General features: G+C 46.9%; 2 protein-coding genes and 1 pseudogene across 6 annotated transcripts in view; all 3 read right to left on the reverse strand.

Annotated features, from left to right (window-relative positions):
- Positions 1-3,922: 3,922 nt before the first annotated feature.
- On the reverse strand, positions 3,923-25,341 carry LOC149342046 (lewis-type alpha-(1,3)-fucosyltransferase-like; annotated as a pseudogene). Its single transcript, XR_016282998.1, has 2 exons — positions 25,276-25,341; positions 3,923-6,068 (listed from the first exon to the last, which is right to left on the reverse strand). The product of XR_016282998.1 is annotated as a lewis-type alpha-(1,3)-fucosyltransferase-like (transcript).
- On the reverse strand, positions 18,361-25,374 carry LOC149342047 (lewis-type alpha-(1,3)-fucosyltransferase-like). Its single transcript, XM_089544352.1, has 2 exons — positions 25,276-25,374; positions 18,361-22,592 (listed from the first exon to the last, which is right to left on the reverse strand). The coding sequence occupies exon 2, from the start codon at positions 22,566-22,568 to the stop codon at positions 21,477-21,479; it is 1,092 nt and encodes a 363-aa protein (XP_089400478.1). The 5' UTR covers positions 22,569-22,592; positions 25,276-25,374; the 3' UTR covers positions 18,361-21,476.
- A 25,078-nt stretch (positions 25,375-50,452) lies between these two features.
- The window catches only part of LOC149342048 (uncharacterized), a 57,359-nt gene continuing 35,722 nt past the window's right edge, over positions 50,453-72,089 (reverse strand). For 2 of the 4 annotated variants that reach the window (XM_089544354.1, XM_089544353.1), the window contains exons 2-5: positions 67,713-67,948; positions 61,034-61,177; positions 55,744-57,069; positions 50,453-50,620 (exon numbers count right to left, since the gene is read on the reverse strand). In XM_089544354.1, the coding sequence (XP_089400480.1) occupies positions 50,469-50,620; positions 55,744-57,069; positions 61,034-61,177; positions 67,713-67,896 (1,806 nt within the window). In that variant the 5' untranslated portion in view covers positions 67,897-67,948 and the 3' untranslated portion in view covers positions 50,453-50,468. Of the gene's footprint in view, positions 50,621-55,743; positions 57,070-58,942; positions 59,024-61,033; positions 61,178-67,712; positions 67,949-72,089 lie in introns of those variants that run through there. The other 2 variants (XM_089544355.1, XM_089544356.1) reach the window with 2 other exon arrangements.

Here is a 72,089-nt window from a genome sequence, read left to right on the forward strand (position 1 = left end):
TCCGTTTACTTATGGCAGCGCCTGTACGAGTAACTCCCAGAGTATGGCACAACACTCAAGCTATAAGATGGCAAACATAATATAGCTTTTATTGGCAATGAGATATTTGCACAGCGGCTCAAAGTCTGATTTCTTTTCAGCCGTTGTGATCGTAATTTTATTGTTAAGCTCGCCAGCGGTTTTGGATTCCTATCTACAGTCCAATCATATTATGCATGATAATCAGTCCGTGACAAGAAAGCAAAGCAGAACTTTGGGGTCGTTGGTTTGCTGTGCTGTTTTTACCCTCACAAGTCAGCCTGCGAGGAGAGCCAGCAGATCAACGGAAAAGAAAAAGTGAACTACAAAAGCAGAAAGAAAAAAATAAAGGGCTGCACAAAGATATCCTAAATTCAAAGTTCGTCTACAAAGGTACAACAGCCTGGAAGTTTATAACGTAACTGGAAACAAAGTGTTTCCAAACATACCAGAAAGAACGAAAGTTAAAGACTTCTAGGTTTGATTTCAGTCTGTAGTTCCATTAATGTATAAGTGTCTTGTGCGCGTCAGTCCAGGCGCCCCGTTTATGCACAGACCGCCACATGTTTGTGCGTCTGTGTCTTTTATATATTGTTTTTTCTTGGGCTGCGTGGCTGTACTGTCAAAACTGACAGCAGAACAAGTAGGCGGGTCGCAGCCACTACTGAGGACAGGGTTGGTCAGCGCGCTTGTAGGTGTATGGAGGCGCCTTTGAGGAGTGTAGTATTCCATGAAACCGGGAAAGGGCATCCTTTGTTATATCCCTACCGCAAGTTCCACCTGACGCGAGATGCAACGAGACCTCCGCGTTGCGCCTTTTCGTCACGGCTCGTCGGTACCGCCCCCGGTTGTGGATGTTGTGTTTTGCGGCATTCCGGGATGGCCTATCGTCAACAAGTCGGTTCTCGCGACAACTACGCAGGTGACAATTACCGCTCGTTAGCGCACCTCATTCCCGTTAGCGCAAATTTTTTTCCCGCCAAGTTCACGTTATCGAAACCGTACCGTTGGTTAGAACCGGTTCTGAAAAAGAAAAAAGTATACCAATAATCGATTACAGAATAATATAATTCAGCCATTCAGAGCGTTGTCATTTAAAAAAGTAATCAATAAAATGAAAAATTATAACTAATTATAATTTATTGACAATAATTAATTGCTTGCCACGCGTTACGTATCCTTCTAGTGTCCGCCGACCATTAAGACAACTGCTGCGCCCCATTAACTTTCGCTGAAATTGGTTAGTTATGATAAAGTGCTCGATATGTTAAATAGAGTGTGTCATACCATTAGCCTTACTCTCGAACATTTTGTGTAAATTACGCAGAAATGATTTCTTGGCACCCATCTCATGCTTTCCGAGTTTGTAAAATGAGTTCCGTTCTCAGAACGAGACGCCCGATGGTAAGACGCTGTCAAGCGCTTCGAAACGGCTCTCGAACGATCTGAGCGCGTATGGGTAAAGATTAAACTTCTTTCTGGGAGAGTTGGTGCGTAATGATTTACTAAAACGTTAAAGCGAAAACATAGACAACCACATGAAAACGGCGCACATACACAAGTGCTAACTGATAACTGATTTTATTGTGGGAAGGTGACACCTTATGTAAGGCGAAGACACGCGGGAAAAGGATGGGAAAGTTATATAACAAGGATTTATGACGCAGCCAACATAGTAAGAAGCATGCGCAGGCAAGCAGAAGTATAGCACTCTAAATCAAGTTAGTTTAGTTTTTTCTTTTCATTTCGTCAACACTTAGCAGCTTCTAGAAAGTCAAACTGAGCGGCAAAGGGAAATAAATAGCGGGTGCTCAATCACTCACTGTCAAGTTCCCCTATGTAATAGGCTTCGAAACTAATCCACGCCGTCCAGTCAGTACTTTTGCCAAGAATCCTTCTCCCTTCAAACTGTGCCCTATATCCTTCGCACTTACTTACGTGCGCAACCAAATGTGTGTATTTGTCATCTGAGTTCTTTAATTTTAGGGCGTGCTCTCCTAAACAGTCCCTGACGCAACGGTCAGTTTGGCCGATATGAAAATATCCACGTGACATGGCAATAAGGTACACAACTCTAGTGGAACACTTCGCAAATGACATTTCATGATTTTTGCTACATCCACGTTTTTTGGCATTGCAAATCTGTAGGCACATCTTTCTCAGTTTGTTGAGAGCCGAGACAAGAACCAGCACGTCGTGCCTGCCCGCCACCTTTTTGAGATTGTGCATGATTCGGTGGGTATAGGGCGCAACCTCAGGCCTAGGGGCCTTTTTGGAATCTTCGGTCGTTTTTCTTCGCGTTCCACAGGTGAATTTTTGAAGCAGGGTCTCAGAAACGGCAGTCAGGACCGAATACGAAAGCCCTGCATCCAGGAGCCTGCTCATCTGATTATTAAACCTGTGATGCATTTGATGTGGCCACGGTTTTTGGAGAGCAGATTATATGCACATCGACGCTGTTCCTATTTTGATTGTCTTGGAGTGCGCCGAATGGTAAGGCAAAAGCTCCTTTTTGGCATGTGGCCAATAGCCGCAGCAAAAGTGTCCTTCACAGAACGTGAGCTTAAGATCTAAAATCTGTAAAACAGAGACGTCTGGCAGACCATGGGTAAAACTCAACCGAAGGCACTGTTTGTTTAAAGTAGCTAAAACTTAACCCACTGTAGAGGAGTAGATGAAGGTGGTCTTGTTTCTTAAAAGTAGTAAAAAATCATCAACATACCTAAAATATTCTATATCCGATCTCCTTTAAAACCCAAATATAAAAGCTTGTCTATATCGGCTAAAAAAATGTCGCAAAGGATAGGAGCCCCACATGGCCCTATGCAGATATCCCTGCGCTGCAAAAAGGGCTGGTTGTCAAAAACAATAAAAACAGAACTTAAGTAAAACTGCAATAATGCTATAAAATTATCAACGGACAATCTATGTGCGTTTAGAAAAGTCACGCCCCCGTTTTCTTCTATGATTCCTTACCAGAAAACAAAAGTTGATCCTTAGATATGTAATAAAACTAGCCTTGCATGTAAAAAGAAAAAGAAAACCAAAGCCTATTTCTTTGTTGCACTTAAGAAACTGCAGCATCGATTAACGTTTTGAAAGAACCCCAGGTGGTCAAAATTTCCGGAGCCCTTCACTACGGCGTCCCTCATAGCCTCAGTCTCTTTGGGACGTTAAACCCCAAACCCCAATAAATCTAACTTTTTGATGAGGAAGTAGTCGTCGAAAACAAGGTTCTTAAGCTTCTTTAACAAGAAATGGCTGACATTCTTCTGCCACGAACCCTCTTCGCTAACAATAGTTTTGAACGAAATATCCGGTTTGTGGTTCTTGGCCGTAAAAAAAGTACTTAAGCTGCAACCTCGGCTGTTAGTTTTGACCCTGGCAAGAGTGCTCAGATCTAATCTCTTACAGGACGCAATGAACTTGGTCTTTACTCTTATTTCCCTTTTCTTCAAAGGAACGAAATACTCATTCACTGCTACTTTCGCTTTCTTGGTGTCAATTTCATTCGGTAAAACAACAGAACCACCCTCCTTATCGGTTTGAACAAGCATCAGGTTATTGCTCCCGGAAGAAAGAAACCACACCATTTAACACACTGTCTCTGCATAAGTCCAGTTGTTTCGGCTATATCACGATATCAGATCTTTGGAGCTTCATATCAGAAGATATTAATATCGGAATATCTTCAGATTAGGACGATATCAGATCTTCGCATCTTATATTGTTGGCATTTGTGCTAAAATTTATAGTCCCTATTTTTCGCCATTTGTTGACTAAATGCACTTAAAAAAGTGCATATTTTTGGTGCCTAAAATCAGGCCCTTACTTCTTACTTATTATTTAGACCGGAAAGTACTCTTGAATTATCCCTGTAGTGAACAAAAAAATGAATCTTTATTGTTTTCGCCCATTTCGCTGGCATTGCGTTTCCCATGCCTTTCCTTTGTAGACACCACGTGCTTTCAGTAGTGCCGGCATCACTATTAAAAACTAACTGCTGTCCTCCCAGGTACATTAGCGCGGCCATCATTCAGTTATGTTTCGGCGTTATTTTCCCGAGCTCTTGGCTGCTTGAGGCCTGCCTTCACTTTTGCGAAAACCATTGCGCATGCATTTAGAAGAGAGGAGGAGGAAGAACATTTATTTCCGCCGAATATGGCGTGGTAGCCACCTCCGGGTCCGCATGCAGGCGTTTGGGGAGGCAGTCTGTCGCACCGCGGCCGGAGGACATCCGATCCCGTCTAGGAGAAGAGGTCTTCAGCCTCGGTCGTCAGGCGAACGGCAAAGAGCTTAGTTTTTTAGTCGGAGCTTCTCAGCGTGGTCTCCCATTAACCGCTAGTTTTAATCGCGTTGCGCCCTGGGGCACGAACGCATCTCCAAATTATGTGATCTAATGTTGCCACGTGACCGCAAAATTTACAAATTTCGGTTTCAGCACCGTCCCTCTTCCGCCCTCTGGCACCCGTCCAACTCCTTCACAGGGAGGAGAAGAAATTTCGAGCTTGGAGACTTCTCCAGTCGTACGACTCCTTTTTACTTAATGATCTATCCGGTGGTTCTTCCTATTCTGAAAAACTGTGGTCGGTCACTAACATGAGCAGTCAGGCTACGAATTTTCCTGTAGTGAGTGTCGTACAGGCAGCAAGGTTACCTCCATCTGTATGAATGCATTCTATAGCGCCAAATAGTCTCGTCTTTTTTCACTGTGCAAATTCTGCGATGCCACCCTCCGCCACGGGTCTTTGAGGTAAAATTGTTAATATTAAGGCGTCTCTGTTGTGCCAAAACCCTAACAAATACTTCTTGTCTGTAATCACAGACTTCGATTATGCGGTCAAGTGCTAGCCGCCAGCGACGAATTGCTGTAGAGCCAATGCGAAAGTTAATTCCAGCTTAGGTATAAAGTTCAGTGTGTTGTTTCGGTCATCTCACGCGGTCACGTGACTGGCGTCCATGACGTGCAAAGAGAACCGCTGCCGTGCCACCAGCGGATGACGTCCTTGTATACTTTCACATCTTCTGGCCGCGCCTTATATAACGCTTCGCAAAGGGTGCAGTGGTCGGTGAAGTTGTTCCAAATGACTTCGTGGGTTGTCCTCCAAGCTAAGTATTCCTTGCACCGTGATTGGTCAGCCGCCACTGCCTTTAGATAAGTAGCGAGGTGCTTGGGTGAAGGAAACTCAAGCGCGTTGATATACGAGCCGGGAGGACCGATGTATGAGTAGTTTCCGAACACCACTGGAACCATTCCGTATAGAAAAGGATTGTAAAACTTCTCAGTGACGTATCCAGGACATATTGAATTCTCCAGGCCTAAGTAAAAGTAGTACGTATTTCCAAAATTCTCCAGACACTCTGGCCCTCGCGGGCATTTTAGGTCACCGCATATTCCATAAATGTCGACGGGGATGTGCTTTCGGAGTTCTCTCACAAAATCCTGTCGGCCGCTACTGGCTTCGCAGTTGCTGATCGCCCACACAACTAGCTTGGAGCGGTTCGTCGATGGGGCGAGAGGTGGTTGACTGCCGTTAATCTGCACGCGTGGCCGGACGTAGAAGTAAGGGTATGGAACATCCGAGTCAGGTCGGTACGTGTAGGTCCAGTTGAAGACGTCCTTAAGTTTCTTGATTTCCTTGAGTCTGCTATTAGCGGGTGATTCCATATTCCAGTAGACCCACCGTTGATGTGCGGCGCGATACTTTGGAAGGTCGTTGCCGTCAATGTCCCATTAATACGGCGTCCACCGTTCTTAATAGGGACCTCTTGTTGGTCACGAGGCACGGAACCTTGCAGTGGTTGTAAACTATTAGGCCCCTTCTGTTGGAGGGGAACTGCTGCTCCCAGGAGTTGAAGACTTTCGTCCATACTAATATCTTAACAGATTCTCGTGGGCTCTTCGCGGCAGTTTCTTTTGTGTAAACGCCTGACGCCCACTGAGGTGATTTGAAGTCAGTGTACATCACAACGAAAATGAGGATCGAGCCGACGATAAAACACGCGCCAGCAATGAGGCACCGCATGGCTCTTCGCTGTGTTACGCCGACCTGCAAAAAAATAAAGAGTGAACATTACACCGAATACCGAGAAGTGCCATTCGGCCTTGTAACTGTAACGCTGTATAATAAGCAGAAAAGGTGGTCAACGTCGATTTAAATATAGCTGCAACGTTTCTTGGATATGCAATGATTAGCCTTGATTGTAGAAAGGAATCAACCCATCAGAAAACAAAATGGTTAAAGAATTCCGCCAAAATGTTTGTTTGGAGAAGAAAATAGTGTCAAGAACTCAGCTCTCTTACGAGTCTCTCCTGTGTTTCTCCTCTAGAAAATACGTTGCGTTACCATGCATCCAAACTACCCAGTATACAGTGCAATGTGCAGGTGCAGTGCGTTCACCAAGAGGGCGTGGAAGTTCTTAATATACAGCGTTCGTCTCTAAAACTTTGCTCCGAAGCATAGCGAAAGCAAGCGGAGAGGTGGAACCATGACAAACCTCCCCTATTGTGGTGCCCACCTGCTTGTTGGCGAGTGCATGGACGCAGCAGGTGTACAACAGTGTGCGGGCTCTCCCGCGACTAGAGCATCTGTAATGCGCTCATTTAAGGACTAGCGTAGGGATACGTGAACATTTCTGTCATTGTGGAGAGTTCGTTGCAAACACTCTTCATTGTTCCAAATCAGGGCCGGATTTATGGGTTGCTCTTGGAGTGTGTGCTCGAGGGAAGGCGGTCTTATTTGACGTATGTTTTTTCTAGAGTTTTTTTTTATCTAAAAATGAGCTTGAGCATGGTTTTCCTGTGTAAAATATCTCGCATGGGTGGATGGGGGGGAGGGTGTTACTGCTCCCGCCACCCCACCTTAAAGGAGTATAGACTAGAGCACTGCACGAGCCTCAGCCTGAGGCCCAAACCCGGCCCGGGCCCCAGACCTGAATCCCGAGCCCGGCCCAGGCCCGCGGCTTCTAGCCCAACCTGGGCCCGGCCCGGCTCTTTTCACAGTAACGCTTGAGGTATACTGCTCACTCTGAGCAAGTAGACTACTACTAGAACGATAAGAAACTGGCCGACAAAGGTTCTGAAACCACAGTTTGGCTTACAGAAAGTTGGTTCTTTTTAACCCAGAAGGAAGTGATTAAAAGTAGTGCTCGCCAGACTCCTCTTTTGGACAGTGATCTCGTGTAGGTGCGCAAAGATACACTCGGAAGTTCCGAGACCCAAATAAAAAGGGCTGCATACGCGCGTAATAGACTACTTTGCATTCCCCCTGATTGTTATCAGTTATATTTTGCTGCCCGGAAGTATAAACATTAAAGCTGCCTGGCAAGCAGTGGGATGACAGTTTTTTAGTGAACACGATGTCACAGGATGAACTCATAGCCGAACTGGTCGCCTTTCAGCAGAAACGAAAAGCTAAAAGGCTTGAGTACTTCACGGTGTGTGTTTTGAAGACTATAAGCGTCCTAAAGTAATATGTTCTTCCCGAATGCATTTCTAATAGTGTATAGCTATGTTTTGGGATGACGAACGATCAATGACCAATTAAGACCGGTTGAATTTTACTCTTACTGGTGGAGCAGAAGAAAACGCGCGAACCACGTGATAACTTACAGGGCAAAACACTTGTCATGACAACCAGCCTGAAGAAGCGAGGAGGGATAGATGTGGTTATGAGATGAGATTTACAAACTCTCGGGAGCTTTTGTGGCTATTTCATTTACGAGACGTTCCGGTCCGCTGATCAAAAATAAAACCAAATGCGCTTTAGTTTGTGAATTTTCTCACATGAGAAAAATGTAGCTATAAAATAAAAGCGATGTTTTTCGGGCCAAGGGGAGTCAGGCTGTGCAAGACACCGAAGCAGAGGGCTCCGGTGGTGGTGGTGGTGAAAAACATTTATAATACAATAAATATTTACAGAGAGGTGATTGGGGTAGGCCCTATTGGCCCTTTCCCCTAACAATACTAGGTGGAGCCCCTATTCCGGGGCCCCATTGGCAAGCAACGCCGCCCGCGTCCGGTGAACCAAGGCCTTTTGGGTCTTTAGGTCCTGACAGCCGAGCAGGGCCGCCTCCCAGTCCTCTCTGGTGGGGTTGGGGTTGGGGGGGATAGATGGGTTTGACTGACACGCCCAAACCATGTGGAAGGTGTCAGCCACCTCCCCACAGAACTGGCACGCGCCATCAAAGGATGTATTGAAATGTTTAAGCACCGCCGGGCACAGTACAGTGTTAGTAAGAATTTTGATGAGGAGGCGCTCGTCAGCGCGATTCAGACCCTTACAAGGGGCCGGGTAGCGCCGGTGCTCCTCCTTGTAGTAATCGGTGATTTGTTTGAATGTAATGGTCAGATTGTCTGATTGGGAGTACCCTTCCAAGGACAGGGAGATAGCCCGGGGAGAGAGTGCGCGGGCGGCCTGATCGGCCTGTTCGTTTCCCTGGAGTCCCTGGTGACCGGGGGCCCAAATCAGGTTGCGTGGAGTTGGATCTTCAGATCGACAGCTATATTCCAGTATGCGCCAGGCAAGCGGGGGAGCCCAGCCCAACTCGTAGTTCCGACAGGCCCCTCGCGAGTCGGTGATGATGTGTTTCGACTTGGGAGTAGTGAGAGCAAGAGCAATGGCAATCTCCTCCGCGTGTGTTGCGCTGTAGGCTTTGAAAGTGAGCCCGTTGACTGTGTTTGTGTTGTGTACGACTGCGGCCGTGTACCACACCCCGTGGTGTGGGCCGGCAACGTCCACGTAATACACATGTTGTTGGTTACCATAGTATCGCGCCAACGCTTCCGCGCGCGCCTGGCGACGACCGCTATGGTCTTCTCTGGACATGTTGCGGGGAAGGGGTCGGACCCGGAGGGCGCGTCTCCAGGGTGCTGGCACTCTCTCCCTTTCCTCAATATGGTAGTCATGTTTGATGTGTAGCCGGTCCAAGAGGCGGCGACCGGACGTGGTCTGTGCAAGACGCGTGTATTGGTTGACTAAGTGGGCCTCTCGAAGCTCCCGAAATGTGTTCACCACGCGCAAGGCCAGAAGTCGCTGGTTGGACGTGGTGACCGGGAGGTCGAGAGCACGCTTGATGACTTTCCGGTGGATGACCTCCAGTTGGTCATCATCATGTTTGCGCAGGTGCAAGTAGGGGGTTGAGTAGAGGATTCTACTCGTTACGAAAGCATGGGCAAGCCGCAGTGCATCCTTGCTTCGTAATCCGCCCCGCTTGTTGGAGACCCGGCGGACCATGCGGCCCACCTGGTCTCCCACCGTGCGAAGTTTGGCTAGGGTGGTGTCGACTCTGCGTTGGTGGTGTATGAAGAGACCAAGGACGCGGATCTCCTTGGACTCCCGGATCGGTCCCGAGGGGAGACTGATGCAAAGCGGGGTTGTGTCCCGAGGGGAGGGACGTATGTGCACAAATTCTGATTTCGACGGGGCGCACTGGAGTCCGCAGTAGGCCGCGTAGTCGTCGACTAGGGTCGCCGCTGCTTGCAGGCAGGATTCCATGTGGCCCAGGTTACCTTGCGTGGCCCAGATTGTAATGTCATCCGCATAAAGAGCGTGATGTATCCCGGGCAAAGAGGACAATTTGGAGGGAAGATGAAGCATTGCCAAATTGAAGAGGAGGGGAGACAGGACCGCGCCTTGAGGTGTTCCCCTCGAGCCGATGGTGTATGGCCCGTTTTCCGCATCTTGTATGCGTATGTAGGCTTGACGGTCTGTAAGAAATTGTTTTATGTAGTTGAATGTTTTGTGGCCACAGTTGGTGTTACTGAGGTGGTCCAGGATTACTTCGTGTTTGACGTTGTCGAATGCGCCTTTAAGATCCAAGGCCAGGACCACCTTGTCGTTGTGGGGACATTCGACAGGATCTAAGATGTCGTGGTGAAGCTGCAGAAGTATATCCTGTGCAGACTTGTGAGGGCGAAAACCGAACATGGTGTCCGCGAAAGTGTGCTGTGTTTCTAGAAAATCGGAGAGTCTGTCGCGCACCATCGTCTCCATCAGCTTGCCGACACAAGACGTGAGGGAGATGGGGCGAAGGTTCTCCACATCAATAGGTTTGCCGGCTTTCGGAATAAAGGTCACGAGAGCCGATTTCCAATCGAGAGGGAGAGGAGTCTCTCCGTCCCAAATGCTATTGATGTATTTGAGGAGCGCGGCGTAGGCTGCGTCGGGAAGGTTGGCCAAGAGCTTGACCGTAACCTTGTCGCGCCCGGGTGCAGTGCCGCGCTTCATTTTGCTCAAGGCCGCCCGGAGGTCGTGGAGCTGGAACGGCTTGTCCAGCTCCGTGTTCTCTTCGCCTGCATACGAGTACGCCGCCTGCCGGGGGTCCTTAGTGGTGCACAGGTAGCGATCCCTGAGCGTGTGCGCTAGTTGTTTTGTTGTTCCTGTAAAGTTGTGCAAGGCCCTATGTAATTGGCGTTGGGTTTCCGTGCGTGTTTGTATTGGATCGATGAGAGCGCGGAACAGGCGCCACGTGTTGCGGCCAGACATCTGGCGAGCAGCCGCGTTGCACCGGTCCACCCAGTTAGTGTCGGCTAGCTGAGTAGCATATTCCGCTGCCTGTTGTGTGAGTTCCAGGATGCGGTTCTTTAGGCGTCTGTTATGTTTCTGTTTCTTCCATCGCTTCGTGAGGCTGCGACGGGCCTCCCAAAGGTGGAGAAGGTGGTTGTCCACGTCTGTTTGTGTTTCTGTAAGCTGTATCTGCTGTTCGTGTTGTGTAAGTGTAGAAGTGAGCGATCTGGACCAGGCGTCGTATCCCGACTGGAGGGGGTCTACAATAGGTAGAGAGGTGCGGAAAGTCGTCCAGTCAGGGATACGAGCTTGTTTTAGTGGGCGTTTCAGGGGACGCATGTAAATGGTTGTGTTGATTATACAGTGATCACTACCTAGAGTGTCCTCTGTATTCAGCCAGTCGGCATGTCGTATGTTGCGTGTAAATGTGAGGTCCGGGCAAGTATCTCGTTGAATGGAATTGCCGACACGTGTTGGGTTGGCGGGGTCAGTGTGCAGGGTGAGTCCAAGTGTGGAAAGAAGTTCCGCAAGCTTCCTCCCACGCCTGTCCTCCCGGGGGTATCCCCATAGCCTGCTCGGGGCGTTGAAATCGCCGACGATTCGGATCATTTTGACCACCTGGGTTCCTTCAGCGAGCAATGATACTACAAAGTACATGGCTGTCATGCTTGCAGCCGGAATAGAAATGCGGCCGCCGAGGCTAGGAGCAAACCCTGGTTCCCCGGCTCAGTAATCAAGCACCTTGACCACCAAAGCCACCGCGTCGTGGAAAAAAATTCAGGGGGCACTTTGTCTAAAGTGGGTAGAGGCGGAAGCGTTTTCCGCACCACCTTCGCTGTTTCTGTGGCACTGGTGGTGTCACATATAATTGAGTACTAATTACTAAGTGATGGCAAATCACTAACTAATTGTTAATTACTGATTAATCCCTGAATACTAATTAACTGCTAATTAATGACGCTTAAGCTCCGCCTTTATGAGCGGAACGCGAGAGCGCGTTGTAGCGCTGCCAGGGAGTCCACGGAACGCCACCACCCGTTCGGCGCGATGCCTTGCCCTTTGAACGCAACGCTTTTTGAGGAAAGGAAATGGCGCAGTAATTCTCTGTCATGTCGGTGGACACCTGAACCGCACCATATAGGAAGGGAGGAAGTGGGAGTGAAAGAGGATAAAGAGGAGCCGTAATGAAGAAAATGAAAATTGTATTTGAGGAAAGGAAATTACGCGGTAACTGTCTCACATATCTCGGTGGACACCCGTCAAAATTCAGGGGGGCACTTTTTTGACCGAAAGTGTGGTCACTGATGTGTGGTTAAGATGTTAAGCTTCGCCCCTAAGAGTGGAACGCGACAGCGTCTTGCAACGCTGCCAAGGAGTCCATAGAACGCCATCGCCCATTCGGTTCTACGCCTCGCTCGTCGGTAAATTGGTTTTTGAGGAAAGGAAATGTATCTGTCTCTCATTTGTCGGTGGACACCTAAACCTCGCCGGAAGGAAATGGAGGAAGATGAGAGTGAGTGAAGACACCGTATTCACTAGACGCGCCTTTGTTCATTCCAAACCATCGAGATTTCTTTTTACCGTGGGGATCGAACTGCTTAATTTGTAAACAGCCTGAAACAATAGACCATGTTTTTTTGCACTGCTGGGAAGGGGTTTATTTTTGGGACGTGTTACAAAGGACCATAAAGAAAGAGCTACCACTTGACGCGCACGGAATTCGCTATTTAAGCACTGATAATGAGGATGGGGTACCTTTTGATCTCATAATGCTCTTGGGCCTCCACTGTATATGGCGCTCCAGAATGGCAGGCTACCATTGTGACAAAGACGCACGACCGGCCCGAATTTATTTTCGGGAAAGCATGGACTGGTTTCTTGCAATCCAAAAAGCAGCTGCGGAGCCTCCCGAGTGGCTCTCAAGACTTGAGCCGTTGTGTATGTTGCGGGAATTTTAAGCTGACGAAGCCAGTCTCGTGCTGGCTGACCACGACAGTGTCGTATGTATATAGCGTTATGTGTATTTTTGTTGTGCAATGTCATGAGCCAAAGACAGGCAATAAAGAAAAAAAAAAGAGCTGGCATGGCCGAGTGGATAGCATGCTCGTCTCTCACGCCGAAGACCGGGGTTCGATTCCTGAGCTCGACCGATTTCTTAATCGGTTTTATTTATTTATGTGGCCTGACTAGTAAAGCTAATTAAGCTAATTCGGCAATTAAGCAATTAACTAAGCTCAGTCCCACTTACTTGGAGCATCACTATACGATCCCTTCAATTGGTTGCATGGTTACTAGCCAAAGTGCAATTGGCCCCGTTTGAAATTCGCGCACTGTGACGTCACGACCGTTTCCACCAATTGAAAAGCGTGACATTTTCTGTCGACAACTGCTGCTTACAACGATGAGACATTAAAGGCTTCCGCCTTAATAAAGGAAATAAATAACCCAATGAATAAAGCTTAGTTTTTTTTTCTCAGCGCGTACTATGACCCATAGCTCATCTGCGTCGCTGCTCCAATGCCGCAGTTTTGTACTTCACTCTGCAATAGAGAATGAATAGTCGTTCTGTACGGATCCTAGCCTGACTCGGGTCCGCAGCTTTAAGCCCGAGCCCGGCCCGGGCCCGCAACTTAGGCCCGGGCCCGGCCCAGGCACGGCAAAACAGATCATGTCCCCGCCCGGCCAGGCCCGCGGGCGCCGGGCCGGACCCGGGCTTTCGGGCTGGCCCGAACCCGTGCAGTGCACTAGTATAGACACAATTTTGCTGGCGTGTTTCCCTCTCTACAATGAACCTAAAACGCTACTAAGCACAAATCGTCACGTGCTATTCTCTTAAGTCCAATAAATAAATAATAAACGAATTTTGACATCTTGGTGTTTCAGCTTCAGTTTCAAGAGTAGAACGATGATCGTGACATCAAAGTGTGCTTTTAGGTCTCGCGAGGGATAAGAAAACAGCAATATAATTGCTGCTTCTACATTCGTTGTCATTCCGTCTCTTGAGGCAAGCTGGCTTTCGAACTGTTGGGATTGAAATGACGAAAAAGCGATTATAACGCAGTTTCCTGATGTCTTGCTTGACCTGTATACCATCCTTCCTCCATGCTTTGACGTCACAGTTATAGTTCGGCTACTGAACCCGAAACCGAAACAGCACGAGAAAGAAATTTGATTATAAATTATTCAGTGAGCGCAGGAGAATACCATATCATATGCATAATAATGCCTATGTATAATAATGCCTTAGGCATTATTACGGAGAGGAAAACACGCAGCCAAAAGTAGATGTATATTCCCCTTTAAATTTGAACTTGTTCTAATAGTAGTATTCGGAGACACTCAAATGCAACGCATTTTCTAGCTATAACAATCGCAGGACTGCTGTCAGGGATGTTTCATTGCTTCTGCCTATATGTTAAATAGGCTTCTTTTTTAGGAGTTATTAGTAAGCTTCATCTAGTCCATTATTTTAGAGCGCAGCTCTTTGGCGTCCGTTCCTGGGTTTCGCGTCGTCGTCGGCGTCGGCCTCGTAACCAGCTCCGCCCCCAATGTCACGCTTTTCAATTGGTCGAAATGCTCGTGACGTCACAGTGCGGGAATTTCAAATGGGGCCAATTGTACTTTGGCTAGTAACCATGCAACCAATCAAAGGGATCGTATAGTGATGCTGCAACTAAGTTGGACGGAGTTTAGTTAATTGCTGAATTAATCAATTAGCCTAATTAATATAGAGGAGAATGAAGAGGTCAGAAGAAAAGAAAAGAAAGGAAAGACGCGCGCCGCAGCGACAACAGCGTCCGCGGAAGTAGACGCTGCTGAAAAAAAAACACATAAGTACGAAGCCGCGTTCCAAAAAAAACACATAAGTACGAAGCCGCGTTCCCTCCACCACCACGCACTTCCCCACTCAGTAAGACGTTGCTCGTTTCATATACGTTGTGTCGAACATCCTAGACAGTTCCAACAATTGACAGGTTAATGACAGAACACGATGGATAGAAATACAATAATATAAATATGAAATAGCCTAATTAATCTTTCTAGTTAGACCGCATAAATCAATAAAACCGAGAACGAAATTGGTCGAGTTGGGGAATCGAACCAGGGTCTCCGGAGTGCGATACGAGCACGCTAGCCACTCCGTAATGCCAGCTGAATGGTTTGGAATGAACAAAGGCGCGTCTAGCTAATACGGCGTCTTCGTTCACTCCCATCTTCCCCCTTTCCCTTACGGCGAGGTGCAGGTGTCCACCCAGATATGCGAGAGAGATACATTTCCTTTCCTCAAAAAATAAATTTACCGTCCAGCAAGGCGTACAGCCGAATTGGCGATGGCGTTCTGTGGACTCCCTGGCAGCGTTGCAAGACGCTGTCGCGTTCCACTCTTACAGGCGAAGCTTAACATGTTAACCACACATCAGTAACACACGCAGACAGCCAATGGACGCGTCATTCGCTGGCAGCACTTGATTCATCATTCACAACCACATTCTTAACGTACGCTCCCTTGCCGCACATGCCAAGGACGTACACCACGATCACATTCTGCGCCATTCCTCTGTACTTTGCTTTGCTGAAACCTGGATGGATCCCGAAGAGACTCTCGAAATCATAGATTTCCTATACTGCTGTGGTGCTCGCAGAGACCACAACAGAGCGGCGGGAGTCGCTATCTACTTGCGCACAGGTCTCTCTGCAATACCAGTAGAAATGTTTGGCACGTCACATGTAGTTGGCGAACTGTGCGCCGCAAAGTTGCCCAACGGCTTGCTGGTAGTAGCTGCCTACTTCGCCCCTACCGCACTCACGAAAGACGTCGTGCACTTCCTGCAACTCGCATTAACCGTCCATCGATCCACACCGATGTTAGTAGTGGGGGACTTTAATGTTGACATAAAGACAAACAGCAATTCCTAACACTTATGCGGGAGAACATCCCGTTCCTCTCGCTCGTAACGCGTCCCACGGCTGTGACAACCTCGCGAGGCACTTGTATAGATCTCGTCTTTGAGAATCAAGCATTGGTGTACCAAGTCGAACATATATCAGTCTATTTCTCCGACCACAAAGCTTCCTTCATGACTGTCAAGAACTGTTAGTGGAGTCTTTGTTAAAGGAATACGTGTGAAAAATAAAAAAAAATTCTGTGATAGCGCATACATGTGTTGCTCGATTTCTTTGCCTCAATCTATCGAAAAGGTGAAACAGCTTATTTGCTGCGCTCAAATTTCGCATTAGGAAGTAACGTAATCGTCGGTAATTTTTTTTGTCAAGTCTACTAAAGTGCTCTTTGGTACCCTACATATAGCAGTGATATATTGTGAGGAACCCTACTCAGTAAATCGCCGCTGATTCGGATTTTGTGGGACGAGAGAAAATTTCCGCAATAACGGAATCTCCAATCATATAAGGTATTACCACCAATCAGATGCAGAACGCTCGGTGCCGATCCGTTTCCCAGAAAACGCTGCACAAGGTCAACGCGAGCCAGAATATTTGAAGCTAAATTACTAAGTTGAATGCATGGACCACTCCGGTGAGTGGAACGCGCCTACAAGCATTGAAAACTGGCGCTCAAGACCCCCGTGATGCCCGCTTTCTGGCCTTTTGCCTACCGCGAGCCGGCTAGCGACAGCAGCGCGACCTCATTTGTTTTGAAACAAATGGAGGTCTGTAGTTTGTTACCGCAGCAGTAATGCAGCCAAGGGAAACTTTTAACTCCTTTGGTAGCTTTCAGCGCATTTAGACGGAACGGAGGACTCTTTACAGTGAAAGCCTGTTATAGAAGCTCACTCTCGATGTCCTTGATTAAGCAGCCCTTAGCAGCGGCTAGTGCCTTTTACGCGAGTTAATGCAGAGGTCAGCATGACTTCATTGCACCTGAAGTCGCATACAGCGCACACTGCGATGACAGATGGCCCGAAGCACCAATAGCAGTAATCCGGTAATCCTCGCACTCAAAAGCGAGAGTTGCAGGCAGTACATGGCTATGTGCGCAGCCGAACATGCAGTTTTTCGTTGTTGGGGCCAGACCCAGCATCACCACCGAATGAAAGCCCCGTATGACCATTATCGTCGGAAGCGATAGCGGGAGGAGGATCTTGTGGTTCCTAGCTCATCAGCGGGCAGGGCTTTCTGTACTCCTTCTTTCGTTACGGCCGGGATTCCCAATTCTTGCGCACCCATGGCTTAATCGTTAAAATTCAGATTATTTGGGGCTACTGTGTAGACTTGTATAGATATTTTGTCCGCAGCCGGAGCACTAAGAAGGCACGGGCAGGCCGTGCGAAACAGTTTTCGTAGCATTCAAGTGACGCCGGCCGCACATTTCACCTAGTGCGGCAGGCGATACAGATCAACCAATTATTCCCATTTGCATTGAATTGAAGTTTTTAATGATACTAAATAGCTCAACTTTCTAGACTGCATAGTTTTTCGCTCCTGAAGGCAGCGACAAATGCAAGAAATCTGCACAAGCGTTCTAGTTTGCACGGCTGCCATCACTTGCCGCGTGGCGCTGAACGCTCCACAACTGCCGCGCTAATTTGGAATACTCGGAACATTGAATTCATATTTTATGGCCGTCGGAAACAGCTGCTGTGAGCATGGGAAGAATTTTATAGGCCAGATTTTGAAACGAGGAGGAAGAGTCGGCCCTTATTATCATCATGCACACGTAGACCATCTTGGGACTCTGTAGTTTTGCCAAAATTACAAAATTAAAGAAATATACCCATTCAGTGGCGGGGTGTTCTTTTGTTGTGGCCAATATATGGCGCTAGCTGCTTAAGTCTGAAAAACCACGGATGACATTTCCTGTTGCTGCTTGCAACACACAGGAACGGTAGAAGATATCTTTGTCTAGTGTTAGACCCTCTAGCCTTAAGAGCGCGAGGACGCCAAAGAAATTTGAGGTGAACTGGGTTTTAGGAACAGCCAGGGCATGTTCAACTTTCTTGAAGGTTGAAGCGAAAATCGAGCAGAGGATCGTTGCAGCAGGGCAGGAGAGTACAGTAGATAGGGGAAGGAGAAAATTTCCATTAGACCAGAAGTCTAGCATGCCAGCAGTTTTTCTCGTTAGTGCACGTCATTCTGTTAGCACTAAATATATTCCCGCCAAGTTCAGCTTATTGAAACTTTACCGTTGGTTACAAGCAGTTATGGAAAACAAATTAATTTCATCAATAATCGATAACAGAAGAAAATAATGCAGTCATTCAGAACGATACCATTGTAAAAAGTAATCAATAAAATTGAAAATTATAACTAAATGTAACTTATTTGCAATACTTAATTACTTGCAACGCGTTATGTATCCAAGCCGCCGCGGTGGCTCAGCGGTTATGGCACTCGGCTGCTGACTCGAAAGACGAGGGTTCGATCCCGGCCGCGGCGGTCGAATTTCGATGGAGGCGAAATTCTAGAGGTTCGTGTACTGTGCGATGCCAGTGCAGGTTAAAGAACCGCAGGTGATCTAAATTTCCAGAGCCCTTCACTATGGCGTCCCTCATAGCCTGAGTCGTTTTCGGACGTTAAACCCCCCTAAACGATACACCTAACGTATTCTTCTGGTGTCCACCGAGCTTTGAGACGAGTGCTGCGCCCCGTAAATTTTCGCTGAAATTGGTTAGTTCTGATAAAGTGCTCAATATGTTTCATAAAGTCTGTTAAACCATAATCCTTACTCTCGGAAATTTTGTGTAAATAAGGTAGAACTGATTTCTTGGCGCCCGTCTCATACCTTCCGAGTTTGCATAAAGTTTTCCGTTCTTGGAACGAGACACCGGATGGTAAGACGCTGTTAAGCGCTTCGAAGCGCCTCTCGAACGACCTGAGCGCGTATGTGTAGGGATTAAAACATCTTTTTGGGCGAGTTGGTGCGTAATGATTTAGTAAAAAGTTACAGCGAAAACATAAACAACCACAGGGAGGCGGCATATGTACACAAATGCTAAGTGACAACTGGTTTTATTGTCAGGAGGTGACACACTATAGAAAGCAAAAAATGTGTGAAAAGGATGAGAAGATACAAAACAAGGATTTATGGCACAGCCAGCCTAATAGGACGAATGCGCGGGCAAGCAGTAACATAGCACACCAAATCAAATTAGCTTAACTTTTGTCTTTTCATTTCGTCTACAGTTTACCCCTTCTATAAAATCAAACGAACTGAGCGGCAAAGGGAGATAAGGAAGGGGTGCTCAAGCACTCACTGCCAAGTTCCCTAATGTAATAGGCTTCTAAACTAATCCACGATGTCCAGTCAGTACTTTTGCTAAGAATCCTTGTCCCTTCAAACTGTGCCCGACATCCTTCGCGCTTATTTATGTGCGCAACTAAATGTACGTAGTTCTTTAATTTTAGGGCGTGTTCTCCGCAATGGTCATTGACGCAACGGTCAGTTTGGTCGACATAAAACTTTACACATGACATGAGAAAGAGTATGCCACTCCAGTGGTACACTTAACAAACGGCTTTTCGTGATTTTTTTTTACATCCACGTTCTTTGGCATTGCAAATGCGTGGGAATATCTTTCTCAGTTCGTTGGGAAAACAAGGACGCCGTGACTGCTTGCCACTTTTTGAAGATTGTGCGAGATACAGGGCACAACCTCAGGCCTATACGAAAATGCACACTGACATCCTGACTGACACTGACTGACTATAGAAGCCTTTTTGTAGCCTTCGGCCGTTTTTCTTCGAGTTCCACACTTGCATTTTTGCAGCAGGGTCTCAGAAAGGCTTCATCCAGGAGCCTGCTCATCTGATTATTAAAACTCTGATGCATTTGATGCGGGCACAATTTTTGGAGATCAGATTATATGCACAGCGACGCTATTTCTCTTTTGATTGTCTTGGAGCGCGCCGAATCGTAAGGCAAGAGCTCCTTTTTGGCATGTGGGCAATAGCCCCAGCAAAAGTGTCCTTCACAGAACGTGAGCTTAAGATCTAAAATCTGTAAAACAGACATCTCTGGTAGTTTTTTGGTAAAACTTAACCGAAGGCCAAGTTTTTTAAAAGTAGCTAAAACTTCACCTTCTGTATAGGAGTATGTGAAGGTGTTCGTTTTTGTTAGAAGTACTAAAAATTCATCAATATGCTTGAAAAACTTTAAAATCGGCATGTCTTTAAAGTCCTGATCTAAAAACTTGCATAGCTTAGCTAAAAAAATGACGCGAAGGCTAGGAGCCACACATGAACTCATGGAAATACCATTGCGCTTCAAGAATGGCTGGTTGAAATTGTGTAAAACTGCAATAATGATATAAATTATCAACAGACAATCTAGTCGCATTTAGAAAAGTCACGCCCCCGTTTTCTTCTATAATTCCTGACCAGAAAATAAAAGCTGATCATAGATACGAAATAAAACAGGCCTTGTATGTCAACAGCCTACCAAAACCAATATCCTCGTTGCACTTAAGAAACTGTGCAACATCGATTAACTTTTCGATGAGCAAAAAGTCGTCCAAAAGAAGGTTCTTAAGCTTCTTTAACGAGAACTGCCAGACGTTCTTTTGCCACGAAAACTCTTCCTTAACAATAGTTCTGAACGGAATTGCCGATTTCTTGGTCTTACTCGTTAAAAAAAGGACTTGCTATTACCTGTGCTATTAGCGATGTCCCTGGCAAAAGTGCTCATATCTAATCTCTTACAGAACGCAATGAACTTGGTCTCTACTCTTACTTCCCTTTACTTAACAGGAGCAAAATTCTTATTCACTGCTAGTTTCGCTTTCTCACTGTAAATTCAATTCGGTAAATCGACGAACCTACCCTCCATATCGGTTTGAACAAGCATCAGGTTATTGCTCGAGAAGAAAGAAACCGCACCATTTGACGAACTGTCACTGCACAATCGCAGTTCTTTTAGCTATATCACGATATCATATCTTCAGATCTTCATCATGGCAGAAGATCTGAATATCAGAATATATATTCATGTGAGGATATTCTTACATCAGAACGATATCAGATCTTGAGATCTATTATCGTTTGCACTTGCGCTAAAAGTTTAAGTACCTATTTTTCTCCGTTTGGGTGACTAAAATGTACATTTAACTGCGCATTTTTGCCGCCTTAGCCGTGCATTTTTAGTGCCTAAAAATCCGACCCCTACTTGTCAAGAATACAAATCTTAGCAAGAGAAAACAATAAGGGCTAGTGTATTTAGACCGGAAAGTAGTGCACGTTAAAGAACCCCAGGTGGTCGAAATTTCCGGAGCCCTTTGCTACGGCGTCCCCCATAGCTTGAGTTGCTTTGGGACTTTCAACCCGAATAAAGCAATAAACCGAAACTAATTATTAATTAGTCTTATTGAAGAAAAACAATCTTTATTGTTCTCGCCTATTTCGTTTCCAGTGCGTTTCCCATGCTTTTCATTTGTAAACGCCTCGAGCTTTCAGTAATGTCTGCATCACTGTGCAAAGCTAACTGCTTTCCTCCCAGGTACGTTAGCTCGGCTTTCACCCAGTAATGTTTCGACGTTATTTTCCGGAGCGTTGGCTGCCTGGGGCCAGCCGTCACTTTTCCGAAAACCATTGCGCCTGTATTTAGAAGAGAACGTCTTCCAATTCTGATAAACGATGGCCGGTCGCTAACATGAGCAGCCAGGTTACAAATTTCCATACACAGAGGGTCGAACTGGAAGCAAGGTTACTTCCATCTGTATGAATGCATTCTGTCGCCCCAAATACAGTCTCGTCTTTTTTCACTGTGTAACTTCTTCAATGCCACCCGCCGAAACGGGTCCTTGAGGTAAAATGATTAACATGGAGGCGCCTCTTGGGTGCCAGAACCATAACTAATATTTCTTGTTTATAATCACAGATTTAGCTTCTGCTGTGAAGTGCTGGACCCGCCAGCGACGAAATGATGTAAAGCCTAAGCGGAAGTTAATTCCAGCTTGAGCACAAAGTTCATTCTATTGTTTCGGGCATATCACGTGGTCATGTGACTGGCTTCCATGACGTGCATAGAGAACCGTTGCCATGCCACCAGTGGATGATGTCCTTGTATACTTTCCCATCTTCTGGCCGTGCCTTATATAACGCTTCGCAAAGGGTGCAGTGGTCGGTGAAGCTGTTTGGAATGACTTCGTGGGTTGTCCTCCAAGCTAAGTACTCCTTGTACCGTGGTGGGTCAGCCGCCAGTGCCTTCAAATAAGTAGCGAGGTGCTTGGGTGAAGTAAACTCAAGCGCGTTGATATACGAGCCTGGAGGACCGATGTGTGAGTAGTTTCCGAACACCACGGGAACCATTCCGTGTAGAAGAGGATTGTAAAACTTCTCAGTGACGTATCCAGGACATATTGAATTCTCGAGGCCCATGTAAAAGTAGTACGTCTTTCCAAAATTCACCAGACACTCTGGCCCTCGCGGGCATTTCAGGTCACCGCATCTTCCGTAAATGTCGACGGGGACGTGCTTTCGGAGTTCTCTCACAAAATCCTGTCGGCCGCTACTGGCTTCACAGTTGCTCACCGCCCACACAACTAGCTTGGAGCGGTTCGTCGATGGGGCGAGAGGTGGTGGACTGCCATTAATTTGCGCGCGTGGCCGGACGTAGAAGTAAGGGTATGGAACATCCGAGTCAGGTCGGTACGTGTAGGTCCAGTTGAAGACGTCCTTAAGTTTCTCGATTTGCTTGAGTCTGCTATTAGAGGGTGATTCCCAATTCCAGTAGACCCACCGTTGATGTGCGGCACGATACTTTGGAAGGTCGTTGCCGTCAAGGTCCCGATCGTGCATTAATACGGCGTCCACCGTTCTTAATAGGGACCTGTTGTTGGTCACGAGGCACGGAACCTTGCAGTGGTTGTAAACTGTTAAGCCCCTTCTGTTGGAGGGGAACTGTTCCTTCCAGGAGTTGAAGACTTTCGTCCATACTAATATCTTAACAGATCCTCGTGGGCTCTTCTCGGCAGTTTCGTTTGTGTAAACGATTGACGCCCATTGTGGAGGTTTGAAGTCAGTGTACATGACAACGAAAACGAGGAACGAGCCGACGATAAAACACACTCCAGCAATGAAGCACCGCATGACTCTTCGCTGAGCTACGCCAGTCTGCAAAAAAAAGAAAGGAAGAAGATTACACTGAGAGCCGATAAGATACCCGTGTACTTTTATCTATAATGATGGATAATAAGCGGAAAATGTGGTCAATGTCGATTTAAATAGAACTGCAACATGTCTTGGCTATGCTATGATTCACTTTGATAGTAGGAAGGAATCTACCTATCAGAAAACATCGCCGTTAAACAATCCCGTCAAAATGTGTGTTTCGATTAAGAAACAGTGTCAAGAACTTAGCTCTCTTACGACTGTCTCCTGTGTTCCTCCCGTATAAAATACGTCGTACTACCATGCATTAAAACTACCGATAGTTACAGTGCAATGCGCAGCTCCAGTGCGTTCTCCGAGATGGCTGGGAATCTTTTAATTTACAGCGTTCGTGTCTAAAGCTTAGCTCCGAAGCAAAACGAAAGCAAGCGGAGAGGTGGAACCATGACTAACGTCCCGCATTGTGGCGCCCGCTTGCTTGTTGGCGAGTATATGTATAACGGATTGCGGCCTCTCCTGCGACTAGAGCATCCGTAACGTGCTCATTTAAGAATTATCGTTGGGTTACGAGAACATTTCCGTGATTTGGGAGATTCATTAGAAACACTCTTGATTGTTCCAAAGCAGGGGCGGATTTATTGGTTGCTCTTGGAGGGTGCGGTCAAGGGGAGGTGGTCTCATTTGTCCCATGTACTTTTTGGGCCTTTTTGGTCGCAAAATGGGCTTGAGCATTGGTTTCCTCTGTAAGATATCTCGCTTGGGTGGGTTGAGGGGAGGGGGTCTCCGTTCCCACTGCCCCACTTCAAAGGAGTAAAGACAATTTTATTGGAATGTTTTCTGCTCTACATTGATACTGAAGGCACTACTATGCATGAATTGCCACGCGTTATTCGCCTATGACCGCTAATTAAATATAATCAAATTTTTATGCCTTGGTGTTTCAGTTCGTTTCAGCAGCCGAACGATGACTGTTACATCAAAGCGGGCATACAGGTCACGCGACGTATGATAAAACCTCATTACAGCCGCTGCTTCTGCATTCGTTGTCATTCTGTCTCTCGAGGTCGGCTGGCTTTCGCACTGCAGTGATTGAAACGACGAAGCAGCGAAGCGGTTATGCCGCAGTTTTTTGATGTCTCGCGCGACCTGTATGCGCACTTTGACGCAATAGTCGTTGTTCAGTTGTTGAAAGCGAAACCGCAACAGCACGAGAAGGAAATTCGATTGTAAATTATTTAGTGGCCATAAGAAAAAACCACGTGGTATGAAATGTATAATAACGCCTTACGCATCATTACGCAGAGGAAAACGCGCACGCAGAAGTTAGACGCCTATACTCCTTTAAATTTGCCCCCGTTTCAATTGTAGTATTTGGAGGCATTCAAATCAAACGCGTGTTCTGGCTATAACAATCTGCGGGCAGGCATTTCTGTACTACTTCTTTCGTTACGGATGCGATGCTCAATTCTTGCGCATCCGTGGCTAGTTAGAAATTAGTTAGAATTCAGATTATTTCGGGCTACTGTATATACTTGTATAGAATTTTTGTCCGCAGTCGGTGCACTAAAGGGGCACGGCCGGCCGTGCGATACAGTTCTTGTAACTTTCAAGTGACGCCAGCCGCAGAATTCGCCTAGTGCAGCACAAGATTAAGACCAACTAATTATTCTGATTTGCACTGAATCAAAGTTTTTGATGATATTAAATAGCTCAACTTTCAAGATTGCATAACTTTCAAGATTGCCTGCCCGCCTGCCTGCCTGCCTGTCGGTCCACCTACCCACCTGTCTTTCTACCTTCTGTCTGTCAGAGTTCAGCGATGGTTCCCTATACCTAGACAACTTATGACGCTCTGTTTCAGTTATATTGTTGAACATATTACGCGAAAAGTGGGCTTAATTGAATTCATCGACCCCATGGTGACTACGAAAATCCGAAGCTAAGGTACGACATGTCGGTCTTCACGAAGTCATGTATTGCATGTATGGGTAATAAGAGTACAATGAAAACAAGGAATCACTATTTCCACTTAAGGCACGAAGGAATTCCGATGAATATATACAGGTGGCAGAAGAAATAAACACAGTAAAACGTGCGCGCATAACCCACGTTTTCCAGGAGCACCTTTTTATCCAATAAAGAGTTGTTTAGTTTAAAGTAAAATACGCAAACTAAATAACGTATTTCTATCTAGAAGACGTGCGACGTTTGGAAGTACAGTAGCCGAGAAATTTGTGTATCGATAAGCATGAACCGAGCGCACTATACGAAGCTAAACATGACAACATGTGGACTACGTCTACTGTATGACATGAATAATACTCAGACGAACATACAAAAGCTTACGTACGCATCATGTTAGGGCTCTGTTCGGCTATGTAACCACACAGCAAGCCAACCACAAAGACCACCAGCGGCTTTAAATGAAGGCAAATATCTTGTAGGTGGCACCATGTATACAGAAAACACTGGCTGTCGAATAAAAAATTTTCGATGTAGAGGAGCAGTAAGAGCAACCGTCGATTAGAGATCTCATAGGCCCCAGAACTTTGAAATCGTTCATTTCTCTCGCACGACAGATTTTGTTGTTTTCTTTGCTTTTCATTTGGAAGCAAAAGTTTCTCCCACTCCTGAGCAGCTTCCACAAGAAAACATGTTTATCATTGTACAAAATTGCTCCACTCACCTGTAGCGTCCGGTGGAGTGTCGTTTATCCGTCCCCATATGCCGTCTGCCCTAGCGCGAAAGTGACGTGGGCGGCCAGCGAACAACCGGCCGAACTCGATACGAGACTGATAACAGATACGCTGCCGACAATCTGCAGAGCTGGCGCCGGATAGCAACCTATGGCTTTTTGCGGGCACAAAAAGCAGCTGTCAGCAACGATAGGGCTCTAACACTTGACTTTTTGGTTTGAAGACGTTTATTTCACTGTTTCTAGCTAGAAAACAAGCAACAGTAGAGATGTTTTTATTTATTTGTTTATTTATTCACAACGCCCCCCAATTTTTTTTTTTTTTTGGGGGGGGGGGACAGACACTGATGGAGCATAAAGAAAATAAAGGAGACAAATCACGCCAACAATCTCGCTAAAAATCGGTAATGATCAAATAATAGTTCTGAACCAATAACCAATGCAAAGTGGACATTAGAAGAAGCAAAACAACAGCAAAGTAAGAAAAGAAGCAGCAAAAGCCCTTCAAAGAGCAAAACGCCCTGAAAAATACACAAATGCAAGAATAGAAAACAGATATGAAGATGCACAGATATGTGACCATACAAATTAATAAAAGTTAGTTGGGTCAGATTGTTTTGATTGCCGTCGCTTCTAAAGAAAGCACGTCACATAGAGGTTCTTTGTTGGCGGACGGAACAGTTTATAGCGACTGAAGAAGCAAAAGAATAGAGGAATTTCCTTCTATAACAACTGCTACCTCCGACAACAGGCCAAGGATTGCCATGAATGCTTCATAATCCCCGAAATCTTTAAGTGCACTAACGCGAACAGCTCGCCGCGTTTCATTTAGTTTTCAGTGCTGTCTCCAGGACACGTGACTTCCCGCATGACACCCACGTTTCTTCTGCAGGTTTATGGCATTGCACTTGTATTTCTATTTCTATGCTGCTTTATCACGAACTCCGCGATGTCGTGAAGGGCGTGAGCCTCTTTTATCCATCTCCACGAGGGAAAACAGTTACACACATAACTTTTTATCTCTCCGAAAGATATATGGAAATGGGCGGGTTCGTCGTGCATTATCTTTCAGGTCGAAATACACGGGGAGAGATCCGTCGTGTCTTACCACGTTGGCACACTGAGTGTTCCGAAAGCGTTGCATGACGTGGTACGCAGGGTTTTGGAGTCGAAGAGGCCCATGGACACAAACCACCTGTTCTAGCGCCGTTACATGCAACCTGATACCGCAACTTATGACACGCCTCCAACCAAAACTTTTTAATTTGAAACCCAACGTTTAGAAGCCGGCTCGACTCCTTTTTCAGGTACGACTGGGGGCTGTGGCTAGCGTCTTTAACTATACATGGCGGGGCAGTAAGGGGCCTAAAGAAGGAATGCGGTGATGTCAAGGGTGCGGGAGGGGGAGGGGGGGGGGGAGGGGACTGTCACATTAGGGGCTAAGGCTGTGAGTCACATTGCCGGGCTGTGCAGGGATGTTAAGGCGAAGGTTGCACAAACAGTAACATGTACCAACTAGGCCCAACCGAAGTTTCATTCTGCAGGTATGTTCGCCTTTTCTTCTTTTGTGAGCTGAGGTTTCCCTTTGTACGGGTGATCTAGTTTGGGGTGATTTGATTGCGGCTAGATTCGAGTAAGAACCCTTTTCTATAATCTGCTTCTGTTCAGAGCATGGTGGTTTCTTAGGAGCTCATTCTATGGTCTGCGTCTTATCAAACCGGACGAGACAGGCAATTCGGTCGAAATGTTTAGTTTGCAGTGATATTGCAACGGTATGCGCTCCTCAGAGGCAAATCGACAACGACAAACTGTCGGCGTGGCGCCTTATTTGGCGCAACAAGGTCTATTCTCCACTCACCTTGTCGTTAACCCTCAGAAAGCCCTGGAGCAGCGGTGTCAGATTTTTAAAATTATGTGTACCACGTATTCATTTGCACTGTTCTTCCTTTCTTGGGAGAAGACGTAAGGGCGAGAGCATGAAAATGAGCTGAGTTTGAAAAGGTCCTCTCAAAATGGAAGCAGTTTGACACCCTGTTAGTTCCGAGTGGAAATTTTTGCCTGGTAACCTGGCAACGTACGCCAGGTTGTAAGCTGCTGTCACGCACTCCCGAGCCAAACGCACGGATCTACGAAGCCATCGCGCTGAGCTCATAATATTAACTCTCTCGTGAACAAGTTTCGAGACGGAGCCCGTGCAACCAAAAAGTAATCGCTTAACTGGGCATCCTGGAGCCGAATCAAGGCTCCGACCACGACCACTATCAGTAACTGTAGCATGACAAAAAGTAACTGTAGAACAACTGTAACAGGCTGTAGCGAGAAGAGTCGATAGATTCCTGACCTCCTCTTCATTTCATAAACAATTCTCCGACCAGTGAGTCACATCCACATGTTCCCTGCGGCTTCGATTAACCTTCGATAATTTCGTCCAGTTACTTTTTTCGATTTTGGACAATGCAGTACTTCTGCTGTACACCGACATGTTGCCGCAATGTGCGATAAAATGGTCGGCTTATCAAATGACAGCTTGTCACAGGCTAAAAAGGGCGTTGGCGGAGACACTCTGATAGTGCATTAGTAATTTGGAGATTGCGTAGCGCAGCCCCCAAGCATGTCACACATGCGCTTTTAGAAGCGAAGGTAGTGGCAAAATTCCATAAATCGCAATATTGTCGCTTATATCGCGCGTTGAAGGGATGTGCTCTCGAATGGTCAGTTCTAGGAAAGTCCCTTTCAGTACACTGGGTTTTCGCAGGACCCTAAACGTAATGTACACCATCGGGGAGTGTGTCCAACACTGAGGGAAAAGTCTCCCGCAATTTACTCTCAACGGTGACAATCAACAGCATTCGTACCAGCCGTGAAAAATTTTGCGCTGGCCCCGTTGTAAAGGACAAATGCAGTGTGACGGGCCCAGGAGAGCGTTAACCCATGAAATTCCGAGTCTTGAGCCTCGGCCCGCGAGAGGAATCGAATATTTATTATTTATTATTTATTAGTAGTCGCCTTAGACATGTAGTGCCGGCAGTTACACGGATGCGTCAAGAATTGCTCTTGATTGCTGCAAGGTTATAACGGCGTGACAGTTAATTTGAAGCTGGAGTTTAAGTCCTGGGCAATTATTGCTTGTGAATAAGACACTGTTTTCTGTGCACTACTGATTTGGTAATAGTTGTCTCTGCTCCTAGATTTTCTAAGAACAGAAGAACTAAGCGCACCCGAAATGAGAAATACGAAGACAGCAGCCATAGTTGGGAATACACATTTCGATTTCGGTCACACTGACACTATTAGACTTGAATGAGAAATTGAAGGTGAATACGAAGTTTACCTAGATTGAGAATAAAGTGCCCCACGATTGTAACTATGCGATTTTCGCTCGTAGCATTGCTGGGAATAGCCTAAAAACTACGTATAAGTGGAAAACTTATAACGGCGTTCCCAAAGAATTCCTATTAGGCCTGGTAGAGCGAATTCTCGGGTGGCAGCGATTAGAACATTGTATTAACGTGCGACCCTATTTCAACGGGCAAGTGCTGGAGAAACAAGAGGAAAGCACTGTGGCGAGTGTGGTCCGTATGAAAAAAAAATTCGCAGTGGCTTAGCTCGGCTATGCCAGGATATACGTAGCGAAAGCATGCGACACAGCTGGCGAAGCGAGCGGAGGCGAGCGCAACGGCGAGGCAAGCGGCGTGACGTCATAGCAAACGGCGGCGAAGGCTCCGCGGCGTGGCGCGCGGTGTGACGTCATGCCAGATGGCGCGGCGAGCGCGTGGCGTCCGCCAGTAGCGGTGTTTGCTAGGCAACGGCTCAAGGTCGGTCTCTGTGCCTCCTCGGAGCACCGCCACAGCGAAACCGCAAGTTCGTGGCCAATGTAACTTTCGCTACAATGCAGAGCGCAGCTAGCTTAGCGTGCCACTCAGTAGTCCTACGGGAAGCGATCATGCTCATAACTTCACAAAAGAAAGCCAGACAAAAGCTGTGACAATTATTTTCGGTCTAGCGGCGAGGTAGCAATATCTTCAGAACTGAGCACCGTGTCGTGTTGTGTCGTGTCGTGACACTTGTGGTGTCCTTCTACGTCACGAAATAATTAAAAGTAAATTTTTTGTTCTTTAGAATTTATTGTTTTGAAAAAGGAGCAGTTTCTTGTTCTGCTGCTTTGCTATTGCATGGCTGTCTAGCCTTTCATCAGATGGGGAAAGTTTGTGAGTGTCGTTTCATTTCTATTTTACTGCTTGCTTTGTCACATGGTTTGTTTGAATTTGTGCCACTCAGTATATTTTTCCCGCGCCCTATTATATACCAAACCCATATCTAGGCCCTGGCTACCCTCCCTAATTGTGTCTTGGTTATTCTGGCTATTTTTGGTGTCTGCGATTTCATCAACACAATGAAATGAGACGAAACGAAGACAGCGGCAGAAGCAAGCTGCTAAATTGTGCGTCAACTAATAAAAACTATACTGTGAAATCACCGACTGGCTGTCGTTCCAACGACGGCATCAGGCCAAGGCTGCGATGCGGTGTAATCAGGTTGATGATGACAATGGTGGTGCGGCTCTTGAAAAGTGACATCGAATTTGTGGTCCATCGGTTTGAGCCGACCAGAGAACAGTGGGCTTTCACTGTCAGCCTGAGTGGAGTAGGAACAGCAAATCATGGCACACATACAGTATATCGCCACGTGTAGTTCATCTATGGCCGGTGATTAATTTGACTTTATTTCTCTCATATTGCTTCAATTTCGACATTTTAACAGTGATTGTGACGGAAATGTTTAGTTTAGGTCTCTCCAGATTGAAAAAATAGTGACATCATAACCACTTCTTCAACAACATGGTTCCAAAAATGCGATTCTCTATTTTCTAACACGTTGTCAAATTCAGAGCTGTGACCGATGTATATATTATTGACCTGCACACCATTCCAATTAAGAACATGCAACCGAAAATTTGCTGTCCGTGCTCATATAATTAAAACCTGCACCTAAATTGAAATGATTACTGGCGTCTGGATACCAATCCTATACCCATCCAAGCCCCCCCCCCCCCCCCCCCCCCAAGCACACAATAAAATACAAATAAGTATTCACAATTGCACTTTGCTGGAGAACACGCGCAGGAAAAGAAAGCACATGGGAATTTCAGTAGCGTCCTCAGCGTGGGCTCTCGGTGCTCAGTTATTAAACCTGACGAGAGCGCTTATAAAGAACGAAAACCGCAAAAAGAGACGATACGGGGGCAGGTGGCAACTCCAACTGGCCTGCACCAACTGTTCCAAGAGTGAGCACATTAGAAATGGGTGTAATGAACTCCTTTTGCACGAGCCGCTAGTTATGGTTAATAATAAAGTGAAAAACAGGGGCCAAACATCGACAGGTATGGATTTTTTTTCCTTCAGGGTATAGTGCATTGATCAACGAGTACAAAGTGTGGCTTTTGAGGAGGAGAGCAACGCGATAAGAACCAGCTGATAAAAAAAAATCGTGGCTACGGAAAGACGCAATGCCACTCGTCATCTTTGTCCTACCCATCTGCCCTTTTGTACTTGATAACATTCCCGATACGGCGCGCCGTCATTCTTCCAGTGGCAATGAGTGCGCTTCAGCGGACAACGGAGATAGGCAGCCTATCAAATCCAGCGCCTCCACTTAAGTACCGCTGTCCGGTGTCTTTAAGCCCGTTTATGCTGCATCTATCTTTTGTAAGATATCCGGTAACCGTTGTTCAAGCTAAAGCTGGCTCCATGCAGGACTCAGCCGATGGAAGAAATCGCTAGGTCCGATAGCGGACGACACACCAACTATCTTGACGTTACTGGCCTCGCCTCGGCCGCGGTCGGCGCAGGCTTCGTAGGCGGCGGAAAAAAAAGGGAGTGCCTTTTCCATTTCGGGTTCTGACGGCGGTCTGCCGCGTATTTAGAAGTACAACTCTTGAATGCGTCAAGAATCGTATTTTGTTGTTTTTATTTCCGTAAGTCCGTTTTTGTGTAACAAATTGGCGTGCTGTCCTCGACTGGCTTTTTCCTTTGTGCAGGTGCAGTTCAGGGGGAAAGGAAGGGGGGCGCGGTGTGGTACCTACCTCGTTCGTCGAGAGCAGAGGCGCTAGGAGGGAAGTACGAGGAGAGCGAGAAAAAGCGGTTTCGAGAATTTTATGCGAAGCATACTAGCCGCACAACCGAGCTCTTCCTTGCTGCGCCGCGCGCGGCCACGTAGCTACCACTTGACCTACATCGGCGCACCACGTGATATGACGTCACAACAGCTGTGAAAGCTGGGGCTCAACTCGTGCGCTCGCTTGCGGATGCGCAGCCTCCACCGGCGGCCTAACTCCCGCTTCTTCCGCTAGGGGCGCTGACGTCACAACAGCTGTGAAAGCTGGGGCTCAACTCGTGCGCTCGCTTGCGGACGCGCAGCCTCCGCCGGCGGTATGCTTCGCATCCTAGGCTTAACCATAAGCTAAGCCAGGCCATTTTTCGTTTCCATTCGCTCTGCCGTGTCCTATTTGGGACCGCCATGTGCATGCAAGATGCTGCCGGACGATCGGCACCTCACTAGCCACGTGACCTGTTCATCTGCAGTATTTTATGGGCGGGGTCCGCGAAAGCCACAGGTAGCGGTCGGGTGCCATTCGATATTCGCCTTTCCGACCAACCTCGTTGTGGACTGGCAACACTGCGAGCTGGCTTTCCAACCATTTCCGGTTAGTAGTTGGGTACAAGAAATGGGCACAGCGGCGGCCTCCAGATGAAGCACTTGCTTTGCAAAATACAAATGTCTTTGCGCGCCTTTTTCTTCCGCCGGCTTGCTTTGGGCATGTTCCATTGAATTTGTTGACAACAAGCGCTGCATTCACTCTTCTGTCAACGCACAACCACGCTGAATGCAAGTAGCGTGTGTTACCACAAGATAAACACGGCTACTAATGAACCGCCTTTGCTTTTTGTTTATATTCTCAAGGCTGTTGGGCGACCCAGTTTCAAGTGATACCGGCCGAGGCCTCAGCGAATCCAGAATGTAGTAGTCATCCAAGAAAACGAAAAGGTCTACCTTGCAGCGTGTGACGACTGCTTCCAGTGCGAAGGCGACCTGCAAGACTACAGTCCATCCTACTGCACAATAGACAGCAATGAACGCGTTCATTGTACAGGCGAGAACCGGTTCCCTCTGTTCCATGCTTCTTATTGACTTTACATGGCTTTATTCTAATTAGAGACCCAGGGGACTTAAATTTTCATCAATAAAATTCATGGGCGATCGATGCGATTGATGTAGAGGGGAATGCATGAACCAGTGCGCTATGATTTCTTGAGCACGTTGACTCTTGACGCCTTTTTTGTGCAGTAACAAAAACTATAGCGCATGCTGCAAGGGTTTGCCGCGCCAACAAATGGACGACACTGGCCCCATCTTTTCAGCTACCTCCTGCTATCATTCATTGAAGGCTCTCCCTTGCAAGTCACTAGCCCCAGTTGTCGCAGGTACCGGCATACGACCGAACCTGAAGTAACAGCCATCGACGAAGCTATTCGCCTCTGCAGCACACAGACAAGGACAACCGTCCACACCTACACGGGCAGTCAAGAGACAATCGAGTCACTCAACACCAGTTCTTAAGAAACTACACCGGAATACAGCATCACGCAGCACTGCCGCTACCTTCAGGAGACTGCCCAGGTCTCGGTACGGATTCATTGGACGTCCAGACATCATGCACAAAATACCGCGGTCCGGGGTACAACAAATGCGCATAGCGGCGTCCTCTAGGTGAAGCGCTTGCTGTACAGAATACAGAGGTCTCTGTCGCGCTCTTTTCTGTTCGCCGGCTAGCTTTAGGAATGTTCCACTGAACAGATTGAAGAACACATGCTGCATGCTTCTCTGTCGAACCCACTGCCACGCTGAATACAAGTAGCGTGTGTATCTTTAGAAACAACAACGAGTACTAGTGAACCGCATTTGCTTTTGATTGTAAATTCTGTGCGGACCTATGCTATGCGTCTCAGTTCCCAATCCGGCCGCGACCCTACAATGGGCAAATCCAACATCTACTAGTACCACTCGTATTGCTTTCTCACCCCCGCCATTGTACCTGACTCAATCACACCCGCATTAAGCACGACCTCGGGGGTTAGTTGCGAGACCATGTAGCTGATATCACCCCTCCTATCCCTTCTGGTCTCCCGCGCCAGGGCCAGGTTCTTGCTCACAAAGCAGGAGCCGGTGATGCGTCAACACCGGACACCATGAGTCGATGGTGTCGAACCATGATCGGCTCCCTCAATTGCCCCGTTGATTGCAAGGTCGATTTACGGCTCCCCATCTGGACCTGCCCAGCGCGGCGAGCCTCCGCGCCCTCTACACCCCTGCCGTGCACATTAAGACCTACGAAGACTAGACGGCCTCCAGAGGCGACACCAAGGGCAAGCTCACTGCCCTGCTGGGCTTCGTTTTGGAGTCCTGCATGCTAATCATCACATGAACCTCAGACTTCCCCTTAAGCCTCTTAAGCCTATATTGGGCAAATTGGGATTAACGATAAAAAAGTTGAAGACGCGCATAAATTGGACCCTTGGGTCAATGGACACCTCAATTGCGTTTTCAGGTACGTGGCGGCGGTGTCCACCTGGAAAAACTGTGCTGTCGCACAATATTTCGCGCTCAGCAATGCCAAACCTCCAGCAAATCTTTTTCTTTGCGCCACGCTCTCTTGGACATACATCGGACACCGTGTTTTCGTTCACATAAGCGCTAATGAATGATTCGAATGCATTTGTTGGGTATGTTTGGTATGGGCTCCAGATGGGACTGGCACATTCAAGTTTTGGTCTGGTAAGATTCTTTCGGGCCAGAACCTGCTCATGTTGGGGCGCATGACTGTGGTTCCTGAAGTGACTTGTAGAGCGAAAGATAACGGCCTTGGTTGAGGTTTCACGACCGTCTTTTAGCTTAACTGCGTGGGTGTTTTGTATATTCACTCCATGTTTCAAGCGGGTAAGGAACAGAGGAAAAAGAGAAGTCAAAAGCTGTCTCCTCCTATCCGGCGTCAATTCAAAAAGCGCGTCGGATTCCGGAAGTTCCTCCACCGGAAGCGTTTTGGAGAGTCCCTGTGGTCATAATTTTCCAGGTTTCTTTACAAAGAGAACAATGGTCTATACATTCGTTGTTATTAGAAAGAATATGAGTTCAGGCAGGGACAACAGTAGTTTCTTGCAGCATCAGTGTAGTATCGCAGCTGTCTTTTCGTGATACCAAGGGCACTGAATAACGGTTGAAATCTATGCGCGGAAGCCCTCGAATATATGGTGCCACCGCAAGTTTTCCGAATATCTCATGGTTTTAATCAACAAGATTTTTCACGATGATCACTCCTGAGAAAGATCTACTTTGTGTTTCAGCTAGTATAATGCTGCATTTGTTGTCATTTATCACACAAAATAAAGCGGCCACTTATCTTGTACGGCCAGTTGTATGGCCACGTATACACCGTAATTATCTAAAAAATTAGTACCGCATGATCTCATACAAAAGGTGCAGCGCATGCGAACAGCAGTTACAGACTTGTCTTCAATGGGAGCGAACCTCCAGTGTGATGAAACGCCTGATTATAATGAGGCGTTCCCTTACAGAGGAGGTTCTAGCGTTTTAAGGGGCAGAGGACCAATTAAAGCTTGCTTATATCGGCCGACAGGCGCTTTCGAATGAAAAACGGTTTATTTTCCTGAAAAATTAAATTTTTGTAATTCCAAAAAGGCAAAACAAAATTAAATACAGGAATTGCCGTCACAGGGAGTTTCCACACGGAAGCTACGATGACGTGAGGTGCTTTTTCTTTGAGGATCTCCGAACGCACATACAGGCAAAACGTGATGGCTGGATGGATATTGATGGACTATGCCGCCATTGGCCCCACCGCGGTGGCTCAGTGGTTACGGCGCTCGGCTGCTGGCCCGAAAGACGCGGGTTCGGTCCCGGTCGCGGCGGCTGAATTTCGATGAAGGCGAAATTCTAGAGGCCCATGTACTGGGCGATTTCAGTGCACGTTAAGGAACCCAAGGTGGTCGAAATTTCCGGAGCCTTTCACTACGGCGTTCCTCATAGCCTGAGTCGCTTTGGGACGTTAAACCTCAATAAACCAAACCAAACCAAACCAAACCCAATGCCACCATTGATACGAGGGGGTACCCAAAAGAAACCGGACTTATTTTTTTTTTGAACTTAATTTTTCACATATTAAGCACAGACCTTCAATCTCCTTCAAAGTATTCCTCACTTGAAATAATACGCTTGTCGAATCTTTCATTCCATTTTTCAAAACATTGTTTGAATTCATCTTTTGTGGTGCTTGACAGTGCCTCCGTCGTTTTTTTCTTCACCTAAGCAACATCAGCGATACACTTTCCATTCACCTATTTTTTCATTCTAGGAAACAAAGAAAGTAGCACGGGGCAAGGTCGGGAGCGTATAAGGGTTGAGGAATAGGGGTAATGCCATTTTTGGTCCAAAATTGCTGTAGAGACAGGGCTGTGTGAGCAGGGGCATTGCCATGATGGAAAAACCAGTCACCCGACCGCCACAAATCTGGCCGCTTCCGCCGCGCACTGTTGCCTAATCTTTTCAAAACATCCAATTAGAAAGCCTGGCTAACTGTCTGACCCTGCGGAACACATTCTCAATGGACGACTCCTCTCACGTCGAAGAAACAAATCAGCATTGTTTTGAGGTTTGGTTTCACCTGACGAGCTTTCTTGAGGCGAGGTGAATTTGAAGTTTTCCATTGGCATGATTGTTGCTTTGATTCAGGATTCGATTCAGGAACACTTGAGTTGTCCCCATAGCGTCGTCCTTGTACGTCTTTCTTACTTGAGTTGTCCCCATAGCGTCGTCCTTGTACGTCTTTCTTAATATTTCAAGAGTTTCCATTCCACTTTTTCCGAGCAAAAATTAGAATTTCACCGGCGCACGCTGTTCACGAAAATCAGCCATTGCAAAAACGACATTCACACAAAACAGTCGTCACTCGAAAACTCTGCCTAAACTAGTCTGACCTCCTTCAACGACGGCACTCGGCTTACTGACTCTGGAATGTTCGTTCTACGCGCTCCTAGTGGCAAAACGCGGTACTACCGAAGCTTTGCCGACCAAAAAATTTAGTCCGGTTTCTTTTGGGTACCCCCTCGTCTGTCACGTGGTGGTGTCAACGCGATCATTCCAGGTCGAACTGGTCGCATCTTGCGTGAGAAAAAAGTGATAAAGCCGCGTACAGGCGGCTTTAAGCATGAAAAAAACAAAAGTACAAAACTTCGCGGCAACATAAAGTGAGCTACCACGTTCTCTTTTACGCTCTGGAAGTTATCGTTGGCGCCGTGAGAATTATCTGAATGGTGGGAAAATATGCTTTTTTTGCAACTCGAAATACATTAGTAATACGTGCTTTGCTGCCTTACGAACGCCAACAGAGCTACTAAATTGAAACAATTGAAATTTACGAGCGCGAAACAGTGAATAGATTTCTTAGTATCCATTTCTTAGAATAGATTTCTTAGTTTCACTGAGATAACTAGGACGTGCACCAGGATCAGTCTTGCATCAGTTTAATGAAGTACGCAATTGTATCGGGATTTCCGCAGTCAGTCATGCGGCTGTTGTCTCTTCCAACTTTGGATCCAATCATCTGCTTCGGCTACAACTCGGCGCCGACTACCTTCCTTCAAGTGGTCGTTGAGGTGACCTTCAAGAGAAGAGGCCGAGTTCAAGCGTTCTGAGGAGGCAACCACACTTATATTCACGATTTCTAGTCCCTCTGTCGACGCTATCACGGCCGTTGCTGTGAAGTTCGCTGTCGCAGTCACTGTTGTCACTTTCACACGCTTTTCGCTACTTTTTTTGATCCCGGGGCGCCTGGTGATGACTTAAGATGGGACTCAGCAGCTTTCGGGACTGTAGCGTGAGCTGCCATAGCCGCAGCTATTTCTCGCTTACTCATTGTAGCCGTCGCTCTCGAAGCATTACCACTAGGCAGCAAAGGCGACAGCGACTGGAGTTTGGGACCTTTCGTACGAATGTGTGCCAAGTACGCGGCAACGGCGATGAAGAGGGAGTTTATCGCCAGCAGGCCAAGCAGGAGCGGAAGCCAGGTCTTGCTTGCACGCTGCTGTGAAACCCCGTCTTCCACAGAGAACGGGCCATCGAGAGCAGCGCCACCGACGTCCCAGTCGTCCCTCTGCTCATGGGACGGGTCACTTTCTGGGTCCATCGAGTTTGACAACGAGCGATGCTCAGCTGTCGCGTTGGATCTGTTCTAAAAAGGAGGATCCTGGGAGCCGGGGTTTCGAACAGCTGCGGAGACACGGTAGCTTGGTTGGTTGGTTGGTTGGCCTCAAGTAGAATGGCACATACCCACTACGGGGGAGTGGCCAAGACACAGGCGGTGAACGGTAGCTTGGCAAAGCTTGGTCAGAAGAGCGAACCTGTACTACTTCTTCTTCCTCTTAAGACATGACCTTTTTTCTGTCGTATTCCTCTACTTCATCGCTCTTGCGCGCGAGCAGCTATCTAAAATCCCACACTGGCAAAAGAAAGAAAATATTTGTTGCCCGCTGCTGTATGGGGCCAAGATATTTTCGTCCAAATTTCAGAATTTTACAGGGAGATGGGATAAAGTTTCAGTCATCCGCTTCGCATTCACCTTTGTTTTTCGTCGTGGTAAGCAGCTTCCTTTTTTTGCTTGACATCTACGCGTAGGGGTCTTTTGATTTGTCAGATGCTTCACTCCTCGTCATGGAAGCAACTGTCATACTTTCGATATGAGTGAACGACTGAGCTAGCTGGTAATTCATGCTTACGTTTGATGGAGAAACAGTGCCGCTGTGTTGCGAGATGTTGTTGTTCGACAGCCGGCGTCATCGGTTGTTGTTGTTGTTTAACTTCCACACGATGCGCGTCTTTCGCCTCCTTTTCTTTCAGCTCCCTTTCATCTGCACGCCGAAATCACCACGACAAAAATAAATAAGAACGCAGCCGGCTTTCATGTTTGTTCTTCCCTGTTTCACTCCCTCCTGAGTCGCTTGCGTTGTGGTGCGGTTGAGGTGTCCAGCGATACGGAGATAGTTAATGCGCTTTGCGTCTCCGCAAAGCAAATTCAACTTTGCTTTCCGTAGGGGTGTTTGGGATCATTCCAATATATGAAGCTTAATGTAACACCATCTCTTAGAAAGGAACGAAGCGCATTAATTGGCGATACGAAGATCATTTTTTACATCCTCGGAGGCATTCGAGATAGTGTGAGCTGTTTTAAAGTACAGCGAACAGTTTTGGAAGAAATGCAGAACATCCGCTGGCCCGCCAGTGTCTAAAGTACAGCGACATAAGCAGAAAACTTTGGCGCCATCAAATACCAGTCAGTAAGGCAGTTGAACTAAATGATGCGAAGAGCTTTTATTTTTGTGCCAAAGACGATAGTATTGCGCGTTAACAATGATAAAAGACATCAGACGCTGTTACATGGAAGGAAGAACACTTGCTGGACAACCACTGGCGCAGCTAAGCACAAATACCGACCAGAAAGGCGAGCCTCTTGCGGCGATAGCCCTGTGCTTTGAGGCACCGGTTAGTCCCTTAGGTTACGGGGCTTAAGTTCGATTCCAACTAAAACCTGCACCTTTCCGCATGTGTTCTGCGTTCTCGTTATTTCCTTTCGTGTAGACGAATGGAAAGAGATGCGGAAGTTTGCGGATAGGGAGATGTGAAATAGCCGATAAAAACATTTCTGCATTCATATTACCGTCTTTGCCAAAAGTAACCGGGCAACGGTGGTTCCACTCTTAGCCGCGTAGCGTAGCACCTACAGCACTCCTGAAGCTGTGAATCAGTGTAAAGTAAGTTTTGACACCTTCCAGTCTGTAGGCTCGCCCTAAAGGCTCGGTTATACAGCTGAGAAGCAAAACCCTGCCGCTAGGTTAACTTTTGCAATGAAGGTACGTTGTCAAAGCTTTTTAAACTAATCACAAGGGTAATTACTCGCAGAAAAATTTTATGCCTGTGCCTTTTTAATGTTGTCAAACATTAAAAAGCGGATTTGTGCACTGCTGCGGCTGGCCAGCCGAGCAATACGACGCTTTCCAGGACGTGGTCAATTGTTGTAAACGTCAGCTTGCAATCGCACCCACAGCGAAAATGCGATGGCTGAACGGACGTCGATGGACTACACCACCATTCATGCGGTGGTGCCAACACGATCATTCGAGAGAAAACTGGTCGCATCTCGAGTCGCAAAAAAAAGTGATGAAGTCGGGTGCCGGCGGCTTTTATCACGAAAAAACAAAAGTACAAAGTTTCGCGCCAACATTCAGTGGGCCACCACGTTGTCGTTTACACTCTTGACGTGTCGTTGGCGCAGTGAGAATTATCCGAGGGGTTGGAAAATACGTTCCTTTTGAAACTCAAATTACATTAGTAATACACGTTTTGCTGCCAGACGAACGTCAACAGAGCCACCAGATTGAAACAACTGAAGTTGACGAGCATGAAACAGTGAATCGATTGGTTAGTTAGTGTCCATGTAACAATGCATAATTTCACTGAGATAGCCAGGACATGCACCAAGATCGGTAATCGTCGAGATCTTGCATCAGTTTAAGGAAGTCCGCTATTCTGTCTGGATTTCCGCAGTCAGTCATGCGGCTGTTGTCTCTTCCAACTTTCGATCCGTAGCCCCTGCTTCAGCTACAGCTCGGCGCCGACTACCTTCCTTCAAGTGGTCGTTGAGGAGATCTTCAAGAGAAGCGGCCGAGTTCAAGCGTTCTGAGGAGGCAACCACACTTATATTCACGATTTCCAATCCCTCTGTCGAAGCTATCAAGGCCATTGTTGTGAAGTTCGCTATCGCAGTCACTGTTGTCACTTTCATATTCTTGTTCGCCATTTTTTTTTATCCGAGGGTGCCTGGTGATGATTTAAGATGAGACGCAGAAGCTTTCGACACTGTAGCGAGAGTTGTCATAGCCGCACCTATTTCTCGCTTACTCATTCTAGCCGTCGCTCTCAAAGCATTACCACCGGGCAGTAAAAGCGACAGCGACTGGAGTGTGGGACCTTTCGTACGACTGTGTGCCAAGCACGAGGCAACGGCGACGAAGAGGGAGTTCATCGGCAACAGGCCAACCAGGAACGAAAGCCAGGTCTTGCGTGCACGCTTCTCGGCAACCCTGTCTTTTGCAGGATACAGGGAATCGAGATTAGAGCGACCGACGCAGGCCTTCGGCGCACAGCACTGGTCGCTTGCTGAGTCCATCTAGTTTGAACAAAAAAGTTGAACAAACAACAAAATCTCAGTTGAAGCTGTGACGTGCTCAGTGTTCGGGCCTTGTGGCTATAATTCTTATCGAATGCGGACTACTTTTTATGCGCGGATGGAGGAAGAGCGATTCGCCCTACCAGCCGAGAATCATACCGCCACATGTCTTTCTTGGTTCTAGAAGTCTTGATGAGATACAAGACGAAAATGTGACAAAAGGTAAAACGAAGCGCAAGAGGTTGCCATTCACGGTACCTGAGATTTGCCGCAACGAAATATGTTTATGTTGGCAGTGTCCCGGGTAGGCGGCGTCATAAGTTCTGGTCGCGGTAGCGTCGTCATTTCGTCGTGTCTTCTGGTCGAGGCAGGGGAAGGGGCGGTGGTGAGCGGCGTGGTCATTTTTGGTCTTGCGGGCTGGGGCACGACAGGGAGGTGCGGGCCACGTACACACGGCCGATGACCACGGCAGACGCAGCATGCCGAAGCTCCGGGACCAGGAAGGCGATGATTACCCAGCACCTCTCACCAAATGTTACGTGGAGGCCAGGCAAAGAATGAGCCGCCATGAAAGATCGACAATAGATGATTTCTGTTGCTGTTGTTATTGTTGTTATCCACGTACAATGACACATGCCTACACAGGAGGATCGGCCAAGAATTTAGGGGCACAGAGAGGTTTTGGAACGAATTTTTTCACGGACGAAAATAAATTGGATGCTGGGACAGAGAGAAGTAAACAAAAAGAATAACCACCAAAATAAAACGGGCATTGCATAACTTAAAGGCCGCTGGCCTAGCGCGAGCGCTCCGTCCCTGTTGTTGTTGCCGCAAAAACGATGGCATATACCCACGGTGGGTGATTGGCTAGGGTTTGGTGCTGATCCAAACCGAGCGCTCCGTCCCGCACCCCTGAGAGTTTTGTCGTCTTCGTCGCAATATGAGTCATCGGCAGAGAAACCCGGCGTTTTTGTATGCAAAAGGATCCCCGAAACATCACAAATCACAGCATGTCACCGGAAAATGGCTGGTAGTTTAGCATCGCTAGTCACGAAATATTGTGTGATATTGCGGATTTTTGCAAGTGAACACCACTGTCACGTACCCCAAAGCGCGATTGTGGTGTCCAGTGATCCAGAGAGTCAGTTATGCTCCTTTCCTTACCTCAAAATCAACGGAGCCTAAACCTTCGATGGAGGCGAAACGCAAAAAAAATTGGCAGTGTCTTAGCTCTGCTATGCTAGGATATACGTAACGAAAGCGAAGACTTGGTTGCAAGTGGAGGTTGACCTGGTTTCCTAGCCATGTTGTTGTTGCATTCAAGACGAGACGTTCATCACAGGCCGTCTTCACTGAAGCAGGACTCAGGTCTCTCTTCCGGCTCCTGTCGCTGCTGGAACGGTCGAGACATCGGACGTTAAACGTGCCCCTCTCGACGCGGCATATTCACGGTGCTTGGCTAGTCGTTCGGCGAGCTGTTTCTCTGTTTTCTGGGCGATTCATTTCCTCTTCATCTCGTTCCGATGTCGATTCCAGACCTGCTTCTGCTTAGCAGACTTGTCGCTGCCCATACTGCCACCTCAACTGTGGTTGCGGCACACGCGAGCCCTCCTTTTCAATCCTCCGAAATGTTATCAGGCACACGACACAGCTGGCGGAGCGAGCGCAAGACGAGGCCAGCGGTGTGACGTCCTACCAAACGGCGGCGGCGGCTCCGCGGCGAGGCGCGCGGTGTGACGTCATGCCAGATGGCGCGGCGAACACGCGGCGTCCGCCAGCTGCGGCGGTTGCTAGGGGACGGCTCAAGGTCGGTCTCTGTGCCTCCTCGGCGCACCGCCACAGCGAAATCGCAAGTTCGTGGCGGATGTAGCTTTCGCTACAAAAGGCGTCCGTGTGGTGCGCGTTGTCAGTGCATGGCACAGATCCCCAGATGGTCGAAACTATTCCGGAGACCTCCACTACGGCACCTCTTTCTTCCTTTCTTCTATCAGTCCCTCCTTTATCCCTTCCCTTAGGGCACTGTTCGGGTGTCCACTGAGATATGCGAGAGAGTTACTTTTCCAAAAACAAATTTTCATTTCCTAAACCTTCCGCTGTTTTTGAGGAAAGGAAAGACACAGAACTGCCTCAATTTGTAGGTGGACGACACTTCTGATTGCGCATGTGTGTCCACTGACACAGTTGCACTTGCTACTCAGAGGCTTCAGGCACATACACGGAAGAAAAACCGCTGAAACCTGGGGATTCCTGCCGCGGTGACTCCTTAACGCGCTCGGCTACTGATAGAAGAGGGAACAGCCCAGTAAGAGAGCTCGCGGGCGGCTGCGTCTGCTGCTTCGTTTCCTGCCAACACCTGAAGAGCAGAGCCCATATAAGGCAACGGTGTGCGGGGTCCGTATCCCGTATGCATTGTTACCAGGGAGAAATCGCCACCCACACGCACATCCTCTGGGGTCGCGCGGGAGCCCCTTCGAACCTTACTGCCAGCTCCCTCCGAAGAAGGATGGAACCAACTCCTCAGAAGGCCAGACAAGAGCATCCAACTGGCACTCATTTCGTGGGCCCAGGAAGTCGCCCCCACCTGGGGGCCACGCTAAGCCCACCTGCCCTCAATCCCGCCAATCTATGGCAATAAAGTTGTTTCTCTCTCCTCTCTCTCTATGCAATTCTGGTAGATTCGATAGGCTAGGAACAGAGTGCAGCCTTGCTCGACGTTCCGAGAGGCCCTTCGCGAGTCGTTGATTATGTATTTTGAATTAGAATATGAGGACGCTTGAGCAGTCACAACCTCTCCTGCGTGTGTTGCCCTGCGGGCTCTGAAGGCAGGGCCGTTAACTGCGTTGTTATGAACTACTGCGGCCATGTACAATCCCCCGTGGTGAGGGCCGGAGGCGTTCACGCAGTATACACCTGCTCTGTCGTCATAATGTCGGGCTAGGGCTTCCGCTCGTGCGAGGTGCCGACAATTATGATCTTCGTCTGACATGATGGCTGGAAGAGGTATCACATGGAGGGCATGTCTCCACAGTAAAACATTTTGACCCCTCCTTTAGCTAGCGGCAGCTGCCCGCACTGTAGGTCGCTGTCTTCGGACACCTGTCAAATGGTGTGGGCCTGCCCCTCCAACTCGGCTAATCCCTCCATCCCCAACCCAACACGGGAGGACTGGGAGACGATCCTGCTCGGCTTCCACGACTTACAGGCCCAACAAGGCTTCGTCGGGCGCGCCCGGGCGGCGGCCACCGCCACTGGGGTCCCACACTAGGGACCGCCACCTACTGCTTGTAAGGAACGGTCCCTTACGGACTGATCCGAGCATACCTCCTGTCCCTTCCTAATAAATGTTTTCATCACCACCTACTGACCGGAGTTCCCGGGTTCGAAAGCGACCATGGCGGCCGGTTTCGATGCAGACGAAACGCGAAGATGCCGTGCCCTTTGTGAAGTCAGAATATGTTAGATTCCCAGATGATGGAAATTATTCGGGAGCCTTCCACTATTTCACCTCTTTTCCTCATTCTTCTTTCACTGCCACCTTCCTTCATTCCTTACGAAGAAAGAGACTTCCGAAAAAAAAAATAAACCTACGAAGGCCACTTGAAACTACTTACATTCATGAATGCGAAAACAGTTTGTATTTTTATCTTTAGTTACGCGACAAAGAATACAGCTCGTTAGGTCGAAAAGAGGTCGGCGTAGTAGTAGTCGGCATCTCGTGTCGGAAATAATGAGGGGCTGCGTATAAAAAAATCGCATCATGGCAATTTGTGGTTCTAGTGATTGACTAACGATTTGTGTGTGATAGGCGATGACGAGTTAACGAAATCATTGTAATGAATTGGTTGATTAAAGAAACAAAAAATGAAAGATATTGGAAAATGGGCGGCTTCAAGGTGTCATGGGGAGACTGAAAATGGTCAACGACCGGCAACACCATAACTATGGGGCGGTGTACCCAAGGGAGATGAAAGAACGACGGGCTCATAGCAATAGCAAGGATTAGCAATGTAGAATGGAGGAACCAGATGGTGGGAGTGGTGCTGGCAGCCCCCATGGCCTGTCCTAGAGTGCGCGATCAACTTTAAATTGAAGGGTGGGGTCTTGTAAGAGGTTCCCGTAGTTATGGATACACAGCATGTTGCGTGCGACGTAAATATTCATCACTTTTATCCTTCGTTACAAGTTCGCAATTATGCGCACTTATCGTTCAATGTAGGAACGTCTGTTCTCAGTACGCTACATCAGGACTTGAGAATCATTGCTACGTAACTTTACTCTAACATGCATGCTGTATAAGCATGGGTCTCTGAGTAAGCAGCGTAGGAACAACAATGCAGCTAGCAGTCGTACCATGCAGTTCTCCCATTGTGTAGGTCACCACTCCATAACCGAGAGGGTAGTTTATGTCCACACAAATAAAGCTGCCATCAACCTGGCACTACTGTTTTTCGGGGGTGAAATCAGAAAACGTCAAGCAATTCTGCCTAGATTCATTGGCTGTGAATAGTGATGCTTACCGGCCCTAGATACTGAAAAATTTTCAGATTTTGATAGCGGGACCTTTGCTGCATGAAATAACGCATTTTTATGAAAAATAGAAATTCCGTGACCGACTAGTGGCTGCTGACAAGCCTCGCATTTAAGGAGGTTTTTTATTGGGCTTTCTTGGCGATTCACAGCGGCTGAGCAAGCTAAAAAAGAAAAATGATAACAGCGAGAATGCAAGAAGTTTAACAATGCACACAGGCACCCTTATGGGTGGAAAAAACAGAGCGCTGTATAAAGTTAACAAACGGCATGCACGTTGTGAGTACACACGTGTCCCAGCTCCATTCGCCGCTTGCCCAGATTACAGCGCGCTGTGCAAGGTCTGGCGTGACTCTAGCTTTATAGGGTTAGAAAACCAGCTGGTTGTACAAAAAGCATATGTACTCTGAATACGAATTAGCCCATATGGGAGCTAAAAGGAAGCAAACTGTCCTCTAGCGCGCTCTCTTTTAGAGGCAAGGTACGCTGCCACAGTCCCGGGGTAGATTTCGATCACTAAATATATGAAACTGTTACTCTTAGAAACAGAGGAATATTTCCAACGAAAAGTATAGTAAGTTGATGTAGTTACCACTAGGAGGAGGCATTTAAACACGGCACCGGAGGTCTTGGGGTTAGCAAACAGTGACGATTGAAACTTCAGTTAAAATTTTCGTAACTGCTAGACCTTCGCATGTCTTTAAGAGATAATTTGTTTCCGTCGACAACTTCCTTTGGCATGCACTGTGTCTACCATGCATTTTATTTCTAAAATATATGAAAGCAATTGACACGTCCCAAGAACTAAGAGTGACATCACAACGCGCAATAAAATAACTATAACCGACAGGGTAGACACCACAAAGCGGTGACTGCAGCGAGTTTATTGCCTTGCAGAGGGCCTGCAAATATACGTATCGCCTTACTTGTGGTCTTTTTTTCTGCTCTAGCATACACGTCGAATTGTATATGCTGGCGCTTTGTCTGACAAAAAAACTAGTTGCAGTCAGCGCTCGACTTCAGTACTGTAATTGAACTGAATTGAACGAGTAGCGCTTGAATCAATTAAAGCATCTATCTAATTTAAAACCTCAGTGTACACCAAGCTCTTAGACAACATACAAACCTCAGACATGATGTGCATGACAATTTTGGGAATAGCAGTAACAAGTTAGCAAAAACGCTGCTTTCTCCGTATCACTCCACGTGAATGCATCGCCTCCGACCATCTTAGATCAGGAGGGGGGTTAAATACGGCTGCTTGCGTAGCTGGGCCCAGACATTTTGTGGACATTCTTGGACTGCGCTCTTTTCTGTGTCGATGTGAAATACGGCCTGTTCAGTGTGCAGAGGTAATATGAAACCGGTGAGGCGGCGAACCTGTGTGAAGCGCAGTATATGACGTGAAGGGACCAGTTTTGCTAGCTTCAGCCTTTGTCGCTGCTCGAAATGTATTAACAGCGTGATTTGCTTAAAAGGTAAGATAGCCTGAGTGGGATTCGATGGGAGCTGGGCGCCGTTCGGAAGCATGTTTTTCAAGTGTTATCCCGCGTGGCCGGCGTTTCTCCCAACGGGCCCATGGTCATGCCGGCGGATGGACGGCGGCATCCGCCATCTTGACCTGCTCGTGTCCTCTCCTGCTCGCGCCAGCCGCGACATCGGTTTTCATTAAACCGCATTTTTTACCGCGTAGCTTCAGTTCCGCTGAGCCGTTTTCACGGCCGTCTGTCCTTGGACATACCTTCAACGCGGCCCTGCCTGCAGCGGCTCCTTGAGCGACCCATCTTTCTGTTACCGAGATGCTGCCCAACTGCCCAACTGTCCGCACTGCCTACTTTATCGTCTTCTAGTCCACGACAATATTAAGAAGTTTACTGGGATAAGGGGACCATCGCCTGGCGCAAAGTGAAGTTACTCTGAGATTGGCAGGAGAGGCCCTCGTCCTTCAATGAACGTAGTACAGCTAATGACGACGACTAGCCTAATATCTCTTAAGAACTTATCACTTATGCCACCTAACTAAGATGGGATGCCTCAGTAATCTAACCACCAGTTATCGATCAGTTACCGCGCTCGCAACAATACTCCAGCCATATTTGAGCCAATAAGAAAATTTACAAATATTCACTCATACCTCTGCCAAAGCCCCCCAAAACTATTATACAGACTCACGAAACCCGATGCAAAACGCAAAGTACCTTGAATAAAATCTGGCGTCGAAACACGACGCTTCATGCAGATAGAGAGCGTTTGCATTTCTCTTCGCGATGTGAGCGCAGCCTACATCCGGGTTCTAGTCGCCGGCACGCGGTCTCCTGCAATGCGCTTCTGTCTGCAGCTGCAGTGGGAAAAGTATTTTTGTCCTTGCCTGCTTTGCGTCAACTGTCTGGTATCTAGGCGCCACTGGTGCACTTCGCCAGCGCTGCTAGTGCCAATAGGTTGAGAAGCGACTTTAGTGTCCCGGCATAGAGCTGCTGTATGAATGGTTACTTTTCCGTAGATGTTTGAAAGCTTCTGGCAGGAATTAAAAATGCATTAAAGTCGCCGCCACAAGCTCTCGCATAAAATGTGTCACACCGAGTGCAAGCCACGTGAAGACGAAGAAGGCTTTCTTACTGAATCACGGCGTAGCTGCTGCAATTCATGCTTACTTTCTTTAAATGCAAAAGCATTGTTTGTAACTTTATCTTTATTAACGCGACAGCGTATACAGCTAAGTTCGTCCGAAAAGCTGTCGATAGAAGTAGTCGGCACCGCGTGTCGGAGATAATCACGGGCTGCGTAAAAAAAGAAAAATCGTATCCTGGTAGTTTGTGATTCTAGTGATTAACTACTGATTGGTGTGTGATAAGCGGTGACGTGGTAATGAAGTCATTGAAATTATCTGATTAATAAAGGAACAAAAATGAAAAAAAAATGGAAAAAGGGGGTTCAAAGGTGTCATGGGGAGACTGAAAATGCTCAGCGACCGGGAACACCATAGCGATGGGACCGTGTGCTCAAGGGAGATGAAAGAACGACGGGCTCATAACAAGGATTAACAATGTTGACAGAAGGAACCAGCTGGTGAGAGTGGTGCTGGCAGCGCCCATGGCCGGTCCTAGAGTGCGCGATCCACTTTATTCGAAGGGTGGGCCCTTGTAAGAGGTTTCCGAAGTTATTGATATACAGAGCATATTGCGTGCCACGTAAATAGTCATCACTTTTATCATTTCTTACCAGTTCACAATTATGCGCACATATCGCTCAATGTAGAAACGCCTGTTCTCATAACGCTACGTCAGGACTTGAGAATCATTGCTGCGTAACCTTACTCTAAGATGCGAGCTGTATGAAGCATGGCTCCCTGAGTAAGCAGCGTAGGAACAACAATGCAGTTAGCAGTCGTACCATGCAGCTCGCCCGTCGTGCAGCTTATCACTCCACAACCGAGAAGGTAGTGTGTGTCCACACAAAAAGGCTACTTTCAATCTGGGACTACGGTTCTTCGTGAGTGAAATCAAAAAAGGACGAGCAATTCATCCTAGATTTATTCGCTTTTATATAGTTATGCTTACCAGCCATAGATACCGAAAAAGTTTCAGGTTTTGTTAGCGGGACAAATTCTGCATGAAATAAAGCATTATGATGAAAAAAAAAAGAACATTCAGCGAGAAAGGAGTGGCTGCTGCCAAGCCTCAAATTTCAGGAGGTTTTTTTCTTGGGCTTTCGTGGCAACTCACGGGTGCTGAGTACGCGAAAAAAGAAAAATGATAACAGCGAGAATGCACGATGTTTAACAATGCGCACAGGCGCGCTTATGGGTGGAATAAACAGAGCGCTGTATCAAGGTCCTTGCCCGTGGAGGTTGCTCCTTTTTACTTGACTTCTTTTAACTTTATTTGGCTATAAGTATCAACGTGGTGCTACTATACATTTTTTACTCTGGACAGCACAATGCACATTGCGTTCCCTAATTATACGAAACTGTTACTCTTAGCAACAGAGGCATATTTCCAACGCAAAGTATAGTAAGTTGATGCAGTTAGCAATAGGAGAAGGCATTTAAACGCGGCACCGGTGGTTTTGAGGTAAGCAAACAGTGAGGATGGAAACCTCAGTTAAAACTTTCTTATCTGCTGGACCATCGCATGTCGTTAAGAGGGAATTTGTTTCCGTTGTCAACTTCCCTTGGCAAGCGCTGTCTCTACCACGTATTTTCTTTCTGAAATATATGAAAACACTTGACACGTCTGAAGAGCCAAGAGCCACATATCCATTTAATCACGGGGCTCAATAAAATAACAAGCACGGACAGGATAGACACCACAGTGCGTTGACTTCAACTAGTTCATTGCCCTGCTGAGGGCCTGCAAATATATTGTCGCCTTACTTTTGGTGTTTTTTCCGCTTGCGGCTACGCGTTGAATTGTATATTCGGGCGCTTTGCGTGGCAAAAAACTAGTTGCAGTAGGCGCTTTGTGGTGTCTATTGCCCATTAAATTTGTGCGCATTCACCGCGTCCAACCCGTGTAAGCCAAGTAACAAATACACTATATGAAGAAGGAAGGCTGCCTTTTGAAGCAGACCCATGGCGTACAGCAGGAATAACAACTGCTTCACTGTTGCCCGTAATTCACTGCTGCTTTGTCTTAGAAGGCTGTTACAGTGGCGCATTCTGTTTGGCGTGTTACAAATGGGCGGGAAGACTACTCGAATCCTGTGCACTTCAAGTCATTTGTTGAAATAAATCATCTGTGTTCTGTAACTGCCCAGGCGTAACTTCAGCTGGCGCTGAAGAACCTTACTCATTTCTTTTGCTTGAATTTTTTTTTCGTAAATTCTATTACCCGCCACAATCGGTGGTCAATTTATTTTGCAGCCCCATTTTACTTCTCATCGTCTTGATCCCTGCCGTAAGGTTTGTGTGAAGCTGTGTAATACAGTAATCTTTCGTCATTGTTTTTTATCTTGAACACCATTCAGTTAAAATCACCTTTCGTTCCTTATTGTTGCCACTCATCGCAACGAGTGATCTCAACATGCTTTAGCTAACAAGAAATAATTTGGAGCTGCCAGGTTTTATTGTATTTCCTGTTTTATTTTCCACTCTCCTCGGGAATTCTTCTTCCCGAAGGACAAACGTATAAATAATATAAATAACACATCGCTCATGTAATACCCAAGCGTCGGGCTTCGAAGGTATGCATAAATATATAAGAAATAAGCACTATCCAGGAAGGCACTGAAGGTCGTCACTTCGGATTATATTTTAACTGCAGATCTTTCAGATCACTCTTGCGCATAATTCTGTTTGGCTCTTACTTTCAAGATAGCGCTATGCGTCTATAGAAAAACTGAAGTCGCAAAAAATTTGCCACCACTTTTATTCCTCGTTTACAATGGTGTCTGGGACCTTCACTTTGGCGCTCTTTAAATACAACAAGCGTCCAAACACTGCGAATGCCGCGCACAAAAGGATTCCCGCAGAGATACGAAAAAGATTGTCGTAGGACCCCATGGTGTCGCGAAAATAGCCTGCAAGAAAAAAATACAGATGTCAGTTGGATATCTGAAATTGATTCGCTGTAAGTTATGAGACACAAACTACACGCGCTTTGTTACCGACCTCTCAAAACAGCATGATTCCATTGTAAGGTTTTTTAAGGTATTCTACTCGACTCGGCTAGTGATTGGAAGAACTGAGCACGCTGTCACAGCGGCTTCACAGTAATTCGCAGGTGAAAACTTGCGCCTAGCATTAATGCTGACCACTTAAATGGGAGTCATACCAACCGAGAAGCGAACATTCTTCGAGAATGTTTAATTTGTGTCGCGTTCCAAATGCGAATATCGTTATTTATAGGCATACTGAAACGGGTGGTGATATGCTAAAGCTGAAGCTATTGGACGTGAGAGAAGGTAAACAGTTTAAGCTGAACGCGTGGCGCAATTTCGGTCACACCGCCTGAACTGTAAAAGCTGCTCTGTTCTTTCTTTGTCAGTTTCTGAGCAAAGCATTCAAAGCGTCAAGCAACACAAGGCTTAGATCGCTAGTTCAAGCTCATAACAGTACCCCTGCGGCAAATTATGATCGGTATGAAAATCGCCAGCGCGTGATAACCTCCTAGCACGTGATGTGCAAACTAAGTACCTGAGACGCATACATGTCGAGTTTGCGGCGCTTTAGCGAGAAAGCAAGAATCTCTGGAAAAATTAGCATCCTTTAGAGCACTCCGCTAACAGGGGTGTTTATGTTCTCCGACCTTGTAACCGATTCTTGTCGGGAGGTCAGTGGTTGAAAAAAAATTGTTCACTTTTGACTACTTTCCTAATAATGAATTAAAAGTACAATCCATAATCATTTACGACAAGCTTGTTTTTGACTCAGTTCCAGAGGCCCGAGTAATCCGAAGACAGTCTTTAATACGAAGACTGCTGTTTCAAGTGCAAGAATATCCTGTAAATCAAAATCGATTGGCACGTGCAATTATCGAAAAATTCAGAATTGGATGGAAGTAGTTGGATTCCCTCTTGATCTCGTAGAGGGAAATTGGGTTAAAGATGATTGTTGTAGGATTCTTGATGTCTTGAAGATTCGAATTGCTCAATCACATTGCAAGAGGACACTTTAGGAGAGGTTAACTTTTTATAACAATTAAAAGCACAAAGGAAGATACAAGCAAGGAGAGAACATATTTACACTTGACTGGCTCGCAGTTCTAGGTGACGAAACCAGCCCTCGGTCCTGCCGAAGCAGCGGGTTTTAAATCCCATGTCCCCGCCCTCGGTGGGAGAATAACCAATCAAGTACTATACAAACATCCACCCAATAACTTATTGGGGAAAGGAAAATACCACAAATCAGCAGTTGGGGAAAGAATAACACAACCAATGAATGATTGGGGAAAGAAGGTAACTCATCGCGACACTGTACACATATGCACACTTTCCACCATCACGATTTCGGATAATTATGCTTTCCCGCTGCGAGCTTCGCGAACACTCGCTTTCCCAAGGTCCGGTTGCCGCCAAGTTCGAGGAACGCCATTTCAACTCATCTGTTTCTCGTCGGCGCTCCTCATGCCTGCAGCTAGCGTGACAATATGTCAAAGCATGCCGCTGCAGACATGGTACAAAGAGCCACGCACTGTGGCGCGGGTCAGCCTCGCCGTACACACGTGCACACAGGATGCCGCCTAACGACTGAGTCCATGAGGGGAGTTTGACGTCTCCTGTAATCCCCCGCCATTCGGCGCCTCCGTTCTACCGCTGGGTTCACTGACCCCTTTCTGTGCGGAGGGCCCAAGAAAATTGACTTAATGGGCATTCCCATAAAGCGACCGGATGCGGCAAACAAAACACGGCACCGCCAACTTCACTCCTCCCAACCAAGAATGTCACACAGACACTTGTTGTCAGTGGGACATTAAAGTTCAGCCACGGTGTCCAACAACAAAAGTACATACGCACGCACACACACGTACGTCGGCTGTCCGGTCAGTCCACCAACACGCACACATGCGCCGGCTGTCCGGTCAGTACACCAGCACGCACACATGCGCGCACACAGCGGATATTTCAACCCGCACACACAAGGCCGGAAACCAATCTGCACATTCCAGAATTCACCATGTCAGATCGGTGCCCCAAACTGGCAGAAATTACTTCTAGCCGCCTACATCTCGAAACAAAACTTGTTTCTTTTGGGCTTTGTCCAGAAGACTGGTCCAAAATTCCGAATTATCCGGGACAACGCCGGTTCTAAAGGCTGCCACCGCCGTCGGATCAATAGAGCACACCTGCTGCTCGCGGGCCACGAAGATTGCTACTGCCCTCGCGTCTGCATTCTCCACTTCTTTGAATTTTACAGTATGCTCACGCCTCCCATCGGCTACTTCATATGCAGTTTTGCATTGAGATTCACGTAGCGCTAGCTCTTCGTACAGGTGCCCACCGATGTACGCTTCAAAGAAAATCGTGCCTTCCAGTTTTCTTTTTTCACAATTGCCTTCACCAGCTTGCTTGCGCACTTCTGGCAATGAAACACACTGTCTCTCCTCCACGCTGATACCCACAGGGACAGATGCATTATCCCAATCCTGCAGTTCCTTATCAGCTTCGAAAGCCATTGCAGTGACCAAACGCGCATCCCTTCCTTCCTCGGCATCAAATGCAGGCTCATCTTTCCTGGTTAGCCTATGATCATCTGCAATAACATTGGCAGCTTCCGGATCTGCCTCAAGCTCCACTGGAGCCTCAGGTTTGTCTTGAACAGACTCATGCGCAGTTTTGAAATCGTCTTCAAAACATGCTCTCTCATTTGCTACATATAGCTGCTCCCTGTCTGGCTGCTCTCGCAGCAAGTGTGTCTCAGGTGTTTCCAACTTCGCTACACCGTCAGCTACATCTGCTCTCACTGCGCAGAGTGTCAGCTCCGGCTGGCTAACCGATTCATCTTTGGCAGCCAGCTTACCTTCGCCTGCAAAGGGTGTTCCCGTTATGCGCGCCTGCTCTAGCTCTTCGTCGAGCGTTACAGCTGCGCCAGAGTTTGCGCCAACCTGTTCTTGCTCAATGCTGAACTCCTGTTCACAAACAAAACACTCATGAGCCTCCTGCGTCTCCTCTATCTCGGCTTGCTCTGACAAGCAGCGCTTCAAAGGCGTGACTAACGCCCCTATGCCCTCGGCCATCTCTCCTGGCACGGCACACACGGTTGGGCCCTGCTGCCTAAACGCTGCAGCTTTCACACCTATAGCCATATTCCCACAGGTCACTCTCAATACGGGAACATGCTGTTCTCGCTTCGATTTCGGACAGTCAATCATTAGATGCCCAAATTCCATGCAGTCAAAACATTGAACTGCTGCCAATAACATCCCTCTATCAGATTTCGTTCCCTGGTTGAATTTAGATTGCATCTGTGCAAGTTTTATCTTTTCTCGTTCAATTTCGAGTTTCAACTTGCCAATTTCAAGCAGCTGTTCTGCCTTCCGCTCAGTCTCCAAACATCGCATCATGCCCTCCCGATCGTACCGCACGGCAGCCATCTCCCTTTTCCGTGCTATCATCTATAGCACGAAAACACTACACCGACATGGTGAATTCGGAGGAAGCAGAAAGGTCTCCTACCTCGCAGGTTGCTTTCCTCTGCCACGGTAGTCACGTCGCCCTGAGTGACGACAGCGGGCTCCTTGATGCGGATGAGTTGAGTTGAGCCCCGGCTCTCACAGCAGCTCGCTGACTTGTCCTGCCTCGTTTGACTTGCTGGTCTCCAGGTTCTTCTCTTTAACCTCAACGGGGACGCCTGGTTCCTTCCGCAGCTCACGGACTAGGCACCTCCACGACACGTCGGTCGCCTGGCTCCTTCAGCTCCTCGCCGACTTGAGCCTCCTACGTCCCGTTGACAATGACCAGCAGTCTCATGAAGCTTTCAACGTCGCTCTATGACGTTGACGTTCCTCCTTTAGGACGTACCGCTCTGCAGCTTGTCCACCGACTTGTTCCTCCGCCCCTCCGTCAGATACCTCGAGCAGGAAGACGCAGCAAATCCTGTCGGCTGCGCCAGTTGGATTCCCTCTTGATCTCGTAGAGGGAAATTTAGTTAATGATGATAATTGAAGGATTCTTGATGTCTTGAAGATTCGAATTGCTCAATCACATTGCAAGAGGACACTTCTGGAGAGGTTAAACTTTTATAACAATTAAAAGCACAAAGGAGGATACAAGCAAGGAGAGAACATATTTACACTTGACTGGCTCGCAGTTCTAGGTGACGAAACCAGCCCTCGGTCCTGCCGAAGCAGCGGGTTTTAAATCCCATGTCCCCGCCCTCGGTGGGAGAATAACCAATCAAGTACTATACAAACATCCACCCAATAACTTATTGGGGAAAGGAAAATACCACAAATCAGCAGTTGGGGAAAGAATAACACAACCAATGAATGATTGGGGAAAGAAGGTAACTCATCGCGACACTGTACACATATGCACACTTTCCACCATCACGATTTCGGATAATTATGCTTTCCCGCTGCGAGCTTCGCGAACACTCGCTTTCCCAAGGTCCGGTTGCCGCCAAGTTCGAGGAACGCCATTTCAACTCATCTGTTTCTCGTCGGCGCTCCTCATGCCTGCAGCTAGCGTGACAATATGTCAAAGCATGCCGCTGCAGACATGGTACAAAGAGCCACGCACTGTGGCGCGGGTCAGCCTCGCCGTACACACGTGCACACAGGATGCCGCCTAACGACTGAGTCCATGAGGGGAGTTTGACGTCTCCTGTAATCCCCCGCCATTCGGCGCCTCCGTTCTACCGCTGGGTTCACTGACCCCTTTCTGTGCGGAGGGCCCAAGAAAATTGACTTAATGGGCATTCCCATAAAGCGACCGGATGCGGCAAACAAAACACGGCACCGCCAACTTCACTGAAGTATAGAGCGACTAGTTCTTTTTTCGATCCCTGTCTCAGCAGTTTCGTAGCACGGATAGCTGCGATCGTGCAATAATAGTCGATGAACGAAAAGTCAACTAGAAAATAAAATTTTGAATCAAATCTTCTCTGATAAAAGAGACAAGTTAAAATTTCTTGACTACTCCTCGAAGCTAGCATCAATAAAGAATGCATCCAAGAAAAAATATGATATCGCGATCATGCTCACCAAATATTGACGGGTTACAGAAGAGGACAGGAAGAAGGAGCAAGCCAGACGATCCTGAGACGAGGGGGACGGCTTCTGGTCCCAAGTAGTCAGCTACCAGCACATGCCTCATGGTCAGCAGAGCAGCGATGGATACCGAAGTGAGCGCCCGGAGCACCAAATGCATCGCGCCGCTCGTCTGAGGCGTGACAGCTAGCAGCAGCCCTAGCGCAAACATATTTCCACACGTCAAAGCCGGCCGGCTCACCCAACCAAGGTCAGCAGCAAAGGGAAGAAACACACGTCCCACAACCTCTGGGCCTGCTGCGTAAGTTAGGGCCATCGCAGCGTGAGTGCGTGGGACGTCCTTGTCTCTGGCATAGTCCACCATCGTAAAGAGGTGCACAGAGTTGATGTAGTCCAGTAGCATCGACCCCAGAACACCCGTAACAAAACTGAGAAACGGAGTCCTCGCTGGTAACACATATCGCAGTCGCCTTTGCACCCACCGCGATGTCAGAGCTGAAAGTTTAGTCCTCGAGACCCTAGGTTGGGTGCCGGCGCAATTAAACGAGATGCTTCCATTTCTTCCTGCAATTTCTTGAAGTTTGTCAGAAGCTGATAGAAAGGGGTCTTTTTTGACGTTACACTGGCCATTCATGGTAGACCCTATGTCTAGGCTTTTGTCTTCATTTTGGATGACTGGTAAAAGTTGTTCGACAGCTTCTTTTTCTCTCAGTGAGCAGCAGTCGCACGACTTTTCGTTCTTAGCAGAACTACTAACATTTTCCCTCACGCTGTAGTTCTCGAAGCCTGAAGCCTCTACATGCATTTCGTCCCTTGTCATACGAACATCGGCTGCGGTCCCATTGTTCTTTGTATTGTCCCGATCATCTTGGCTGCTTTGAAGAAGAGCCTCCGCTTCTAAGATAGAGGAGCTGCGTTTACGGGCATCTTCAAGGACGACGTGAATGGAAAACGCTGCACCAGCTGGTTCGTCTGCTTTTGAGAGTACAGAGGAGGCGCATCCGTTGTCATCGCTTGACTCAATTTCGTTGTCGCTCTTTGACGCATTCATTATGTTTTCCTTCTTTCTCCGCGGTGGAAGCCAAGGTGGGTCTTTCAGGAATAAGGCCAGAGCGGTCGCGTGCGTAATGATGGCTGTGTAGATGAGCAGTGCTCCACGGAAACCGTAGGAGTCTTCCAGGGCTGACAGCACAGGAGGAAATACTAGGGCGCTGAGTGGATTTGCTGTGAGCCGGAGGCCTGTTGCAACGCCACGGTATTTCTTGAAGTACTGCATGATCAGCACCATATGTGAGGTGAGAAGCACTCCACAGCCAACTCCTGCACAGAAATAATGAATAACCAAGATGAAATCAGAATTAAACTGCCTTAAAGAATAAAGTATAATGGTGTGAAACCTGCATGTATAGCAACAAATAAAAATACGATTTTTACATTTGCGGTGGCCTAGTGCTGAGTTTGATAAGGAGCTAATCTGAGGCGTCACTTAATGAAAAAGAGTCCTTTTAGAGCTTTTCCGGTAATTCCATTCGCAACAGCATTCCATCTGAAGTCATGGGCTATTATTAGGCCAAAATACTTATGGTCCCTTACTGTGTCATTAATAGTGTACGGAAAGTCGGATTTATTCTTCTTTCTAGAGATTGTCATAATAGCAGATTTAGTAGCGTTAAGTGCCCTCTGCCAATCGATGCGCCATTTAGTTGCTGTTTCCTGTGCGTTATTAAGGGCTTGTGATCATATTTTCCAATAATATTCCGATAATTTATGAGTCATTCGAGAAGACTCGCATATTACAGTTAAGGTTAGTTGCTAAATCATTTATGAAAATCAGGAAGAGAACAGGCAATAAAACAGAACCCTTGGGTACATCAGACTAAACATGTACCCATAATATGAAAGTCTGGATGTTAAATTTCTATAAACTGTGTGTTTTCTGATAAGTAGTTCCTAATCCAGTTAAACTTAAATCCCTGACATAGTATCGATTCAAGTTTAATAAGGACTTTAACGTGCGTAATCTCCTTCGAAAAATCTAGTCGTATTATATCTGTTTGTTTCTGGCTGCCTCTGTTCTGGAATAAGTTGTGGAGTGATTGAAATAACTACGCTACCATTGAAAGGCGTTGACGGAAGCCATGTTGGAAAGGGGAGAAAACGTTTTAATTTTCTACAAAAATCGTTATACATTTAGGAACTATGTGTTCGACTATTTTAGACGCTGCGTAGGTGATTGATGGTTTGGTTTATGCGGTTTAACGTCCCAAAGCAACTCAGGCTATGAGAGGCGCCGTAGTGAAGGGCTCCGGAAATTTCGACTACCTGGGGTTCTTTAACGTGCACTGACATCGCACAGTACACGGGCCTCTAGAATTTCGCCTTCATCGAAATTCAATCGCCGCGGCCGGGATCGAACCCGCGTCTTTCGGGTCAGCAGCCGAGCGCCGTAACCACTGAGCCACCGCGGCGGGGCGTAGGTGATTGAGATGGGTCTGTAGTTAGTAACATCAGCCATGTTTCCTGATTTGTGCATTGGGATAGATTTGGCTATTCTAGATTCCTCTGAAAGGGTATGTGTTGATAGCGTTTTATTGAAATTAAACACAAACGCTTAACCATCCGCCTAGCTTATCTTTTTAGATTAGAATTTGAGATTTGTGGGTTTCTAAGTGGACACAGGCCACCTCCCACCGCGGGTTCGAGCTTCGCGCGAGCCAAGGGCCCCGATCAGCCGTCACCACACACACACTGGGACACCGATGCGGTGCACTCAACCTCCGCTGGGAGGAGAGCGATTCGCCTCAAAGAAATAGGCCTCCAAGTTCACAAAGGAGACGTTTATTCACGTCGTCCTCCAGCTGATACACACACACTCAATAGTCACCCCGTCCCGGGGGCGCGCGAGGAGCAAGGCTCCGCTGCGCGCACGAAGCGACTCGAGCAATGCGCGCCGCTAGCACGCCGCTGCAGGAGAATGTCCCCGCGGCAGTGCTGTGATCTCTCTCTCGTGTCGACCGTTGGGCCGGTTGCGAGAGAGTGGGCAATAAACGCAAGGTACGCCTGTCGGAGGTCGCTGGACCCCGCTGGACAGGCTCGAGCCGCTGCAGGTCAGAGGACACGTGCGGGCGAGCTCGAGTATATGCACTGGTCCGAGCGGCAAAGGCCGGCACGGACAAAACAGTAGCGTACGCACCTTACGCTGTCTCGGAGGGATCTCTCTCTCGCTGGGCCCCGCTCGGACGGTCGCGCGGTGCGCCAATGGCAAAGGCCCTTGGGGAGCCGGGGCGGAGCTGTGGCTAAATGACAGTGATTAGTCACCCAGCCGCCTCTCCACCGCCTGAGGCGGGAGCAAGGGAAAGAGGAGAAACAACGCGGGAGGCCGGCACAGCCGCGCAAAGGCGACGGCGGAAAGCCAGGATTCCCACAGATTTTCTCTTATCCTGGGGCCTTCTTGCATCCAGATTTAATAACAGGCTATGTACCCGACTCTCAATGACAATTAGTGATTCAAGGTGTTTTGCTGTTCGTAGGCTCAGGGGAGGAATTACATACATACATACATACATACATACATACATACATACATACATACATACATACATACATACATACATACATACATACATACATACATACATACATACATACATACATACATACAGGAATTTTATTGCAAACACGCTATGTACTGCATACACAGTACATAGCGTGTGCCCTCAGAAGCGCAAGCGCTTGTGGGCGGGCCACGGCAGTCACAACAGCATGCGGTGAATACAAAACGCTGAAAGTGCACAATTTACAATCCATAAAGAAGAAAAAGAAGAAGAAAGAAGAATCATTACGCTTACTAAATAATGACGCAAAATTAATACCCCATGAATTAACTATCTTAAGATTCAGTTCTTTTAAGGCTTGGTTATCGCTTTCTATTTGCGGATTTAGGTAACACAAATTTTTTTATGGCGACCTTCCTATAAAGTTATTGAGGGTGTTAGTAAAGTAGTGCAATTTAGAAGCCTTTTTGCATTTTTTTTTCATGATTATTCTGTATTGCGAGGGTAAGACTGTCCTTGTTTTCGCGCAAGGTTCTAACTCGAGAACTTTTTTGAGGCAATTAATTCTGCGTTTAGCACATATGACGTAGCTGGTAATCCAACTGTTTTTATTTTCTTCTTTGTGCATTTCTTCCTTTTACTTTTCTTAATATAAATACACTGCTAATTTCTACACCGCTAACTCTAACGCAAATTAAAAGAAAGGAAAAATTCCTCTTTGCTTTCTTTGGTTTCGGTAACGGTTGCCTTCCTTGATACCTTTGATTGATTTGTAATTCCTGCGTATCGCTCCTCTGCTGCACAACACTTGTTGTTTTCTGAACCTTTGACTCCGACCCACTCTCTTCGTTGCGACCGGTGAAAGTTAGTCTCACTTCGTATGTTGGATTCCAGCTGGCCTTGTCAAGCTAAGTTCCCGTGAGACCGGCACAGCTAACCTGTGTGCTCTAAGGGTGTCTGGGTGCGCACAACTTCAGTTTCTATGTTGCCGTGATGCAGCAGACAGTACAACACTATGCGCTCCCCCCCACCCACCACCCTCTGTCTGTCTTCTGATTAATTTGATCAGTTTATATCTTACCAGTATTTCTGTGCATTCAAATTTTGTCTGACGAATTGCTTTCCTAGTTTCATCCTCAGGTGTTACATAGAGCACTGCGACACACACGTACAGCTGCAACGGAAAAAAAATGACACAAGTGAATCATGACCGGAGCGAAAAAATCGCGACACGCGGCGCTATTGTGGCCGAGTACACCGATAGCGAGAGTGCCAGGAACATTCCATTTCCTAAAGCGGGGGTGGCCGGCAGAAAGCAGCCCACCTAGATATTCGCCGATCAGAAATGCAACATCTTAAACGAATGCCTGTAGGTGTCTTATCTGCCAAACCATGTGCTAAGGTGGCTAAGCACATATTCTCGTTTTAATTTTTTTTTGCGCTGGTGTGGCGAGCAACGTTATCTTTATCACCGTTTTCCTTTAAAAATGTGCTGGCGATGCACTGTCAAAAGTAATGTGTGGCAGTGCCTGCTTTCGGATGGGCTGCTTTCTGTCGGCCACCCCCACTTTGGAAAGTGGAATGGGCCAGGCACTCTCGCTATCTGCGCATACGGCTACAATAGCGCCGCGTCTCGCAATTTTTCCGCTCCGGTCATGAGTCACTTGTGCTAATCTTTTTCCGTTGCAGCTGTACACTTATTGCAGGCTAGAGCGTATTTTTCAACTTACCGTGCAGAAATCCGACGGTAAAAGTGATCCATGCTATGCTGGGAGCAAAGACAGATGCTCCTACGCCTCCCCAAAGTAGACAACTGCTCAATATACTGATCTTGTGCAGTGACATGTGCCTGTGGAGTACTGCGACGAGAATACCTGCACAAACATCAGAAAAGATTTTGTTGGCATACAGTCTCGTACAAAAGATTGCGGACGATGCTTCGGCAGTTAAAGTCTTCGGACGCGTTACCTAGCCAAAAGCAATGGGTGTTTCACGCATATACCAGGAATATTTATTTTAGCCCTTCCCGCTTCCGTTAAGTAAAGCTACAGATGAATGTAAACGCGGGAGCGTGGTCCGTATTTTTCTGCCCGTGACTGTACACGTGTTTAGTGGCTCGATGCCTTTAAATTTTTACATTTCGCTATCGTGAGCACATATGGTTTCAAGAAAACGCTACAAAGCCATAATATTTTTCAAAGAAAACAAAATGCGATGCCATTGGCAACATCAGTTGCCACAGAAGGCTAGGAATTCTAAGAATAATAAATGAAAAACCCTGTCAGCCATGATTTTCTAGCTGTAGCCTGAGACCGCGACGGTCGCGTATGCACATTGTACTGAATTAGAACTAGGCACGCCGTTTTATTCAAGCCACAACTAAGAATTTGAGATGATTTTATGTGTAGTATTGAACCCTTAAGGAGTAACATGCACGGTAATCAGTTTACAATTGCTAGTGACTGCCTGTCTAGAGCCAGCGAATGTTATTACGTGGGGAACTGAGCCTAGCAACGCTTAATGACAGAAAAACAAGCAGTGAGTCTATTCTAGCGGTACAGTTCGAGGAACTAGCGGAAATTAAATGGGATGTCGTAGGGCTAAGAGACGTTAGGTGGAGAGATTAGGCGTATACAATACTAAAAGGTGGACGTGTACTATTCTGCTGTGGTTCGGCGGACAGACGAGAACTAGCTATGGAATTTTTCATAAATAGGGATATAGCTGGGAACATAGAGAAATTCTATATTATATAGGAGGCGGCAGTTGTCGTAATGAAGCCTAATAAGCAGTAAAAACTGAAGGTGGTAAAAGCTTACGCGCCTACATAGAGCAATGGTGACCAGATCGTTTAAAGCTTGTAAGAAAAAGGGGAATCTTGAACGAAGAAAGTCGAAGCAGAGAGCAATGTACTGATTGGAGTATTCAAGGTCAAGGTAAGGAAGAAGCAGGTTGGAGACCAGCCGATGGGTGGCTATGGCATGCGCTCTTGGAATAGCAGAGGGGACTTGCTTGTAGAGTACATATAGAGAAATAATTTGCGAATCATGAATACCTTCTTTCACAAACGACGGAAGAGGAAGTGGGCGTGGAAGAGCTTCAATGAAGTGACTAAAAATGAAATAGACTCCACCCCATGTCCTCACCGTGGCAGAATGTAGGATGTGGAGTTTCCCGGAAAGATGTGATGCATGTGATGCAGCGACCATAGGGTGGTGAGGTCTCGAATTAGCGTAGGCTTGGAAAGCGAACGAATTAAACTAGTGAAGCGGAAACCATTAATGAGTCAACGGTCAGAGGGCAAGTCGAGGAATTCAAGATATCGCTGCAGAACAGATATGCAGCTGTAACAAAGGAAGACGATCTTTTTGTTCAAAGAATGAACAGTATAATCTCCCCGTTATTACTGAGAAGTGTGCCATAGAATTGGATGTGGAATGGCTAGGCAGGATACCGGCAAGCTCTCTCAGGAGACGAAAAATCTGTTTAAGAAACGCCAAATCATGAAGACCTCTAAGGCCACAGACAGAATAGAACTTGCAGAACTATCAAAACTAATCGTTAAATGTAAGGTAACCGACATAAGGAAGTATAGTATGGAGAGAACGGAGCATGCACTAAAAACAGAGGTAGCCGAAAAAGAGGTCACGAGGAAACTGGGCATAGGCAGAAATCAGATGCGTGCGCTAAGAGACAAGCAGGGCAATGCCGTTAGGTTTAGGTTTATTGCGGTTTAAAGCCCCCAAGCGACTTAGGCTATGTGGGCCGCCGTAGTGAAGGACTCCTGAAATTTCGACCCCCTGGGGATCTTTAACGTGCACTGGCATCGCACAGTACAAGGGCCTCTAGAATTTCGCCTCCATCGAAATTCGACCACCGCGCCATTAGGAATATGGAAGAGATAATAAAGGTAGCCGAAGAGTTCAACACAAATTTATACTATAGCCAAAGTAATCCGAACGTTAATGCAAGAGGCAGTAGTGCACAGTAAATGGACATCTCACAAGTAATGAAACAGGAAGTAAAGAAAGCCTTACTAACAATGCAAAGGGGGAAAGCAGTGGGTCAGGATTAGGTAGCAGCAGATCGGCTGAAGGATGGTGAGAAATTATGCTAGAAAAACTAGCCGCCCTGTATACGCAATGTGTTATGACCTCGAGCGTCCCGGAATATTGGAAAAATGCTAACATCATCTCAATCCGTAGGAAACACGATGTCAAGGTCTTGAAAAATTACAGACAGAGCAGTTCACTGTCCGTTACCTAGACGGTATTTTTTTTTTATTCGAGCTGTTTGCCATTAGGCATAATGAAAAAGGAAAGAAAGTTATAAAAAGGAGTACAAACAAGCCTCGCTTAAAAAGCGGCAAAAGTTCGCGATAAAGCGATTATCTTGAGTCCGCTTGCTATAGTCGACTGCAACGTCCCATCGCAGGCCAACCTTTACTAAGGTAATCGCTAATGGATTCAGGACAGCTTTAGATTTCAACAACCAAATGATGTATACCTAACAATTCAAGACAAAACCATTTTTGAACGAGAAAGAGTTTATGAAACGCATTTTTTTCATATATCACGACATTTCACTATAACAGTCAATATATGGTTTGGTTTATAGCGTTTAACGTCCTAAAGCAACTTAGGCTATGAGGGACGGCGTAGTGAAGGGCTCTGGATAATTTCGACCACCTGGTTTTCTTTAACGTGCACTGACATCGCACAGTACACGGGCCTCTGTAATTTCGCCTCCACCAAAATGCGGCTGCCGCGGCCGGGACTGAACCCGCATCTTTCGAGACCGTAGCCGAGCAACCACTAACTACTGAGCCACCGCGGCGGCACAACAGTCAATATACCTGCAGATCTCCAGTCAGCAGGCTTGAATTTTTTCACTATCAACGCTTTTGATCTCGTCAAATGAGTTCTCCATTGGCTTTCTGTGACATTCTTAAGCGTTCGATGCGAGTGACGGAAAAACTTAAAAAAAGATTTTGCTACAGATGGGAAGAGGGGACCATTACCGTCAATATTTTTATAACAGCACCTAGCAATATTCAGTATTCAAAATTCTTGTCCAATAATGTTGCACTTAGGGCAAGCTTTTGTAAGGGTACTCGACAAGTGACCATATTCACATTATCAATAAGGTGAGAAATAAATGCGCGGAATGCAAACAACCGCTATATACCGCTATAGAGATTACGAGAAAGAATTTGACTCGGCAAAAACCTCTGTAGTCATGCAGACATTACGTAATTGGGAGTACAAGAGCCTAGTGAAAGAAATGCTGGAACATATATATATATATATAACGGCTGCACAGCCATCATCGTGCTCCACAAAGATAGTAACAAAATTCCAATTAGAAAGGATGTCACGCAGGCAGACATGGTCTCTCCGATGCAATTCGCTGCCTGTTTAGAGAAGATATTCAGAGACCTGGACTTGGAGCAGTTAGGGGTCAGAGTTTATAGAGATTATCTTAGTAATCTGCGATTGCACGATGAAATTGCCTTTCTAAAATAATCTTCAACACTCTCGGAAGAGAACAGAAGTTTATGATTTGTGGCGAGAAGCTAGAAGTCATAAGGGAATATGTCTATGTTGGGTAGGTAGTGACAGCAGATCCGGACCACGACAGTGAGACGTCTAGAATTAGAATACGGTGCAGCGCAGCTCACGGATACTGTGAGATCAGGAGTGGCTGCTTACCAATATCCCTGAAGGAAAAAGTGTGTAACAGCTGTATCTTACCGGTACTCACCTATGGGACAGAAACGTGGAGGCTAACAAAAAGAGTTCAACTGAAATTGATGACAACGCAGCGATGTATAGAAAAGAAAATGATTTGTAACTTAAAGAGAAAAGAAGAGAACAGACTGTGTCAGAGAACCAACGCGGGTTAATAAGTCCTTGTGGAAGTCATGAAGAAATAGTTTTGAACAGGGCATGTAATGCGAAAGGAAGATAACGAATGCTCTTTAAGGGTATCGCGCTGGATTTCAATAGAAATGAAGCATAGCAAGGGCCGACAGAAGGTTAGATGGGCGGAGTGAGATTGAGAAGTTTACGGGGATACGGTGGCCGCGGTTGGTACAGGACAGGGTTGATGGTGAGATATGGGCGAGGCCTATTGCAGCAGGCGTAGGGAGGCTGCTGCGACAGCTGGTGATGATGACGTATTGTATACATATGTTTTGCCTCGTGTGCAGTATAAGAGACTCTTCGTTACCCAGGCTACAAAAGTTCAAAGCTGTGATTTTTCCGTCGAGGCGTTCCACAGCTGCTCGTATTTTTGCCTGAGAGAGAAATGGTGAATGCAGCTGTTGGCGCGCATTTCCAAGGCTTAGCGCTATGTGTGCAACTGCGCAGGCCTTCCGCATGGCATGTGAATTACTTTCAAGAGCAACTAGGCTGTTCGTCTACAGGTGCAGCCTTCACCATAGTTAGGCAAATGAATTCTGTGATAGCTGTTTCGTAAAATGCACTTGCACGTTTTCTTCCAATGTTCGGCCCGGAACTCTTACAGCATGAGCCGCCGCGGTGGCTAAGTGGTTATGGTGCTCGGCTGCTGACCCGAAAGACGCGGGTTCGATGCCGGCCGCGGCGGTTGAATTTCTTTGGAGGAGAAATTCTAGAGGCCCGTGTACTGTGCGATGTCAGTGCACGTTAAAGAACCCCAGGTGGTCGAAATTTCCGGAGCCCTCCACAACGGCGTCTCTCATAGCCTTAGTCGCTTTGGGACGTTAAACCCCATAAACCAAACCAAACCTTTCTCTCTTGTTATTTCCATGGGCTACTATGCTGGTCTCACGAAACAACGGATGACAATTGTGCCAAGCACACTGCGTGGATAGGTTTCCTTGGTGGGCAGTCAGCACACAGTTCCTGGAATGTTCACTTATTCTTTTAGTAATTCTCCTTTCTGAATGGCTGATGCAATGTTTGCCGCATGAGATTGGAATTTTGTAAATTACGCGTGTGTCGCATTCTACATACCTATTCTACACATGCCATTCTACATACCTATTCTTCAATCTACATTCCAGCTGTTTAGCATTAGTTTTTTCTTGTTCTCCAATTCTGCTGACCTTAGAGCCCATAGTGATCAACTTTTGAGGGACAGTGAAAGCGACTGGGGTATTATATCTGCCGCCATTTTTTTTTGTTAGCCCTTGAGTTACCTTATGAATGTACGGTAACAGGACAGGGCGCTTGTTTTCTTATTCCTTTTTTCATAGCTTTACCTCATGTGATCGTTTCTAATGCTGTTCTGCTATTGAAGCGCAACCAAGATGTTCGGATATCCGCTTTTCTTCAGTTCATCCGCTTGCACAATCAGGCTAGGCTTAATCTTTTGGTCGAATAATTTTTTAACGCTCTGCATTATGCTGGAATATACCACACTTCGTTTAACAAGTTTAAAGTGACCAGAGTCCTCAAAAGGTATTTTCACCTTTTGTTGCGTAAGACCTGCTTGTGTCGCTATGAGCTTCTTCTTTTAGAATGTGGGTACACCTGATCTCGGAATGCCGTGGAACTTCATAGGTGAAATCAAGTCCTTCAAAAACTTTTTCGAGAAAGTTCACTATTTCAAGCGCTTCAAAAGTTTCACTATATTCCACCAGAAAGCACAAAGGTCATTCGTTGTTTGGCGAGACCCGCATAATAGGACATGGACATAAAAGGATAGAAAGAGAGACTAGAGAGGCATGCGCATCTTTGAAGCAGGTCCTGAAAAGTGTGTTGGCGACTCTTTCATTGCCTTAACAAAAGCAGAAATAGACATAATCAAGAACGGATAGAGGTGGGCGACAAGTACGTCATCATCCCCAATTAACATAAGACATCATGCGCTGAAATAATGCATAAAGACGAAGAGTTACATCTGTAAAAAAAGCAGGTGTGACGTCGCGCCGCGCATGTTCTTGTCAGTTTTTTTTTGTTTCTTCATAAGTATTTTTGTGTGGTAGCCCGCAGTAAACAAAGTTAGCATGGCGTTCAATTTTAATGCTTTGAGAGCTTGGGGCAAACAGAATGTACGGACTTTGTTGTGCAAGGATGTGAGCAACAGTAACGAAAACAGCGCATTCGGAAGCGTCCGCTTATCAGCTTCCATCACACAAATAAGCCGAGCTGGTACAACACTTGCCGATTAAATTTAGGCTACTAAATAGCCTACGTTATCAAGTAAAGCTTTGCAAAAAAGTAGACATGCCATAGGGCCCACTGCTGGCCCACGTTACAGGCCTCTTGTCACACCACTCGGCTTCTGACCTCTGGAGGAGTGGCAGCCAACACAATTCGTATGATATTCACGGCACTTGAAGATAGAAAACGAGCAGTGCAGCGGGATTTAGACGCAAATTCGATGACCCGGCTACTTCTGAGAAAGGCCGCGCGTACATACCTGCGCTCCGAAACACAGCAAGAAGAACAGAGCCTGGCCAGGAGGCTGTCTGGCGGTCCACGTTGAACTCGTCCATATAGGCCACGTAGAACCAGCCTATGCTGCGGTTAGTCGCTATGGCGAAGGTACCAGCCAGTAGCGCTACAACAGCCACGTCCCACCTGCTGTCCACACGATTCCTCATTTTCAGGCTGTTAGGCGAATGAAATGGGGAATTTTAGCCTCGGCTGTGCACCCTGCAGGATAAGCACGTTCATATTACTAATGATGCATTCCCTTAGCACAGGTAGGTTTTCTGCTCGTATTTTAATTTTAATCTTCCATCACTAGTGAGTTGCAGCCATACACTCGTCCTGCCAATGTTGAAAATCTACATTACTTGTATTTATATCATTACTTCAATAAAATAAGGCTCAAAATTTCTTTAAAAAAACACGAAGGGCACTTAAACTGCTTACGCGCTGTGAAGGCGAAAGCATGTATATCCATCGCTAATTTATATGTCGTCGGTTAAAATCTCTGTCTTGAGTCGTGACTGCCTTCAACTTGACCAGAAGATGTATGCTATGTGAAACCAGGAATCGTATGACACCACCCGTAATACGATGAACGGTTGCATCACAACTGTGATACGAATGTCGGGGAAAAGCATAGCAATAAAAGGTACATAAGTCGTCGGGTGGAATCACTGTCAGGAGCTAGCCGACAGCTTTGCTAAGAGACGCATGATATGTGCAATGAGAAATTATAGGACACCATCCGGAACGCTGCATGACAAACGGTTGCGTCACAATCTTGACACGAATGTCGGGGAAAGCATACAATGGAGGTATGTCATGAATTTTATGTAGTCGGTTGGAATGCCTGTCGCAACCTAGCGTACAACTTGACTAATAGGTGTGTGCTATGCGCAACGGAAAATCGTATGACATCACCCGGAACGCTGTACGACGAGCAGTTGCGTCACGATTTTGTCAAGAAAGTCAGGAAAACTGGCGCCATGGAGGTCCCAGTTATGCCCTACGAGCAACCGGCGAGTCGGAGGCGAGGGGGGTGAGGGGCAGGCGTCTGCTTCTTGCATCTCTTCTGCATGCCCTCGCCGCTTCGGTGGCTAGACGACGGCTCTTACGGCGCGATCTTTTTGGCACCGTCTCTTGGCCTCAACGAAAACAGCTATTAAAGCTTTCTCCTTAAATTTAACGCATTGTATGGCACAGACTGTACTGCGACGTATGACGCGATACTGCGGTAATTATGCACAACGTGCAAATGTAGTGCACGTCGCGCCTACAATACGCTCAAGTGGCAAAACCGAAAACAACCAGGCCAACCACCCGATAGTTTGGGTGCCGGCACATACCGACATTACGGGAAATCAGGAGGCGGATATGATAGCTCGAGGGTACGGAACAAACCGAGCATCCAACAATCCCGACCCGCTGAGGAACCCGAGCCGGTAGCCCAAAGCTATACAGACATTCTTAGCTTCTACAGAGGGATCAGACGGAAATACCCGCCCCCACACAAACAACTCAATAGAGAAGACGCCGTAGCATGGCGACAGTTACAAACGGGAACATTTCCGTGCCTAAACATGCTAAGTAAGATCTACACCACGCCGTACAAGAGCGAGTGCCCGTGGTGTGGAGACAAACCAACCCTATACCATACCACATGGGCTTGCCAGAAATTAGACGAGCGACCCATAATAGAAAACCCGAGAGCGGAGAAGTGGGAGAGGATGCTATACAGCGACATCCTGAAAGTCCAGCAAGGACTAGTAAGGCGTGCACGCAGGGCAGCTACCCTCAGCGGAACCCTGGACTAGGGGAACCGACCCTGATGATAAGATGGAAGACTCCATCTGAAGCCGCAAAAAATATTGTAAAATAGAGCAAATAAACGTTTACCACCACTCCAACAAGAAGGTGCCACTGCGGTAACCTGCATGCGAGAGAAAAAAGTGTGTACTTTTCTTAAACTTGCATGGTGTGCCTATGAGCACCGCTATGGACACACTGTCCAAGTTAAGCGCGCTACTTCGTCATTGCGTGTGAAAACTGCCACTTTTTATCGTGATCAAATATTTCGCTTTGCCCTTGTACCTAGCACATGAGTAGACACCATGCTCAGCAAAATTTGCCTATTCCTAGAAGTAAATCGCACCCGGCATGGCTGACGTAATGAAGAGAGAAATGCACCGACAAAGTAGATCCATTCAGTAACCATATGAAAGCTCAAATGATAGACCTGTCATGAACTTCACATCAAAATGGATACAGGTCTCATGTTTGATTTGTCGATCGTAAGAAATTTTAAAACTTGCAGGGTATGCGACATTGTAGAGTCTCGCAAGGACAGCTATATTAAATAAACAAACGCTTGTTGTGCTTCTCTGGACCAACATGCTACAAACTTCGAGCTTTGTTTTCTTTTATTTTGCAATCAATTTTTCATTTGCTTTCAGCACACTAATATGCTTAAAACTGTACACAAACTGGCGTGAAAGAGGAGGATTGTTTCATGTTGTGTGCTGCTAGCAAAAAAAGACTACCGGTGGTACCCCTATATTTATATTTCGCCTATATTCTAGGAACAGTCCTACAGATCAAGGCCACCACTTTGTCGCGGTATCACGAAAACTTTAACAATGTCGACTCGTTTGGCAGCACTAAGATGACATGGTCTAACGCGTGGAGCATTAGCGCCCGTCGTTGGCTGCCGTTTCATTCTAGATCGTCGCATTCTGTGAATTCTTGTCAGGAGATACTTCAATGAAAGTTGTGTCTGCACAGCGCTCATTCATCAGGAACATATTAGGAAACCTGCTGAGAAACATGTATGAGCGTCACTCTTTTCATTATCATGAAAAATTATTATAACATTAACCGTATTCAACGTGGGCCATATAAGAAAGGCATGTATAGGATAATAAGAGGCGTAAACACAATTTTGCAACAAATGCAAATGCTTGCAAGGGCCGCTCTTTTGACATACATAGCCTCCACTGTTTCATCTGCAGATCTAAATCTAAACAATTAAATGTCTCCCTGTGCTTCCTCATAAAAGCAACGTAATGAACGCACAAATACTGCCGTACTTTTGGAGAGTTCTAGTGGTGCTAAAGTATTTGAGAAAGTACAGATTCTTGAAACATAAGTTTCACTGCCCTAGGTTCAGAGTTGAGCATGGCCAACTTAATGACAGAAGAAAGTTGGGCGAGTTGGTACTTATTCATTATTCACAACAGCTCACGAAACACGGACAAATTGGGAAGAATTGACAACACAAACGCTGACTTCAACTGAAATTTATTACAGGAAGGGAAGAGAATATATATATATATCCTCGAAAAAACAAACAAACATAAACTGAACGGTCATACAAGGCGTGAACTAAGCTAATAAACACGTGTTCAACAACAAAAACAAAAACACACTCTGGCCAGAAGAAGATAACACCGGATGCATCCTTAATCGTGCTATCAATAAAGATGGGCACCCTTGAGGAAATAGAGTTCATTCTGTGACACCACAACAGAAGGCCGACTGACGCAAGTGTTTCCAGAATTATGCATGTGATAGGCTTCCATTATTTCTCTAGCCAATTGGCCTTTATATCTAAAAAGAATCTGGCGGAAAATGCTGGGGTGCAACCGCAAGAATGACGGTGCAGTGCGAGGTCAATAGATGACTTTTTAGAGTTGTTATCGCAGGGATTGGAGTGTTCCTGAAGCCTTTTATTAACGCATCGTCCGGTCTGGCCAATATACACGGCACAGCAAGAAAACGGAAACTTGTAAACAACTCCAACACTGCATGAAATGAACTCCAATCGATGCTTGACGACATCCACTCGTTTTACCACGCAGGCTAATGTCAGATCTCCTTTATTGTTGTGCACAGATGCCACTCAACTTATTTGGTGCGGAAGAAACCTTCACGCCGTATTTGCCCCTTATCTTCTTTAACCCATGGGACGACCTATGGACATGCGGGACAACAGCAACCTTTTTTTGGGTCACTGGGAATCTTTTGCTTTCTTGCGCCACTTTTTAACAATCTCATCACCTTTGCACACGCTCTTGCTATGAGGTGATCCGGGTATCCACTCAATTTCAGCCTAGCCAACTGCTCAGACAAGCTATCAGTGATCAGGTGGTCACAGGACTTACAAGACAGCAATATACCATCTTTTACAAGCTTAGAATTACCTAAACTAAAATCTCACAAGGCCTTCGCAGTTCGTGGCCGATGCTGTCAGCACAAGTGACCAGGCCGAGAGCACAGCCAGAGGTCCAAAAATTGGATTCTGCCATCAATCGGTAGTTTAGTGGTGAAGTTTAACCCCCTGCCACATTCACAGAATTTATGAGAA

The sequence above is a fragment of the Amblyomma mixtum genome, chromosome 5 (assembly GCF_055824585.1).
Source record: "Amblyomma mixtum isolate Tamu chromosome 5, ASM5582458v1, whole genome shotgun sequence".
NCBI lineage: Eukaryota > Metazoa > Arthropoda > Arachnida > Ixodida > Ixodidae > Amblyomma > Amblyomma mixtum.

Coding starts and splice junctions, on each gene's coding strand:
- LOC149342047 (XM_089544352.1), bottom strand. CDS start 22,568: ATGCGGTGCTTCATTGCTGGAGTGTGTTTTATCGTCGGCTCGTTCCTC.